This window comes from Cyprinodon tularosa, unplaced genomic scaffold (assembly GCF_016077235.1).
Source record: "Cyprinodon tularosa strain WSP-4 unplaced genomic scaffold, ASM1607723v1 ctg145, whole genome shotgun sequence".
Lineage (NCBI taxonomy): Eukaryota > Metazoa > Chordata > Actinopteri > Cyprinodontiformes > Cyprinodontidae > Cyprinodon > Cyprinodon tularosa.
Genome location: NW_024038276.1, coordinates 112796 through 184884, shown reverse-complemented (window position 1 = coordinate 184884; position 72089 = coordinate 112796). Strand labels below are relative to the sequence as shown.

Sequence of the window (72089 nt, the reverse complement as noted above, 5' to 3'; positions counted from 1 at the left end):
CCATAATAATAGACACGCATACAAAAAAAAATCAACAACTACCCGCCCGCACTAAAAACATATCCGCCATCGGGTACCCGCGGGTACCCGACCCGTTGCAGGACTCTACCCAGTGGTGCATCAGATGTTTGTAAAATGAGATTCTCAGCACTGTGGTGACAGCCAATCAAACCAGGAAAGATGGTTGGCCAATCAGGATCTTGTTGGCGGGCTAAACTGAAGGAATTGGGCTTCAGCTTGAGGTGCGGTTTTCCGCTTGGTCCTAGTTCTTGTCCTAGTGCTTGAAGTACCTGAGTGATAAGAGCATTCTCCACTTGGATAAAGTAACCCAACATGGCTTCATCTTTAAATTTTGCTGTGCACTGCTAGTCAGATGGTTGAATGTAGGGTTTGGCTTCAACTTTCACATATTGTATTTTTAACAGGGAAATAGACAGTTAATGCAGACTTCTAAAAAAGCAGATAGTTTTCAGTTAAACCGATTAATGTCAGCTACGTTTAAATTTTTCTCAAGAGTTAAATAATAAAACTTATTCTTCTTCACAAATTTCCTTTACATTTGCAAATAGTATTTGGTCTACATATTTAAGTTTTTTTATAACATATTTAAGATCAATGCTCAAACATTGGAAGGTAGAGTGTTTTAAGTTTCTGACTCATATTTAAATAGAAAGAAATTTAAAATCACTTATACTCATCAGTGTGCAATTTTATTTGTTCATAGTTCTTTATGTCTGTCTTATGGTGACGAAAATACCTAGACTTTAAGTTAATGTGTCAAATCCCCAATAATGGAAAGTTAAGCATAGAATTTGTTGTATAGTGTGATAGTAAATGTTGTGTCTTATAATTTCTGCTAAAACAATAATGTTTTATGCTGTTGTTCTAAAGTTTTATGTGAGACCATAAAACTGTAGAACTTTCATACAGCATGATAACATACTGACCCACTCCTAACTCCTGGTATCTGATTTTCAGAAAAAATTATGTTAACTAATCCATCGATCCATCCATTTTCTGTCAGGCTTATCCCAAGCCTGGGGAGGGGTGCTGGTGCCTGTCTGGAGCTGTCTACAGGAGACAGGCCCGGTCCACCCTGGACAGGTCGCCAGTCCATCGCAGGGCAACACAGAGACAAACAGGAAAAAAAAAAACATTCATGCACACACTCACACCTAAGGAGAATTTAGAAAAAAAAATTAACCTAACAGTCATGCTTTTGGTCTGTGGGAGGAAGACGGAGTACCCAGAGAGAACCCACACATGCTCAGGGAGAACATGCAAAAAAATTCATCCATCCAATAACCGCAAACATTTCCTCTGTTTAATGACACCTCAAAACCTAACATAAAAATTTAATTTCACAATATAAAGATTTTACTGAGATTTCACACGTTTTTACTTAAAAAATACTCTAGATAGAGTAAATTGACTCACTCTTTCAACAAAAATTTTAGCAAAAAATCTGGGAAAAAATATGCAGCCATGTTTCCAGTGTAGAATCACACCTTGTTGTGCTTTCTAAATATTTCATAAAGTAATCCCCTTACAATGAGACTTCAGCAGCTATTGGCTGATCTGAAGTCAGCTATAGCTTGCTTACACCGTATCCCCAGCAGCGATCTCTTTTTAAGACACCATGGAGCGTAGGGGCTGAAATGCTCCAACCTCTTTAGAACATCCTGTCAGAACACTGGATTGAAACTGTTTTGTAATTTCTTTTCCCATCAAATTATGTCAAATTATGAAGCTATGGAGGAGCCTGCAAAAGGAAATTATTTTTTCTCCAAAATCCTCTGTATGTAGCTCTCCCCATAATTTGCAGACTGCATTATGATGATTATACCATCAAACTGTGCAATCAACCATCAGAATGTAAGAAACAAGCCACACAACAAAGAGCAGCGGAGGATGATGACAGTCCTTTAGGGAAAGGGGGGTGTGGGGTGATAACAGTGAAAGCATTTTAAAGATGGACCATTAAGATTGCTGAGACTGGATGAATCATAATGACAGATAATAACACACATTAGAAAGCAGTGCCCCTACAGCAAGGAAGAAAAAAAACAGTCCGTTTGCATTTAAATAAAGTATTTCTGCTGTTTGAGGTTTTGGAAATACATGCCGTCTCTAGACAATATGATGTACTTTTAAACTGTGAAAAATAAAAACACTGAATGGCGTCAAATAAGCACTATAATTATGTGAAAGCACAATGAAGACAAGAAATCAGATAGCAGAAGTAGACATTTGGAAGACAGCTCCGTCATTTTTGCTCCTGCACGAATTTGTAAGCAGGAGATCGATAAAACCAGACCACATAATCAAAGCTAAAATGGTGAAGGTTTGTACTTCTGCAGAATATAAGTGTGAAGGTAGAAGCCAGGTGTAGCTACTTGAAGCATTTAAACCCTGGATAAGCGGAGCATTTTAAAACCTCAATAAAATTAGAGGTTTTGGCACACCAACAAGGAGAGACTTCAGCATAAAAACTGAGTTTTTGGTTATTATAATCTCAGACGGGTTGTGACGAATTGTCCAAACGCTTTGAAACCAATTCTCCCCAGTTTAAACTTAAATCCTAAAAGCCCCTTCCCCGACTCTAAAGGGATCAGCTGTCAGGATAAACACATAAGTTTACTGCAGAAAAAAAAAACACAACATGAATGCTGTTGTAATTGAAAAGGTTGCCAGAGCAACGCCTTTAAAAGTATTCAGAAGCCTGATGTTGTTTTGCAAGGGTGCATTTGAAAAAAATAAAAAACTTAAAGGGATATTATGTAAAAAATGAAAGCCATCTAGTTGTAAAATGGGAGAATTTCAGTCAAATGAACACAAAATCCTAGCAAGTTTATGCCTCAAATACGTATTGCGGCAACGGGAGCTGCTGTGTGTCAAAAAGCCTCGACATTTCAGATGTAACTATGTAACCTGAAGGGAAGTTGAGTCTCTGCAAGCTGGCATTTAGTGTAACAAAAAGCCAGCATTCATCGTGGATTTAAAGCTGCTAAACCTACATAAAACTACAATGCTGTACCAGCAAGAATGGTGTTATATTTGCAGCGGTGTCAAGTAATGAAGTACAAATACTTCGTTACTGTACTTAAGTACACTTTTTAGGTATTTATACTTTACTCCATTAATTATTTTTCTTCCTACTTTTGACCTCTACTCATTACATTTTAACACAAGTGTCTGTACTTTCTATTTCTTAAAACATGTTACTCGTTACTCTTGGCTTCGGTTTAATGTTTATAACTATTTATTTCATGTCATGTGCACCATCCAATGCAGATCATTGGTGCCATGACATCTAGTGAAAACTAGTGTAATTGGATGAGTAATATAACGCAAACACTAATTGGTTAGCTTAAGGAAATCATCAGAAACAAGCAGGTGTTCTTCTAACTGTAAATGTGAATTGTCTATGCCATGCTACAATGTGGGATTCAGAAAAATATGTTAAATTGTCTGAAAGGTCGGACACAGGCGAGAGCGTATCCCTCGTCCTTGGCCCTATCTCAAAGAATTTTTTCGAAATAGTTGAAAAATTGAGCTTTCAATTCATATAGTGGCTGCTGTTTTTTTTTTTAAAGGTTACTTCATACTTTTACGTATACTTTAAGTAGTTTTTGGAGCACATACTTTTTCACTTTTACTTGAGTAAAGAGGTCAATTTGATACTTCAACTTTTACCAGGGTGTTTTTAAACTGTAGTATCTATACTTCTACTTAAGTAACAAATGTGTGTACTTTTGAAATCAATGGATGTTTGGAGGGTCTACAGTTATGCTTTCCATGGTAATGAGCAATGCTTTCTAATTAAACCGAATGGAACTAGTTAGTTTTACGCTAATGTAAGCTGTAAAGTTAACTTTACTTCTAAAGAGAGACATGCTAACTTCAGCTTTCCTTTTAAAATCTTTCACCTTCTACCTGGAGAAGACTATTCCAAAGTTTATCTTCTTCATTTTTTATCAATATCTCTGGTTTTCTTGTCTTTTAAGTTCTTTTTCTTTCTTGGATATGTTTTGTGCTTTTGCTCATGCATAGTCCTTTCTCGTGCTGCAGTAGTGCAGACAATCAAGTTGTTGGATTGGCATCTCCAAATAACCTTCACCGCCGCCTCTAAATCACACTGAACTTCCAGTAAGGGAAACAGACAGTTAGTAGTATTTTACTGTCCCTACTTTAGATGGCAGGTTGTCAGTGTCCGGAAAAAATCTATCTTTTTTCCAGTTGGGATAATGATACACATTTTTTCCAGTTGGGATAATGATACACCAATAATAACTCATGTGTAAATGCAGTCATTGATTTCAGGCAGTAAAAGGAGAAATTGTTACACAATGAGGAAATGTTCTTGTTGGTAATCGTGGATAGAGCTGCTTTTGGAGAAAATCACACAATACATTTCAGCATAAAGGCCTAATACAATGTACAAACATGGTGGAGGTGGACTAATGTATGTTTTCTTCACTAAATACTGTCAGAGAGGAAAATACTGTGTCTGTTCACTGAAGTATGAATATCAATATTTGTTGGACCATTTAAAGACTAGATAGTCTTTTCATGTCATAATAAGAAAAAAATCAGTGTATGTCTTTCATACCATGAGGGTACAATTTCAGCTAATCTGACCATCTTTGTTTTCAAAGGTATTGGACCGCAGGTAGAAGTAATCGTTAAATTTACTTAGAGCCATTTGAATTAGCTAGATTTTAAGTGTCTAGTTGAACTAAACAGTCATCTCATGTACAAACCATTTCAAATCCATTTCGAAGTAGACATATTGTTTATCAATCTGCTTTTAATGACATTTAGTTGATTTGTTACTGCTAGGTCATATTCAGGATAATTCAATAAATTAGAATATTATTAAAGAGTCAGTTGACTTCAGTATCTCAGTTCACTAATTTAAAAACATTATGTTAATTTCTTTCACACAGACTAATGTTTTTAGTGTTTGCTCTTGTCAAGTTAATGCTAGTTATGTTAATTTCAAAAAGTTATACTTTATAACCTGCTTAAATGTTGTTAATCATCAAAGGAACTTTAAAACTGGGGGGAAAAAAACCTTTTTTAATTCATTTATGCAAACAAAGTTACCTGTTTATGATGAGTTGGGCCTATTTCCAAAGAACAACCAGACCACATTGTAGCTAATGTTCTAGCTCTTTTATTCAAAAAACGAAAGTGAAATAGAAATAGTACTGAATTTAATTTATGTATCTTCCAGGTCTGGATAACTATGGATTTGAAACATTCCTTTCCTCCTTGTGTCCTCTCTTGTTTCCTTATTTTTCTTTTACTTACTTCTGCTTTTCTTTCTTCCTTGTGTCATTGGTTTCAACATTTGTCGACTTTTTAACTTCCCCGTATCTACCAATCACTTTGTCCTACCTCCCTCCTTTCTGTTCTTTCTTTCTAGCATCTTACCATGCGTTTATGACACACATATTGCGTTTTGCAATTAGGAACGCTGATCGAAGTCCGAGAAGTCTTGGGGCAAAAAACACATTTTTACGACCTAGACTTGCTGTTACTGTGGAGATTAGGTGCTAAAAGAGTCACTTGATCAGAAATGATTGCGCTCTGCTTCAAACACTGTTTGCTCATAGGAGAAAGTGGGCATGGAAACAAGCATGAGATGTCAGTGAGTTTTGTAATAACTGGAACTCATTCTGGAGAATATTTCATTGCACTAGTCTTTTACTTGCTTAGTAATTAGCACAGGCTAGGGCTAGCAATGTTTATAACACACTTTGACTAAAGGGTTATTCATAAATTCAATGATAATAAACCAAGCTATACGTTTTTAGATTTAATTTATATGTTTTATAGTTGTGTTGAAATTGTTCTGTGTTTTAGGTGTGTTCATTTAACAGTTTTTCTTTTTATTTGCAGTTTTAAATGAAGGGGCACAAAGACCCAATTTTTGACATTTGACCAGTCAACATCAGGGCGTTTTCACCACTGGTCCAACATTTTAACAAATAAAAAAGTATAAATCGAACAAGGGTGAAAGACAATTCTGCAGTGGGGTTTTGGGCCCTATGTCATCTGAGTCTCAAGTCCAAAGTTAGTACAATAATGGAAAATGTCCCAAATGTAACAGAACAAAACTGTTCAAATGGGTTATAGGAAGATTGTAGCAACCTGGGAGATGGCTGTGCTTAGCTTCTTATCTTGGATTGATAGTTATCCTACATGGTCATATCCTAACAGAACTTAGCTGTTTTGGGTCATTGGCAGTAAGAGAGAATTGGGATATGTTGGTGTTGATGATCAGGGCCTAGAGCCAAGATTTATTTACATTGGTAAAAAGCTGGCCTATGACAAGAGGACAATCAGCCCCCAGGATTAGTCTTTCAAAGGTGTATAAGTGTGCCTTTAGCTTAGCATTATCACAGGCAGCTTTTCAAGTTTTAATAGCTCCAACATTAGACATTAGCACTGAAACTCCTTTTTTGGGTTTAAAAACAAGCCCAGTGTTTAGGAGCCTAACCTATCTCATCTCTACCTCATTCCTTTGGCGTTAAATCAACCTGGGTCTGGATCACTTCATATTTCACCAAAACTGACGAAAACAATTTAGCTTGATTTAGAGAAGAATTTTAAGCCCTCTTTCGTTTCTTTAAAGGTGTGTTGAGGGGTGCAGCGTGGTCCCCGTTGTAGGGATGCGTGTCCCATTGGAAGTCTACTTTTAAGAATATGCTTAAAACTTTCCCTTTTTATAAAGCTTATAGTTAGAGGGGCTCAGGTTGTCCTGGGATGTCTCTGTATATCTCTATAGTCATGCTGCTATGGGCTTAGACTTCTGGAGAACCCTATTTCATCATTCTGCTTCATTCTTTCTCTTTTCTCCCACTCTGCAGAATCTGTTAGTTCAATCTCCAAGGTTATGCTCTTTCTGCGTTTTCTCATAGTAGCTTCCTCTGGTCTGTTCCTGTTTGGCTGTGACTCCATCCTGGAGAGAAATATCAGCTGTGCTGCTGCCATCAACACCTTTGTTTATAGATTTTGGAGATCGGCCTGTTTTTCAGTGTAGTCCTGTTTCTCTGACTGTGACTGGCTGGATGTGCTCTCTTCATCCTCTGAAATGGGAGTTGGCTCGGAGCTTGTTTGCCTGGCTGTTTTTTCCTGGATGGGGCCGCCTTTTACAGTTGTTTTTTGCATCTCTGCTTCTGTCTCCTTGAACCCCAGTCAGCCTCAGCAGATGGCCGCTCACACTGAGCCTGGTTCTGCTGGAGTATCTTCCTGTTTAAAGGGAGTTTTTCCTCTCCACTGTCACTACAAGCATGCTTAGTGTGAAGGCTTGCATTCGAGTCAATTAGTCAATGCAATCAACTGGTTTTCCTTAGATAGAAAACTTTGTATCAATTTGACTGTATGATCTGTTGAACTGTAAAGTGCCTCGAGATGACATGTGTTGTGAATTGGCGCTATAGAAATAAACTGAATTAAATTCAATGGATGGATGGATGGATGGATGGATGGATGGATGGATGGATGGATGGATGGATGGATGGATGGATGGATGGATGGATGGATGGATGGATGGATGGATGGATCAATTCAATTGTGTAAAAAGCTTCAAAAGGAAATATAAAAAAGAAACGTTCTAATTAGCTAATTGTGAAAGATTTTTTTTTTTTACTTTTTTAAATTCGCTGGACAGACATTTTAAAACCTTGATCATCAGCTGTGTACACCAATTGGACATACCTGTAAGACTACCTGCCAAACAATGCAATGTTTTCCCCTTTGCTGTCAAAACAACTCAGACGCCTTGAGCCACAGACTCCACTAGACACAAAGGTTTGCTGCAGTGATTGGCACTATCAGACAGGTAAAGAAAAAGCAATAAGCAGGTACGATGCTCCCTTTAGAGACAATCATGAGGGACTTTCAACTGTATGCACTTCCCAAGCATAATTAGAATCCAAAATGTCACAAGAAAATAATATAGAATATTCTTTATATAAATTCTGAACTAATACACTCTCATCTTATAATCTGTTTTTTTTTCTTTTTTTCTGGGAGTTATCTCTAACTATTCTGTGGGTCTCTCAGGTCAACATATTCTCATTATCAGTGCGTATGAAATTGTACGGAAAGTTATGCACACTATTTCGTACGTTTTGGACGTTTTCCCTCAAAAAACCACAGCAGTGCGCATGCACTGGCAGACAGAAAAAAAAAGCAGATCCGCGGATAGACATAACACTGGGAAAAACAGTGCAATCATCACCTATTCATGTCTCTAACTACGTTGCTTGCTGTTTTATATCTTAGGGTTAGGGTCAGGGTTAGGGCTAATTGTAATTTATATTCTATATCCGTGAATGGTGCGTCAGATGCGCATGCGCATACGACGAAAAAAACGTCCAAAATGTACGAAATTACGGTGCATAACTTTTCGTACGATTTCATAAGAATAGGTTGCTCAGGTTTATTCCCAACAGTCATCTACATTGGGTCAGGCTGACCTTCCAAACTAAACAACTTAAAACTGAGTTTGCAATACGTAATTCAACTATCATTGGAAATGCTTACACTCTCAATTTGTAACAACAAAATAATTATTGTTTCCTTCTGTTAAGAACATCACCTCATTTGGACAGGCTTGACTTTAATTAACATTAACAAACAGTGTCTCGTTTTTTATTGCTGGTAACATTTTTGTCTTTCACAGGACCAAGATTTTGGCAGGATGTCCTGTAAGTTTTTAGGTCCATGTACAGAACTTCTTTGACCATCATAACCCACTTATTTTTGGTTGTAATATCATAAATATAATAAAATTAATTCCAAGTTCTCTTCAAACCATTCCCAAATAAGCAGTTTTTGTAGATGCTGAGACCCACGTGTATTGCCAGCACACACTGTACAATATGCTCTCATAAACAGGTACAATTGGATGCAATGAAAAAGCAGTCCGGATTTAAAAAATCATAGGAAATTGCTTATTAAGATCATTTTAAAAGATTACAAAAACAGTCTTTCAAAATGAAAAAAAATGAATTATGACTTCTGAAAAATGTGTCTCAGACCCAATTTTTGAGGTTATTGTGGTATAGAAAGGTCCCAAATTGTCTTGACAGTGAGCATTATTATCCTGGACGGTACAAAGGCCCTTTGCCCCGGCATGAACCCTTTTCAATTCAATTCAATTCAGTTTATTTATATAGCGCCAAATTCACAACACATGTCATCTCAAGGCACTTTACAATTCAACCAGATCATACAGTCAAATTGATACAAAGTTTTCTATCTAAGGAAAACCAGTTGATTGCATTGACTCATTGACTCAAATACAATCCCCCACACTAAGCATGCTTGTAGCGACAGTGGAGAGGAAAAACTCCCTTTTAACAGGAAGAAACCTCCAGCAGAACCAGGCTCAGTGTGAGCGGCCATCTGCCGAGGCCGACTGGGGTTCAAGGAGACAGAAGCAGAGATACAAAAAGCAGCTGTAAAAGGCGGCCCCGTCCAGGAAACACACAGCCAGGCAGACGAGCTCCAAGGCAGCTCCCGTGCCAGAGGACGAAGAGAGCACATCCACTCAGTCACGGTCAGAGAAACAGGACCACACTGGAAAACAGGCCGATCTCCAACATCTATTAACAAGGGTGTTGATAGAAGCAGCACAGCTGATGTTTTTTTCCAGGATGACGTCACAGCCAAACAGGAACAGACGAGGCAAAGCTACTCTGAGGAAAAGCAGAGAGAGCAGAAGGTTAGAGATTGAACTAACAGATTCTGCAGAATAGGAGAACAGAGAGAGAATGAAGCAGAATGATGAAATGGGGGTCCCTATGTCCTCCAAAAGTCTAAGCCTATAGCAGCATAACTATAGAGATAGCTCAGGATAACCTGAGCCACCCTAACTATAAGCTTTATCAAAAATGAAAGTTTTAAGCCTAGCCTTAAAAGTAGACAGGGTGTCTGCCTCACGGACTAAAACTGGTAGTTGGTTCCACAGGAGAGGAGCCTGATAACTAAAAGATCTGCCTCCCATTCTACTTTTAGAAATTCTAGGAACCACTAGTAAACCTGCAGATTGAGAGCGAAGTGCTCTGTTAGGAACATAAGGAACAATCAGATCTCTGATATAAGATGGAGCTTGGCCATTTAAGGCTTTATATGTGAGAAGGAGGATTTTAAATTCTATTCTTGATTTAACAGGAAGCCAATGAAGAGAAGCCAGGATAGGAGAGATATGATCTCTCTTTTTCATTTTCATTAGAACTCTGGCTGCAGCATTTTGGATCAGCTGAAGGCTTTTAACTACAGTTTGTGGACTTCCTGATAGTAAAGAATTACAATAGTCCAGCCTTGAAGTAACAAATGCATGGACTAGTTTCTCAGCATCACCCCTGGACAGGATATTTCTAATTTTTGCAATGTTCCTCAGATGAAAGAAGGAAATTCTAGAAACCTCTTTGATATGGGATTTAAATGACAGGTCCTGATCAAAAATAACACCAAGATTTTTTACTTTATTATCTGAAATCAGTTTAATCCCATCCAAATTAAGTGACTGGCTAATCAGTTTCTTTTTCAGAGACTCTGGTCCAAAGACTATAACTTCTGTTTTGTCTGCATTCAGAAGCAGAAAATTAAGAGTCATCCAGGTTTTTATGTCTTCAAGACATGCCTGTAATCTATGTTATGGGTTAGCTTCATCTGGATTTATAGACAGATATAGCTGGGTATCATCAGCATAACAGTGGAAATTAATCCCATGCTGTCTAATAATTCTACCAATTGGGAGCATGTATAAAGTAAAGAGAATGCATCTCCACCACCATGTTTCACCGTGGGGGTGGTGGTTGTGTTTAGGGGTTCAGAGGAATGTTACTTTTCCTCCATATAACATTTTGCACAAAGGTCTAAAAAGGCTTAGATTGGACTCATCTGGCCAGATCACCTTCTTCTCATAGTTACCATCAACTGGCTCTTCAGTCTGAGCTGTGGATCTCTGCAAATCTTCATGGGGCTCTTTGCTGCTTCCCTGATTAAAGCATTTCTTTTCTTGTCCAGCCTTTATATTTTAGGTGGACCATTGAGCAGGTTTGCAGTTGTGCCACACTATTCCATTTTTTTATGTTGGTTTAATAAAGCTCTGTGAGATGATCAAAGTTTAGGATTATATTTCATAACTTAGTGTTGCTTTAAAGTTCTCCACAACTTCATCTCGACTGCCTTCTGTCTCTTACAATTATTATAAAGCCATTTGGCTTCTAAGGCCAGCTGGCTGTACTTATTACCCGCACATTATTATGATTACCAGTTCTGTTGTTTGCTGTGCTTAAATTTAGGTTACTCTTTACATGTTGCAGGATTTAGCAGGTGTTTAGCACCACTGTTATTTTTAAACTAGAATGAGAGAAGCTAGCTGCTATTATATGCATGTGTTTATAAAAACCAAGGTGCTAATAATGACAAGCTAACTGGATTCTCATTAACATTATAAATACTCCTGTGTGGCTGTGTGGACAGACACTCTCATTCTGGACATTAGATTGTTTTGTTGTTTGTAAAAAAGAGCCAGATTCAGGTAAGAGTAGCCTATATCAATGTTTATATTGCATATTGCTTTATAAAATGAAATGCATTGTTTGGTTCTGTGCCTCCAGCAGCAGGAAGATTATTTCATTTATTGATAGTCTTTTTATTATCTGTGTTTGCACAGTTGCGCTTGAACATTTATGGGAAAAATAATATGGTGCCAGTGAGATAAGTTGACAGAATAAAAATAAATAAGTCTATGAAAATCATAACATTAATTTTGAATTGCTGTTCAACAGAAATATTAATGATAATAATAAAAAAACCTCAACTAAACTGTGGAGCAACACTTTGAGGGAATCACTGCTTTCAGGCTCAGAACAAAAGGACCCAGTATTCGAGGTGGAAAGGTCAGTAAGGTTTAACAAAACGTTTATTTAGGATGTAACTGCTTTGAACGGCGTCGGCATCTAAGACAGGAACCTCTGGTCTTAAGGTTCAGTTATTGCCAAGAGGACGAGATTGGTCCCATCCGGTCGGTGGCGCCGCACAGAGAGTCTTAGACGCTGAAGTCCGGGAGGTGGGAGAAAAGGCAGAAGATCAGTACTGAGCAGACGAGAGAAGACTGGATAATCCAGAGCAGGGGTCACCAACGCGTTGCCCGCAAGGATCACATGGGGGGCCCTCAGAGTCTTCTAAATAAAGAATAACCCACCAGTGGGCTAAGTTTGAAATTTTATTTTATTCTGTTGCTCTTCTTTTTAATCATTTATAGAGATTTCAAAATGACAATGTCTAAATAAACTTAGAAATTAACAGAAACAATAAAAATATGTTGATAATGAACAAAGTTTAGGCTAACGCTAACCCTTGCAGCTCATCGGTCAGTAATGGTCGCCCTTCCTAAGTCTCGTTACCCTTGAAGTGGCCCTCAGCCTTAAAAAGGTTGGTGAAATGTTCATGAACAAGGTCCTCATATGTTACTGCATATGTTCATTTACCAAAAACATAAAACATTTTATTATTGCAAGGCTGAATAGGGAGAGTGGTACAAGGCAAATGAGAGGAGCAAGGTGTTTGTAAAGTGCAAGGTCATGAAAAAAAATGGTAAGAAAGCAAATAGATTAGTCAAACAGCAGTCGTTTAGCTGATGATTTTACATATATCATGGAAGTTATGTCATCACCCCATATTAAATGCTTTCCAGTGGCACCCACACACTTGACATATCAGTGGACTTCTGTCTAAAGAAGACGTATTTATTATATTTTCCTAATTTTCTATATGCTTCACGACTTGCTTTATTTCACAAATCTAGGAGGAGAAGAACAGGGAAAGAGAACGAGGGAAGACAAAGAGAGAGCAGCAGACCAGCCACCACGCCAAAGGATCTCAAACTCTGACTTTAGATTTAGGGGATAAAACTACTAGTCCTAAACAGTTTAAACTGTTCTGGTTCCCACTCACTTGGTTTGGTACACAAAAAAAGAGTATTTCAAGAAAACTGGTTCAAAAGGCTTTAAATAGTTGGAATAAAACTCATATTATTGATGCATTAGTGATCAATTGAGTCAGTAATTGGCAAAAGACACTAAGTAAGTTAGAGAAATGTAGGAAATGTATGCAGAAAATATTGAAATTTTGCCTGACCAGAGAGCTCCCTGAGAACCAGGTAGACATGCATCAATGAACTTCTCCCACTGCGACTAAAAGCGTAATGTTCCCGATTTAAATGGGATTTCTACCAGTGGGAAAAGTGTATTAGACAGAATGAAATCAGCAGTTTCATCTTTGAATGAAGAACAACAAGAGCGATACAAGCAAGACTTGTTGTGGTTTCTCATGGAGCCTGTTGCTTACAACAATCCAAAGTTTGGTTGGTGGGCATTAGATATCTCTTTGCTAAATCACTGAATATTTGTAATTTCCTCTAATGGATTCGATGGGAGTAGGCCCATTTCAATAATGCATAAAAATAAACCGAGTGATACACATTATCAATTAGGCATGTCAGGGTAGAAAATACCAGAACAAATTCAAAATTCTAATGCAGTGCACTTGGTAAACATGCCGAGGACACCACAGAAATTATTTCTGAAACAAAAGCAGGATTTCAACAAATGTGCAGTAAGTAGCCAAAATAATGACTGAGACCAATAGACGGCACAATAAAACACCTATGTATACAGTTTATTAGCAAAAAAGTTTATTTGGGAGTTAGGTGCTTTAATAAATTCCAGTTATTACTTCAGACATGGATTTGATATATGGTAACAACCTGCATAAAGGCACTGTTCTAAAATATCATCGAATAAAATTTGTGGTATAAATATGACAAAAGACGAGAAGGCTCAAGGGGTGTAAATATATGTTTAAGGTGTTAGATCTATTTATCTTATTTTGAATGAATCACAGGACGCATTATCTATATATCAACTCCAAATGCATTGAATTATTGCCAAATAATACCATTATGATTCTCTCAATCACACTGCACGGCTGTCGACTCCGTTTCATCCTCTAGTGAGATCCAGCAAAAAGATAATGTGCTTAGCTGAAAATCATTATGCGTCTCGCCTGTGACACTTTGTGGAGTCATTTACCGTATCCTCTTCTCTGTGCATTAGTTAGGCTTCACAGACAGAGGACAAAACAGACTCTTGACTCATGTTTCGTGCTGCAGGAGATGGCAGGTAATGTTCACAACAACAACAAACACAATCTGTGGAAGATCTATTCCAAAGCCGGCAACCTGCCACTTTCTTCTTAAAGACTGAGGAAGTGCAACCGGACTCCTTGATCAGGACAAAAGCCAAGTTTCATTTGGATTTATGAAATGATCACAGCTAAAGCAGTGAAAGTTTGTTCAGAAGGATGTCTGCCTATGTGCCTTACTTGCTCTTTGCCACACACAGACACACTCCCGACACACACACCTCTTCACAATCAGAAATCAGCGCCTGGCTTTAGAGAGAAAAGAGAATTCATTAAGCTGAGCCACCCACGCTGGGCTGCTGAAAAGAAGAGGGGGAGCGAGGGTGGGGAGGTGGGGAGGTGGAAGATGAGAGACTGAGAGGGAGAGCAAAGATGGAGAAAAAAAAAGAAGATGGAAGGCAAGAAAAATAGAAAAAGCGTAAAGAAGGTGGAGTCCGCTTAGCAGGGGCCCATCAAATGAAGTGGATAGGAGGTCAGTTGACCAGAAAAGCTTTTAAGCAGCAAAGGAGAGAGCAGAAATTGACACAAGGCAGGGGAGAGGAGAGCACAACAATGTGTGAAGGAGGTGTCAGATGTACTCTGGAGTCTGGAGATGGATCATAGCACGCTCAGAAGCAATTAAAAGTTGTCCCCACAAACTCATCAAAGACTCCAGCATGAGGCACCAGGTTGTCCCCGCTCAGCAGCCCACAGGCCGATCCTGTCAACTCTCCCTGAAATTGACTGACAATCAGATAAAGCCTTCCCCGTTGGCACGAAGGTAACCTGGAGCCAACATGTCCGTCTATTGCTGTCTGACCTCGCACTTGGCTTAATCCGCGTTGGGCTAATCTGGTTAACCACAGTCGGTTCTGAAATTAACAAAAGCCTAATCTAATTCCCACTTAGCACTAATTAAGAGATTACTGACCGCTCATCCTATTATTGTAGCTTTGACAAACAGTCAAACAGCAACAAGGAGGAGTAGCACCGAGGCAGGACCTGGACATTAGCCCCCCATTGTGGAAATAACAACAAACATTATCTTTTTTACGCTAAATAATAAAATAATAATTAGCTAAATAAACTTAAATGATAAATGCAGATGTAAAGCAAGCACATTTTAGCTAAGAACTTAGGCAACTTAACAGTATTTAGGAGTCTTTCCAAAAGTAGCCCTGTATTGGTTTTCTCTTTCCAAAAACAGCATAATTTCTTGAATTCTTTGTATAAATGAGACCAGAACTGTTTGTTATGTACTAAGAGGAACAGACTTGATACAAAGTTGTAGCCATGAAGCATCTTCACAGTTCGCTGTTCTCTATAACCTGGGTTCAAGGATGGGATCAGAATCCGGGGATGTGACATTGTTCTTTGTAAATAGTGATATTACTTATCAACACAAACTCTGATATAGCAATACACCTCGTCTGACACTGCTTTTCGATTTTTTTTTTGAGAAAATTGTATGAAAAAACATCTATTCATCTAAAAAAATGCATCTTAATAAAACACAAGGTTATTCCAGCCATTCAACCCATAAAGAGAAACTTACATAAATTCATAATGCACAGAATGACACATTTCTAGTGTTTATTTATGCTAAATCATTATGTCTTTCAGCTTAAGGTCTACTCAATCCAGGGAATACAACTTAGTGTCTGTAATGGAAAGTTGAATGAAAGTAAAATATAGTGATCTATGGAAAAGTATGTTTAACGTTTTGTACAACAAATGCACTAAATACATAGTCAGGGCCCCTTTTTGCATGAATTTCTGCATAAATGCAGCAGAGGATTGAAGTGATCCATGTTTAGGAAGCTAAGGATGCTTCATTAGCGTTATGCAGCCAATCATCACCAGCGTTCTACTGTCTGTCATCTTGTTTTCTCTAAATTTGCAGTCAAGAAGACAAAGTGGACAGACAACAGCAGATGACATGGCACCCCAAGTCATCAATAGACGTTTTTCTATCAACCGTTATTTTTGTGTATTGTCCAGTATCGCATCATAATAGCTTGTTGGAAACACCAAAAGTATTTGATTTTGCAAAAAGAATTTTGTGCTCACTCATGCAAAGTTAACCATGCCTAATTATCACAGATTTATGAAAACCTTGATCCATTACTGATCTGTAGTCTGCGTTAGCTTGCTACAGTCAAGCCTTAGATCAGTCTATAACGTCAATATGAGTTGCATTACATTGTTTATGTGCTCAAAATTCATATCCCTTATGGATGGAAACATGCAGCTGATTGGGCAATTCAAACCTCAAGCAGCTTGTATTCTGTGCCTTTCCACCATTCGTCAAGTCTCTGCAACCTCAATTTCCCAGAGAAATGCATGATAACCAGTGATGTGCAAGTTACTTCCAAACTGTAATACATTATAGATTACTTGTTACTGTTATTTAGAAGTAATTATTTACATTACAATATTACTGTCTCAGAATTGTAATGAGTTACGTTACTCCTGTATTACTTTTGAGTTACTTTCACCAAAATAACTACAAGGTAGACCTTTCCATTTCTAAAATGAAAAAATGTAAAAATAAATTACATGTAAGTAACATACATAGTTAAGGTTAACAGAGCATTTTACATCCAGTAGAAGGCAAAATGATGTCCCAAAATGACTGTGGGCTATCCAGGCTACTAATAATATAACATATAATTGGCAAAGTGAAGTCTCAAGACAAGAAACGATGACAGATAAAATCACAAATTATCTAAGTCTGTTAAAATTTATGGTAGAGGTAAAGTGATTATCTGGTAATATTCATGAATAGCTTGGGTATATTAATATTAGACACAACAGAAATGTATGTAAACTCAGTAATGAGTTTACATACAGTAATGTCATGAACAAAGTGCACATGATGAACAAATCTTATCCTTTTTCAGGAACTATAAAGTGCACTTGGAGGACCGACAGTTCTTTCGATTTTATACAAAGGTTGCATTTGACTATTACGTTCTGCTTGTCCTTTTCTCTGACAAACTCAAAGTAATGCGCATACGTCCATCTCACGAATGTACAGTCATCTTCTGCCATCTTCGTTAGCTTTTCCACTGGGAAACACGAGCACTACGCAGAAATCATGTCTCGTGCGGCGCGCCACTCCTGTAGAACCCACTCTATTCCCCCTTCATAAATGTCTCGCGGTCTCGCAGTTTTACTTTTTTTTTTATATATAAATAAGTGTTGTAACGCAAGCTTTGCTGAACATATACCAAGTAAAATATTACAGAAAATTTATTGGTAATGCCTTACACTACGGCGTTACATCAATAAGTAATACATTACTGTAATGCATTACTTTTGCAACACGTTAATCCCAACACTGATGATAACTGCCTGAAAAGAACATTGGAGCACTTTGCTTATAAACTTAGATGCAAATGCTGATGCTGTTGATTGAATAAATTTACACCTTTTAATTATATTTTTTGTTTGCTGTTATGCGCCTGTATTTTGGTGTCCCTTGAAATTTTAGAGCCCTAGGCTGCAGCTGCTTTCAGTTTGGCCCTGCGTGGCATTTCTTAAGATGAAACAGAGAGATAGAGCAGGAGGAAGAGTTTCAAGGTATCCTCATCCATCTTTCAGACACACAAGCACACACTCCACCCTGAGCCTTTTACTGTCCAGAATGTCAGCATCCTTCTCCAGCACCACGTCCTGTCACAGAGCACTGAGCAATGGAAAGGATGGGTGTGTGTGTGTGAGGGAGAGAGGGAGAAGTTGAGGTACGGAGACTTGCAGAAGGGAGGGGTGCCCTTGAAAGAGGACAGAGGTGTTCAACTGGATCTAATGTGATGGAAGAAACAACTGGAGCACACACACTTCATCACACACACATACATTACTGTTGCATCCATATAATTCCTTTTCAGTAGGGGGGAGCAGAAACACATTTGTTTGGAATAAATTCTCATGAATCCACAATCCGGCGGATTAAATCCATTTGTCCCATCCAAGCCTCAACAGACCGGTGTTTTATAACATCAGTACAGGGACGGGAGCGGGGAGGGAGCTGGTGGAGGGAGCTGGTGGAGGGGTGCTGGAGCCCCGCTCTGGTTCTGTGTAGTGGGCCTCAGCATCATTATCATCAGCAGCGGGTCCTCTCAGATGCACCAGCACAAGATCAAAGGAAAGCCTCTCAATCTTCTCCCCTCACTGAGGCGGCACAGAGCTGCTCTGTAACTGGCATCTTGGTCCTGCGATAATCCTCCCATTGATCTACTTCACAGAGTTCAGTCTGCGCCGAGGCTTCTGGGGTTGAGGTTTAAAGATGCTGAGGAATGTCTGTTAGAGTTTGCAGCTCAGGGTGCCAGAGTTTATTAAGACATCGGCCGGCCATGCCACACTCCACACCAAGGCGCCTTCCCTGCTTTCAAGGTGCTTTGCTTGCATGGGGTCATTCTAATGCTTCATAGAGGCTTCCAGCACTGGGATTTATTTCACCACAGTCAGCATTTGTACTTTTTGTGCAGAAAGAGATACAGGAATGGGTTAGGTATTTAGCATAAGGAATTCAAAAGCACATATGCAGAAGCATGTAGGGCAGAGGGGCAAATTAAATTACCTTATTTTCTTCTGTTCGTTTGAAGTCTATGAGGAGGAGTTTAGACTGGAAGGCAAAAGGAGAGCAGAGGACAGAGGGTGAGGATGAATGCAGGGAACAATAGAGCAGAGAGGCATTACCTCAACACTGCCTCTGCCTCCCTATGACTCAACACTTCCACCTACTGATGGTTTCATGTAACACCAGTTTTTTTGTCCTGCAAGCTGCTGACTTGACAAGGAAGTCTGTTAAAAAAATGTCTGTTGCGATTTACTATATCTGTACTGGTGAGATGGATTTTAAAAATTTATTTCTGAAAAGCAAATTTCCAGGAGGAGCAGTTTGGCAGCTCAAAAACCAACAATCTCTAAATTCAAAGAAGTTGAAAGACAGTAGAGTGCTGAATATTTGATGGCTGGCCTTCTGCCTGGCTAAGCGCAGGGCTTTTTTTCATGTTAGAATGAAATGATAGCTTCATTAGCCCTATTCTCCAAAGATAACTCTTAAACTGGAGAGTTAAACAAAGAGCTGCTGCCAGATGAGATAAGATGAAATGAAGGGAGAGAAATCGCTCCACAGATCCAACATTTGTTTCATGTGAGGACAAACAAATACCATTTGCAAGTGGTTGACTTATATAAAAAATTTATTTTTCTCTACATTAAACTCCTGTTTATCCATAAATAGCCAGGGGTTTTATCGATGGCCTGTTCTAGAGAGGGGTCAACAGGGGCCCGCCCCCCTGTAAAGCTGCTTCTGGCATTTGTTATGGCCCCTGTACAGAAAAAATAATACTTAATCATACTTAATTATATACTTAATTTCTTTTGATGATATGTGCTGTCAGAAGAAGATCTGAAGTGATCATTCACTTGGTCCAATTTAATCATTTACCTTTACAGTTTCATTTAATCATTACTGAGAAAAAAAGAGCAAAGCACAAGTTTTCGAAGACTTTTACTTGGCATCAAGTTTAAATGACACCAGTGTTGCGTACGAAGAGGAAAAGAGAAGAAGAACCACAGTCTCCTGCTGCGACTGCACAGGTCTTTTGATTAGAGGCATAATGGAACATCTTAACTGTTTTGCAAGGCTGATCCGAGCTCCCTCCTTGTTGGAAGCTTATCCAGTATTTACTTTCATCTCTAATTCGGCCTAAAGTTTGTATTTCTTTTTATTCTTGTGTGAAATCCTGTGATGGGTTAGAGGTGAACTAGTGTCTGGTCTTTTCTGATCCATCTTCCTAAACCATCCCCACTGTTTTAAAGCTGTAGCCAAAGTAGCCAAGTGAATGAGAGTATGTAACACTTCGTTAACAGAGGAAATCTCATTTTATACTGCAAGGGCATGTATAGGAAAGAAGAAAATCTTTAATATTTAAACTTAGGCGATGCAGCTTTATGCTTCACCCCTATTAAGAAAGGATCACAGTTTTCATCTGCTAGATCAGAGGTCTGCAACCTTGGTCTTGTTGTTAAACCAAGATACTAAGCAGTAGGGGTGTCAACAATAATCGATTCAGCGATGCATTGCAATGCGGGGCATGCACGATTCAGCATCGATGCGGCAACGTGCCATAATCGATTATGTCACTGTTTATTTTCTGGCCTCAAATGGACAAGTTGTGAAGTTTCAATTACTTCCGAGGGCATACCAACAACAATCAAGATAGCTGAGGCGGAGGGAGATGACCGCGATAGACGGGTAGGCCTAATTAAAAACGCACCAAAAGCTTGGAAAGCGGATATCTAGGCACATTTCGGATTTTACGAAGTCAATGGGATTTTGATGCATCGCAATGCATCGTAGAATCGAATTGAATCGAATTGTTACCTGGTGAATCGTAATCGAATCGTGAGGGCAGTGCCAATGCACACCCCTACTAAGTAGTGTGCTATGGCCTTGTTTTTTAATTGTTCCATGTTATGCTTTTGTGCCCAATGAAAAAAATCACTAGCTCCACTTATTAGATCTAGAGCCACCACTGGTTTTGTCTTTTTCATAGATATCATAGATATCCTAAAAGGTTTTAATGTCTTTCCAGCTGTTTTTTGTTTTGTTTTGTAATATTTTAGTCCCATTTTAATGGATGAACAAACAAACTCTTATCACATTCAGATAAACCCCAATTAATACAAAAAGCAGTTTTCAAATGATGATTTTAATCAACAAAGGAAAAAAACAACTATCAATATTAAATCAATTACAGTTTCCTAAACCGAAACCCATCATGCATTTGCAGAAATTGGATGTAAAAAAGTTGTTTAGGAATTTTGACTCACTTTTCATTTGACTCACATTTTCATCAAGATTTAAAGCCAACCCATATCTCAGCCTCTCCTTTCTTTATTTATTTTTTGTTATGTCAATTAATGGAGGGCTTTCTGATCTGTTTGATCCTTTTACTGCAGAGTAACCTTAAAAAATACGCTTAAACTTAAAGTAATATATTGTCTTTAAGGATGTTTTGGTAGAGAGAAACCAGCATTAGTAGTTGAAATAAAGGCACCAAGTCACCCAGATTGCTGAAGCAGCAAAGCAGCCACAGGTTATCACACTACCACCACCATGTATGCCTGCCAGTATTATATCCCTTTTTTTGAAATACAGAATGTTTTCCCTTCCACGGATGCAGCTTCTGTCTGGTTTCTTTCTTATGGTTGAATAACGATTTACAAGCCCTAACTGAGCCATTGTGGTCTGCAGGGCTAAGCTGCTTCATGGCCAGCAGGAAAGAAACATGTTTAACACATTTAAAAAATATAATGCAAGAAGACAGAACGTTGAAGCCTGAACATAAACACAATAACAAAGCATGCTATCCTAAACACACCGTCCTCATTGTTAAAAGATGTGGTGCACTACAAATTTGGAAGCGTTAATTCGACATTTCTAAAGTGTCTATATTGGTTCACACTAGATCGATCTAAGACTTAAAAAGTTAACACTGTGAGAAAGTTAGAAAAGTCTTAATAATATTTTTAATATAACATTTATCGGATATGAATTTATCTAGTACTAGTATATAGTGTCAAAAGTTAACACCACACACACTATTATTATCATTTAGCATGATTTATGGATAAAAATAGCTAAGTCTCATAATTACCAAATGTGGCTTTTAACCCCATGCTATCTGATACATATAGCCACAGCTGTCCTGGGGCATGCTAAAGCAAGGCTGGCGTAAACGGGCACTACCAAACCCTTTTACCTCCAACAATAGCTCACCAATGTGAGTCAGGTATTCTGCGCAAGGACTCGACTGAGATGGGATCAAACCAGCGACTCTCTAGCTGCAGGAGGAACTTCTGAATCCTACGCCTGTCAGGATTTGGTCAAGGGTCGTTGACCCAAAATGCAGAGGCAGGGAGGCAGAGGTGAATTTGTTGATGATTTAATGAAAGGTAATCTGAATTCAGAGGCAGGAAATCAAAAAATCCAAATACGAAAACAAACAAAGTCCAAACAAACAGGAAATCAGGAATCCAAAATCCAAAAATGAAAACAAAGTCCAAAAATCAAAAAAATCAAAACAAGAAAACAAGTCAAAACGAACCTGAAACCATGGAGACATCAGGGAGATCACTATCATAAAGAGGAAGGCTCAGAGAGACGGAGTTGGAGGAAGTTTGATGAGAAACCAGCACTAAAGAACTGCACAGAGTGAGTATTTATGGGAGACTGAAACAAAGAGAGGGCTAACGAGCAGATAGGGAACAGGTGTGAACAGAACAGGAAAGGAGCTAGGGAAAAAGAAGAACACAAGAGGGCAGCAGAGGGCAACAAATAAAAACCTGAAAAATTAAAAGAACCAGAAAACACGACAAAATAAGAATGAAACAACTAAAACTAGAAAACCTGAAACAAAGTAAAACAGAATACACAAAAGAAAACATATCAGAACCAGAACTATAACAACACAAATTCAAAGTCCACCAATGTTGTTGTCAGCGCCTGTGTTTTAATAGATAAGTATTCACAGATAAGTTAGCATTCTGGGAGGAGCTCTTCCAGTTTATTTTAAAATCAACTTTTATAGAGTTGCTTGAATTTAACTCTGCAGATCAACTCATACTCTTTGGTGAAACTTACTCTAGCATAGTTGACTTAGACTTAGGGGTTGCAGGGACGGGGAGCGTTGGGCCAGTGTGTTGTCTTGTATGCATGAGTGTGGATGGGTTGTTTGTCTTGTCTTTGTCTTGTCATTTACAGGAGTGTCCCTGGGATGAGCGGGAGGGGATTGGACATGTATAAGCTTTTGCTTCTTCCATCCCCTTTTCAAGCCATGCATATGTATTGTTTGTCATTATATGTATTGTAAAATGTGTGCAGGTTTGAAATAAACTTTTTTAAATGAAATGAAATGAATGATGAAGGGGGCTAGTTAGAGCTGATAGAAGGATGGCAGTACAGGATAGGATAAGAATGAGGCCCCGTCCACACGAAGTCAAACCCTGGCCTAAACGCACAAATTTTTCACCAAACCAGCCTCTCATCCATACGAAGCCGGCGTTTCGGGGGTCTGTAAACAATCTTTTTTTTTATTAAGCCTTCAGAGTGGGAAGATTTTGAAACGCCGTTTAGCGTTTCCATCTTTAAGCTCTAACTGCATTTTTTTTCTTACACGCATGCGTCATAGCGTCGCCTCTAAACACGCATGCGCGACACAGTATCACAACAACAATGGCGCCGTACTGTGTTGAATGGTTGCTGCTCATGCTACTCACCCTGCTGTCGGGCTTACAACAGAATCTTCTTCTTCTGGAATATCTCCAGGAAGAACAGAGCAATATCGACGACATAGTTCAGCACCTGAATTTGACTTAACCACGAAAATGGACCCGCAGGGCAACCATGTATAAATATTAGTGCGCATGACCAACATTTCGTCGCCTATTTTTGTTTTGGCACCACAGCGCCACTTACAGGCCTGGCATACATTTTGCATCGTTTTCATGCATTTGTGTGGATGATCACATTTATTTTACGTCTCCGTCTTAACGACAAACGTTCTGGAAAATATCAGCGTTTTGTGTTCGTTTGACTTTGTGTGGACGGGGCCTGAATTGTTTTCCTCCACTTTACCTGGCTGGACTACCTTGTGCTCATCTATCTCACACAATCCAACAAAATACATCAAAGTTTGTTTAAATTCAAGAAATGTGGGGGAAAAATAAGTTCAAGGACTATTAGTTATTTTTTAAAAGGATCTTAAACTCTGTCCTAATGTGTTGATCTTTTTCTTTTCCCAGGGACCTTACATCCACTCTCATGATGGAGGATGAAATACTCCTCTCCTTTTTGCTACTCTTCTACATCCTTCTTGTCTTCTCTTCAACTCTTTTGGGACTTGAGGTTTTATCACAGGCATTAGTTGGGCTTTGGTATAGCGCAACCAGCTGCTCCCGCCTGTAAACAAATCTCCCGTCGGCAGAGTTGCTCATCATAACCCATATGAAAAAGTGCAAGAGATATCAGCAGGAATCACCGAGGCAGAACGCCATCCAGCCTGGGGGGAGGAAGTCTTTTGTAAAACCTAAGCCTTAACAAAAAAAAAAAGAAAAAAAAAAAAGACCTAGATATTTTGAAGTTGTTTGTACCCTTACAACTAAAAACTGTAGCTCACTTTATTGAGGTTTTATATAAGGTAACAACAAAAATAGTACATGAGATTTTGCTGCAATCACAATAGCAGGTTTCTACCAACTTTGAGCATCTTGAGACTTAACTCTATCTAATTTAATCCTTTTATAATCTATGTCAGATCTCACCAATAGCTTCTGTTAACACAATTTTAGACTTCCTACTACCAATTCCCAGTTTAATTTACAATCAGGCTTTGACTGGTGCCCTCCAACACATGAATATGCTAATATATATCTAAACAATTCAGGCATTTTTCTGCTGGAAGGTGACGTTCCATCCCAATCCTAAATCTCTTGGAGCCTCTAACATTTTTTTGTTGCGGCGTGTCCACATTCTTTGTCTCATCATACGTGACCAGCTTGCCTCCCGAATGACAGAAATCCCTCAGCATGATGCTGCCACTATCACTTTTCAGCGTTTGCTCGGTCTTTTAAACAAACCGGGCTTCCAGTTGCTTTCTATGAAAAATGGCCACCATTGATTTTCTCTTCTTTCTGCAAACAGCAGATTTTTTCAAGTGCAAAAGCAGAAAATTTCATCTGTTTCAATAGACATGAATAAATTAATAGATGAACAGCCATGTTTGCTTACTTAGACCAACTAATGTACAGCTTTTTCCTCGAGTGGTAACTAAGAGTGAAACCCTTTGGAGGGGGAACCATCTGTAAGCCCAGGACCCTGAGCCCACCTGTTAGACCGAGTGCATCTGGTAGCCGCACCAGCTGCTGGCCCCAGCCTCATCTTTATTCAACAGATATGAAAGTAGTGGAAGTTTTTTTTTCACCTAATTCTGGGCAGGAATGAGTTCTGTGAGGTCTTTAATCATTAGGTTTTATGGTACTGTGTTAAAACAAGGCAGGCAGGAATTACTGAAATCATTGAGCGTGAGAAATAAAGTGCTCTTCGGACTGTGATACAGTGACTGTGAGTACAGTTTAGCTTATTCAGCTTTAGGACTTTGTTTTGGTCAGATTATATTAATGAGAATTGTGTTATTCATTGCCCGCTGTGTAATGTGTGTAGAGTGTGGGTCTTTTTGTTTACCTCTATAAAAAACTCACACATTCAAGCCTACATACACACATGCCCAGGTCTTAACCGCCTGTTTTTTTTTTTTTCTCCCTCTTTTGGTGAAATACATTGATAAGCAAGCGCATGCATATACAGCAGTGTGAAATTGGGTCAGCAGTGGAGAGTGGGCTTTAATGCTGAGCACATACGCTCTCTAAAACTGATCTGCATATTCATGTGGGTGGCTATCAAAATGACACACGCGCGCAGCTACAAGCGCACATAAGAACACGCATGTACGAGTTGGTGTGAACTTATCCGTCCCACACACGTGCACGCTTACATGACGGACGCACGCGAGCAGACAGCAGGGGCACAAAGAAAATGCTGAATCTCATGGATATTGTAACTGTCAGGGAGCTACAGGGGGCATTTATGTTCCACTCATTCTAACTCTCTGGCTAGAAAATGAGCTTCTTCCTCTCCCAAAGGAACCATGTCAATCATTTTCCTCCTTTTCACTTCCCTGTCTCCACTAACAGAGTCCCAATGCAGTCTGGAAAAGTCTGGAGTTATTCTTCAGTACTCTCCAGGTCCAGATAAGTATAGGGAATGAAAATAGAGTATGGAGAATGTTTATTCTAGTCTTTCTTTCTTTCTTTCGTTCGTTCCTTCCTTCCTTCATTCATTCATGCTTGCTTGCTTGCATTTATTCTTTATTTTTCCTTTCCTTGTGTCTTCCCCTAATTCCCTCCATCTTTCTGGCCATTCTTCCTTAGTTCTTTCTCTTCTTTCTCATATCTGTCTTACCATCCTTCATGTATTTTTCTCTCCTTGCTTCAAGCACATTCACTTAAACACCCCCACTGACAGTCACAGACCATGTCATAGACTGGACTGGCACTAGCTGCATTATATGTACACACTACATACTAGTTTTTTATTCTGTGGATGCTTAATATTTTCTCTTAAGGTTTTTTTCCTATCTGTGCATTCATTATCTGTGGTTTCTAAATCGGCCGTGTTTTTAACATTTTGTCATGGTTTCAAAAGCAGATGTGTGAAATCTACTCATTGACAGTGTCAAAACGTCCTCCCTAATTCCTCGATCACTATACTGTATGTAGAGCGGGTACTACATAGTGGACCTTATAGTGCACTCAGATTACTTATCATACCGACAGATTAACACTGCTTTTCACTGGTCACATGACTCCGTCTCCTCACGCAGTGCAAGTGCCAACTTTGTTCTCTCTCACCCCCAAAAGAAATCCCATGATGCTTTGCGAGTTACTTTTACTGAGTAGCAACTCAATAACTATTTTAGAGAAGTAACTAGAAACTATAACTATCTAATTTTTAAGTAACTTGCCGAACACTGGAGAGGAGAGCTCCTTCAAAGCATTCTGGTATATATATGTACAGTTCAATACTTTTTCATTCTTTTAAGGTTAAAGTAAAGGAAAATGTAGACAAATTAAATTGTCCTTAAGGAAAAAAAGTAAAGTGAAGTTTTTGCCTTAAAAGATACAAAATAACTTCAAAAGTACGATGCATGAAAAAGGCTGATTTTTCTTATTTGCTCACCCTGTTGGTTCACCAATCACTATTAATGTTTTTATATAAACAACATGGGCTCCAACTCCCCAGAGCCAGTTTAAATATCTTTGGATCAGGTCACCTTGGTCTCTGTCTGCTGCCCAATCCTGTCCTTCACTATTCCACCTGCAGGTGGTTGGCCCACTGGGTGTTGGCCTATGTCACTCCTTAAGGCTTGGCTTGGTCAGTCTGTGAGGAGAAAGCTGACCTCTATTCACTCGCCGACGAACCCCAAAGCTTGCCTCAATATTTTGGTTATCATAAAGGCTTTTTGAACATTTGCCTGACTCATCGCCTACCAGTTTGCCTTAAAAAAATACCACCATGGGCATTTAAGCTCCTGAAAGTTTAGCACCTGGGATCATCCAGCACTGAAACCCCTACATTGCCTTGGCAGCTGGCAGTTCAAGGATGACGATCAGGTTCTCCAAGTTCGAGTCCTTGGTTCTCCACTGGATAGGGGGCTTATCCTTTTTGTGTCCAAGTAGAGTTCCTGCCTCAAGGGGAAGAGTTCAAGTGTCTTGGGGTCCTGTTCACCAGTGAAGGAGGAATTAAGCACTGGCCTGTTTTAGTGAAGATAGAGCTGAGCGGAAAAGCAAACCTCTCGATTTATTGGTTGGTCTCATCCCTACCCTTACCTATGGACATGAAATATGAAACATGAGCTGTTTCCGCAGGGTGGCAGGGCACATCCTTAGAGGTTTGAAGTAGACCCCCTTCTCCTCTGTGTTAAAGCTCTGTGTCTGCACCTTGACACTCTATCTCTCCGGTTCTTTCTCCTGAAAAGAGATCACTCAGAACAAACTCTTTAGATAACACTATATAACTTATATGTCTTAAATAACCAGGAGACCTGACAACAAATTCTGATAGAAATTGTAATCTTACTCAGATCAGAGAAATCTTTTAGAGTTCACAGAAGGCAGCTACTCACCTCCGGGCTCACCTCTCAGAAAGTGGAATGACTAACAGTTAAAAAGGCATTTTATACATCTCCAGTCTGCCACATAATCTTATTTTAAATCATACGCGTTAGCGGATGATTAGGCATCCATGGCTCCGGCCTTATCAAAATATTACACTTTGTTCTTAGCTAAAGGACACCACTCTCATTTCATTGCCAAATCTTTGCTACGTGCAGAATGAAGATTATAACTGTATATTCAAACAGAGGAACTGTCTTAATTAGATTAAAACATCAGTTCTGACATGCAACAGGCAGCCAATACCGAGATGTAATAAACTCACACATATTCAATGACAATTATCCTAACATCTACATTAGCTACGTTTACATGGACACAACTAATCGGATTGAAGGCCTGATCAGATCAAAAATGTTTCATGTAAACATGTCAGACTGAAGATTCTAATCCGATTCGGTCCGATCGGATCTAAATTTAATTCCGAATGAGAGAGGTGGTTTTTGCCGATTGCCATTCCGATTGGCGTCCATGTAAACACCCATTCGGATCTTAAGAGTAAAATAATCTTCACTTCGCATGTGTGCGACGTCAGCGTGACGTTTTTCCACCTTGTCAACAACAGGAAACCACCGGTCGCTCTCGCTCTCGCTGTGAACAACATGGCGGGGGGAGTCTAGGAACGCCGACTTATACACTCAAGTTCATTTAAAGCTGCAGGAAGCAGGAATTTATCCTCCTCCTCTTCCTCTTTTCTCTCTCCACAGCCCACTCGCTCTCCCACGCCGGTTCAATCGCTCATTCTCTACATTTTCTCTCGGACATTTCGCTGCCAAGCCCTTTTTTCCTCCTCTCTCCTTTTTTCTTTCCGCTCTCTCCGAGCGCATCGTTTGTCAGGCCTCCCAAAAACCAGACGCAGACAGAACTGCCATGTTTGGCAGGGAGTTCTGCGCATGCTTAAAAGATTTAATCTGATCCAACGCTTGGTACATGTATACACACGTCATGATCGGATCATTTCATTTAGTGTCCATGTAAACGGAGATTTTGAATTTCCGATCAACCAAGGTTTGGATCGGATCGGGGAAATTTTGCGCATGTAAACGTAGCTATTGAAAAGAATCAGCTAAGGTGGTTCGTACATACAGTTTATTCTGAATGCCCCCTGGACTCCTCCTACCAAGAGGCACTGGGACTATGTATCTCGGCTAATCTGGGAATGCATCAGGCTCCACCACCAGAGCTGGAAGAAGTGCACGGGGAGAGGCAGGTCTTTGAGTCTCTGCTGGGACTGCTGCTCCCACAACCTGGTACTGGAAAAACGATCTAGAAATAAGTAAAAAAAATGTCTTAAATTAAGTGTATTTACCCTTAATTTGAGTAGATAAATTAGATAGTTTGCCAATGGAATTAATATTTTTACTCTTAAAATAAGATAATTAGATAATATGCACTTTAAATAAGACAATCCAATTGTGTTTTCTTATTTTAAGTGTAAATTGTCTTGTTCCATTGGCAAAACGTATCTTTTACCTCCTCAATCAAAGAACAAATGCACTAATTTTAGGAAAAAATTACTAATCTAGATTTGTATTTTTTCCAGATAAGCAGACGAAGATGAGAACAAGCACAAACTTGGCTGTGACTCAGCAGATCTTCTTGATACTCTTGGTTTTTTCTCTGTTATGTTGCAGCTGGTACATTACATCATAATCCTCATGGATAGCGGTAACTAGCCAGTTCTGTGAAAGTACAAATTAAGAAGTACAGATATTTGTGTTTAAATGTAGTGATTTAAAGCACAAAGCTATGAGAAAAACACATACTCAAGTAAAGATCCAAAAAGCAATCAAGGTACATTAAGTATTTATACTTAGTTACTTGACACCTCTAACAATGCAAAATCCTTGGTTGATTGCTTTCTGATTCATATTATCCTCCTTTCCTTTGCTTCCTCTAGTCCTGCTTCTTAAAGTTTACTTTATTGTTCGTCCTTCCTTCATTTTTTTCATTGCCTTCTACGCTCCTACTTTATTTATTGTAATGTCCTTCCCTGTGTCCTTCTTTCATTGTTCCTTTTTGTCATTCTTTGCTGGTTTACAGTAGTTTCTTAAGTCTTCTAAAACTTGTTTCTCGTTCCTTTCAATTTCTTAGGCAGGGGCGTGTCCAGACATTTTTAATAGGGGTGGCACCAGTGGGGCACTGACTTATGCAGGGGTGGCATGAAGTATGAGCAGGACCGCCTGCGCACAGACATATACACTCACATATGCACGCACACATGCACACAAGAAAATACACACCCACACCTAGACTTTGGTATATATATATATATATATATATATATATATATATATATATATATATATATATATATATATATATATATATATATATATATATATATATATATATATATATATATATATATATATATATATATATATATATATACGGTATATTGATATTTGCTTGATGAAACTGTGCAAAACTTGGTAGAGGTACAGACTGTACAAAACAAATATAGCTTACCTTACCATGCCAACATAAGTAAACAATGCACATTTAAAAAAAAAAAAAAACACAGTCCACCTATAAAGTTTTTAAACACCAGTATTATTGGTATCCTGATCTAAATAAAAAGCAGATACTGTGATGTTAATTTAAAAAAAGGTAAAGCATACATACTATGCTGCATGTGTGATGGTGAAGGGCCCTAATCACAAGAATCTTCACAGTATATTATACATTATTATGAAAAATGATTGTTAAGACATACCAATAGGTCCTGGCTGGCTATAAGAGGCTCCCACGCCACTATCCCCCTGTGGATGGCCTGCAAGAACCTCAGCACTGGACACACCTGTAGCAATACAGAGATTTTATCAGTTCATTATAATTCAAATTGTGACATTTAGGCTTTTCACACCAGTATTGTTTAAAAAATTGTCTACACACTTAATGACAGTATATGACACTGTAGTATATTTGAAATATCTCAGTTCGAATCAATGCACATAATGTTTTAAAGAAGGTAAATTCATACATACCCTGATGTGTATGTGATGTTGAGGGTTACTCTATAATAATACATAAGCTGTGATTAGAATGATAATACAATCAGCCATTCCTAAGTAAACTAAGAGGTATGGTATAATCAAACCAAATTAGTAAGTTCAAACATGAGAACAAACTTGAACTATCAGGATTTCACATACCAATGTGTACAGCTGAGGCTGAAGGCTGGCTCTCATCCTGTGACTGACTGCTCTGCCCCTGCTCTGGCTCTATCTTAGATTTCTTCCCTGCGAAGGAGACGACAGCCGTGTGCCAATTACAATAAAACAAATAAAACAAGACAGGGTACATGTTTAGCTTATTACCGTTACAGCTTATAACTACAGGCACAGTAAGTGTAGTAAAATGTAGGCTACTCACATATTTCACAACGTCGCGCCAGAGACGTGCTGCTTTCTGATAGACTGGAGAATGTATTCACCTGTAGGTTCATCAACGTCTTCTTCGCACCTTCTTCAACTTCAACTCAAAACAAGAGCTCATTTGCTGTTCAGTGCAGTGGCCCGCCTCTGACTGGGCATATAGCCAATCATATGTTAAAATTTTGGGGTGGCACTTGGGGTGGCCAATAAGATTTCAGGGGTGGCCTGTGCCACCCAAGGCCACTCCCTGAACACGCCAGTGTATAAGACATAAGACAGACCTAAGAATCTTAGGTCTGTCTTATGTCTTCTGTTCCTTGTGTACTATATTTCTTTCTTCCATTTTTTCTGCCATCTGTCTTTTGCTTTAGTCCTTTTTCTTTCATTCCTTCCTCTCATTCTTCCCCATTCCTTCCCTCCTGTCATTCAGTGTCATAAATCCACAGTGAACTTTCGTATTGTATACTTTAAGAGGTGCATTAAGGACTGAAAACTGTGGAAATTGGTGCCTGGAAAAGCATGGAACTTTTCCATCAAAATTGTGAAGGTACCCCTTTCTACCTTTTTATTTGCCTGCTGGCCGGATGCTGAGACCTCCCTTCTAAAGGAGAGTAAGGTCCAACGGATGCTACTGGCCGTCTGTGCAGAACGGCTCTCATTACTGGAGAATCTGGGCGTGAGCCGCAACATTGTAAGAAGTCTTAGAAGTGTTCACACTTCTTCTCTAAAAATATATTCACACCGTGAAAGCTGGGAAATATGAATAATAATCACAATTGCGTTGTAGACTGGTTGTGTGGCTGAGCTGTGAAGATGGAGAATGGCAGAAGCAAAGTGAAAGTGAGGTGTGAGAGAGGCAGCAGAATAAGCGGTCTCTCCCTGCGGATATGCTTGTCAAAATTCCCATACTTTGCGTTTCTGACTTTTCGGCAATGAACAACTGTTTTTTTCTGACAAAGCATTTGCCCGCTTATTTGCAGACGGAGGGAGGAGACGCAGCTCAAGTCGGAACGTGAGAAGCTGAAAGGATGCAAGAAAGGATTGGGAGCCCAGTAAGCAGAGAGCAGGGAAGGCCGCTGGGGGCCAGAAGAGAGAAAATGGAGAGGAGCAGGGAGCTGGGTGGAGCGGAGGGATGCTTGGCGGTGTCTTTTGAAGATGAAGATGGAAGGAGAAAGAGAGAGGAGGAGACGCAGAGAATGAGACAGAGAGTGCGTGTCTCCTGTGGATGTGTTAGGGGACCAACGCGGCGAGGCCTGAGCATGTGATTTATTTCAGAATACTAATGTCCCTTTGATCTCTGCTGCTAAAAGAAAAAAAGAGAGAAGAAATGTCCTTCCGGGATTGTGGGGCACGCACTCATGCACAAACACGCTCTGAACACATGCACACAAATGCATGCATGTACTGAACACCTACCTACATCCTCACAGTCACATTAATATTGTTGTGTCCTCTTGACTGACTGCTGAATAGGGGTTTATTTATGCACGCACACAAAATCACATACACACATACTCCAGGGTGTCTAATCTACTTTAACTATCATCAGATCCTCAGAGATCCAATTACAAAGATAGAGGGATATTTGTTTTTCTCTGTACACCCTAAAAGGCTAATTAAATTTTCATGTAAAGATGAAATTATTTGATACAACACAAATATCTTTTCATTTTTATAATTGCAACCTAATATGCTTTAATTAGGAATCCTGTCACCACTTCTGCCTGTTCAAGCAATTTCTTTTTTTTTCCTGCCCCACTTAACCTGTACGAGAGGCAGACAGAAACAGAATACAACCGCATAATCAATCTGTTCCCAATACTTCCTTAAATTATTCCGAGTCAGGGTCAGGAGGGTTGCAGTGAATCCCAGCATGCACCTGACAGACAGGAGTCAGTCATCATTCTAATTATAGATGCCCTCAGATGAACGGTTGGCTCCAGGCCGACCCTGTGTGTTGGTTGTCTTTCCTTTCCGCATTTACTCTGATAAAGTACCCAAAAAGTGGGATCTTGACATTTTGTAAATGTCACAGTGTTTATTCTAAGGTAGCTTTGGAACAGGACATAATGATAGCATAAAAAAGTCCAAACTTTGTAGGGAACAAGACATTACTTTATCTCAGTGGGAAGTAAATCCCTAATAATACATTCTGAGGGGGTTTAAGGGGTGAGAACAGTTTTGCAAGACACTCTGTGCCTTAAGACAAGACAGGATAGTCTTTCCCTCAACATGAATTAAAAGAATTTCTTTGCATTTCTTACATTTAATTGCAAAATTAAGATAAATCTTATGCACAAAAGCATATGGTCTTTAAAAAGCTTTTGTCTGATATATTTGTAGTAAAATAGTAGCCAGTTTATCAGCAAAGAGGGTCTTGAGTTGGCTTTCCTCTCCCTGAAAACTCTGCGTTTGCTCTCAGTTCCCAGCTGATCAGAGAAGATATCCACCCACCCTTAGTGTGGCTCTTCTGAAGCTCTCTTCTATTTAAAATACAGTAGAGCTCCCCTTTCCCACTATAGCTGGCTACCCAGTACATGCTGAAGCTGAGGGACTGAATCAAAGTAGATTTATGGAAATCTGGGCTCTGCTTTTGGTAAACCACCCAAATTAAGACATGGAAGCCAAACAAGATGTAGAAAACTGAAGAGGATGAAGAAAAGCTGTATATAAAATCAAAATATGAACACAAAGTGCAGCAGACGCATTTTCTAAGGGCTGAATGTGTCCAAAGACATGCGAGTTGGAGTTTTTCTCTTGGCCATGGTTTCCAAAAAGCCTTCCTCAACGCGTCATCCAGTCAGTCCTCTGAGATCAACATTTTCCATCAACCACCTTTTGTATGATGCACTTTGTTCCTTATGTGAAACAAAAACAGAAAAGGCCAACTTGATACAAAGTGTTCACCATAGCTGTTGAAGTTTCAACATAATCTCTCCAGTCTTAGCTGACATGATTCATTTTTACTCTCCAGTTCTGGGTCCTTTGTGAGCTCATGTTTCAGTGTAAGATTTCCCCGACGTCAGGCTGGATAAACATCTTTTAATAGCCATCAATGCAAAGCCTGCAGTATTAAATTAACAACTGGTGCTTATTTTTCAATCTATTGAAACATCCTGTATGAGTGTAATTAAATATAAACTGTAATCTGCAGACCATTGCTCCTTTTTTCGTTCAGATTTAAAAAAAAAAAAGTCCAGGCTGCTGAGAAATGACGAAACAGTGAAACTGCTGTGTCAGGAGAAATATCCTGACAGTGTCCATGTTTGGATAGTTGTGTGGAGCATTAAGGAGAAGCACACCAAAAACGACCAATGCTGGATATAGCATTAAAAGTCGAAGTGTTAAGTGTTTTATATGCACTTTCTTTTAACATTTGCACAATGTCTCTCTGTACAGTCTAAGCTTGAAATAGCAAGAGGGTTAGTAGCTCTTCTCCTCGGGCGAACCGTTGCTCTCAGTTGATGCATGGTATCTGTCAGCAAGTCCCTGATGAACACCTTCAGCGCCGGCCTCGGGGACATCAGTGAATGCAGCTGCTGGCCATGTTCCTCTGGGTATTCAACTCTGCTTTCACTGCAGGCAGCAGGTGTAGCAGCTTGGTGATGCCACCTCTCATGAGGCGCTGACTCCACTCAGCTCTGGAAGCAGATGTGGTCCCACCGCACGGAGCGGTATAGAAGACCTTCTCTGTTTTGAGCGTAAGAGGAACATAACTCCTAAAATGAATAAGACGCACTATATTTCTTTCCTTCCTAGCATTAACATGTTAAGTGGTGTACAAAACATGAGATTTTATAGCAATGCAGACATCTGGGAACCCAAAGTATGAGAAAAATGTTCCAGCATATATCTATTGCTCTAATATTCAAAGAATAAAAATGCATACCTCTGACTTCAAGGTGTCTGAAATCATAATTTATGGAATCCCTAAGCCAGAAAATGCACATGGGAGTCCAATTAAACATATACAATCAACCTGAGCCGAGCTGCTCTCTGCATTCCAGGTCCCTCGAGTGAAACCTATTTGATCGAGTGCGTGACTAAAAATCTTTTCAGAGTAATTTTTTTTCTCCATTGGTTTTCACTGGTGTGTTGAATATTTTATGTTTTTTTTTTTTTCCCTTTGCAGTTCTATCTGTGTTTGTTCACCTTCATATAGAGCAAGTCAAGGTCTGAGCCAGTCAAACAAAAGAAGGAGCAGATCTTTACTTTCTGTGAAGGGTTAGGGGTTGTCCGGCCTTCTAAGTAGCTTTAAGATAAGCTTGGTATTGCATCTTGTTTTTATCTGCAAACTACAAATACCATGTTAAATTGTTGGACTATGCATTATCGATGTGCTTTTTTTTTTTTTTTTGTCGATGGGTTTTTATGCATATTTGTGACCCTAACCGTGACTTTACCTTCCCGGTGGTGAATACTTTAGACCACTTCAACTCTCAGGAAATTATGCAAAGATTAAAGTGCAGGAAAGGCACACTATCATCTATTATGTCGAAATGCTGGGATTAACATTTGGGATGTTTTTGCAACTTTTATGTTTCCTCTACATTCTAAATAAGACGTATATGTTTGTTCATCTTTCCTTCCTCCTACAGTTAATAACATGTCAAAGAAAAGAAATTACAAAAACACATTTTTTAGTATTAAGTTTGGAAAGTAGCTTTGAATAGATGTCTTGTAACTGAAGTTAGAGGCTTATCTAAGTGTAATACAAAGACAACTGCAACAAATGCAATAAGTAAAAGGCTTAGGAGTGTCTATCTATTGATCCATCTATCCATTTTCTACACATTAAATTCTTGCAGGGTCTCAGGGTGGTTGGTGCTCACACAGGAACATTTGGGTAAAGGGCTAAATTCACTTTGGACATGTCACCAGTTCATCACAGATTCAAACAAATTTTCTATGCTCTAGCAAGTCTTAGAGCATTTCTGAATTACCAATTAACCCTACCTGTATATCCTTGGGCTAGTAGGAAGTCAGATAACCAGCAGTGAACATAAAAACAAAACCCAGAAGGGCTACAATCGTGATTTATACCTCAGAGCTGTCTACTGTAAAGGAACTGTTCCAGCATGACCCATAAAATAAACTTAAATTAAATAAATAAAACTGAATTAAACCTAGACTTGACTGAGTCCATTTGACCCTATTTGAATCTCTTTGCTCGACAAGATTCACAGATAAAATAAGGTTAGAGAGTGGGAAAAGTATCACGGTTTTGCACTTTTTGTTTTCATTTAAGTTTTCTTTTTCAGTTTTCATATGTGTTATGTCCCTTTTATGATGTCTTTTAGTTCTATTAATTTCTTTTTTGAGCTATGTTGCCCTCTTGTGTCAGTCTCCTTCGCCTAGCTCCCTTCTAGCTTATTCTGTCCACACCTGCTCCCAATCAGTTCATTATCCGTCTTTGTTCTGTTTGACATTTGTACTCCTCCTCTTCAGTCACTGTTTGCTGGTCCCTCATCATTTCTCTGCTCCTCATGTGTGTTTTCCCTTTTCTGTATTTTGTTATTTTGGATTTTTTTTCTTCTGTTGCCACCTTTTGGATGTTAAATCTGCAATAAACCACCTCAGTTTCTGTCTCTGCGTTTGGGTCCTCTTCAAACCTCCACACAAACTGAAAGAAAGCACCCAATTTGTTGCTGTATAGATAGGCTACATATGGTATTTTACTCACTTAGATTTTTCCAAAAACATTACTTCTTTCTACTAAAGCGAATGATACATGATGCAATAAGATATTTTTTCCAGATCTAGCAACTTGTTGGTAGCAGTTAGCTTTCAGCAGCTAGCTAAATAAAAGAAATGGCCGTGCACAACATTTTAATAGTATTGTCCAAACATAATAAAGTTCAGACTAATTCAGAAACAGACTGCATGTCATATTTCCTGAATAATTTAGACGTTCAGTTCAGTTCATTGCAAACAAGCTGAGAAGGGGATGGGGCGTATCGCCACCTATCATTAAACAGTCAAACATACTTGAGGCAAAATGGATTCTTCTGAAATCATTTAATACTCTGACAAGGACAGAAGTCCAATTAAATGAAGTCCCCCTGAAGCCGTAGTACAGCTCTGCACTCAAATGTTCTGCATTTTTTACAATTTCTCTTTGAAACGAGCCTGTTGACACTCATTTACGCCTGTATGAGCTTTAGCTAGCATGGCTACTTTTAGCTATAGGCCTACCCTTTCCATTTGTTGGGTGTTTACTTTTATTTTGGTGATATATTATTTTATGTAAGCAGAAAAGTATCATATGTTCTAAAACAATACATAAGACTGTTTAGCATTTATAGAAACTTTCATATTGCTGTCTTTAAGCTAATGCACAATTGTTTTAGCTAACTAACTGATTTTAGCTTTAGGCTACTGCTTACAAGTTTCCTTTAGCAACCATACTTTTAATTTAGGATAGGCCTTTTGATGGTATAGTGTTTGAACATTGGCTCCCTGAAAACATATTAGATATTTTTTTCTTTGTATCCGTTTTCCTGCATAAGGTATTTTGAGCAAACCCTTAGAGATTGAAGCCTCAGAAAAATGAGAAAAGCAAAGAAAAAGAAGCTGGAACATTTGCTCAAAAGGTATGTCCAACATCTCCACCGATTTAGTAAAAACTGCCAGAAGTGTTAAGGTCATTTATAAATATAGGCACCTATAGGTAATCCAATCATAATTCAATTTCTCGACATAAAGGTATCAAATTGGATTGCAAGACCGGGTCAAGTTAATTGTTCCTTCTTGCGCATGTGCTGTCAGAATTGCCATCAGGTGCTTTCACTTCATATTAATGGTTTTCTTTGACAATTTTTCTCATTTAAATTCAGAGGCGAGAAGAAGCAGGGAGGTGATGAGAGAAGAGAAGAGCGGGAGAAGGTTGGAGGGCAGTTGGAGGAAGAGCGAGGAACGGAGCCTCTTGGGGAGGAGAGGGAAACAGCAAGTGAGGAATTACCTGACTCCTGAAATAAAAATCAATTTGAATATTTTAGCAAGGCTTTCACCAAGACCAAGTTACTATGGTTAAAAATAAAATCTCTCACTCAAATCAAATAGAAATTAAATCGGGGAGGCAGAAGTGGTGGTAAGCCACTAAATTAATTTGCAAACCAAAACAGGAAAAGGATTGAAGCGAGCATTGCAAATAATTTGGAGAAAGGAATTGAGGTAGACAGAATGCACGCCTTCTCTATAATACTTTCATTTCTTCCAGGTATGTTCATGCATTTTACAACATGGCAGCTCAAAATCCTACCCTTTACATTATACACTGACAGGTAATGGGCTGGCCCATCTGCAGCCTTGGCCTGCTGAAAATAATGAGGAAATATGGCTTTAACACATAAATGTAAATCTACCAGCAGTAGATTCACATCTTAAGAAAGTTAACTTGATGTTAGGCTTTTGGTGCTCTTTTCAGATCTAGAGAGCTAGAAAACACAACCCAGATGAAGTCACGACTGAACCGCTGAAGAGCTTGCTGAAACATGGCCTAATTATGCTCCCCTTAAAGTAAGTCTTGTGGGATTCTGTGAAGATGAAACACTGGGCTGGAATTGTCTTGATCAGATCCGACCAAGCTTTCCACCGCATCCGACGCCTCCACAGGTTTCCTTTACAGGTTATACTGTCAGGAAAATCAGTCAACAAAACAAGGTGATTCAGCCTCTCAAGTAGGTGTATGTTTTAAAGAGAGACTGGTTTAGACATAGGGATAAGGTGGGAGGCTTAATCTTGCAGTGAATGCTGTGTGTAGCTCTCTGAATAAAATGATGTAAACCAAATTTCAAGTAAAAGACAGATAAGTGGAGGACCTAGATTATATACCACCATACAAATCTGAATAAGGAAAAGGTTAAATGAACACCTACCTAAACTTTCTGAACAGATTGATATAAAATTATCCGTTCAAATATCTTGCACATGTGTAAAATAAAAAACATTTAAATCTTTAAGCTTGCAAATCATTTTTTGCAGCTTTTAAATAGACAAACTATCTGTGCAGGTCTTTATGAATTTGTATATAATGAGCAAGTTCCCTTGAACCTCAGAATATGTTCAGGAAAACTTTTCTGAGAGCAATGCAGAGAACATGAGAGGAGCTCCAGCAACTCATGACTGAAGACTGAGAATCTCTTTGTTCCAACGTTCACTAAAATGGTCGGACCTCTAGGGAAGCGCTGACTCTGTTAGGAAGTGGGTAACTACCACAGGGCCTGCAGACTGGATACAAAGAATAGTGTCTTTATATAAAAAATTATATTTTCAATGACAGGCTGAATATTTTCAGCAGCTGAAGTCTGGTAATCTATCAATTCTGTCTACTGTTTTAGCTTTAGTTTGACTCAGCAGAGATGGAAAACTCTGATTTGCGAGGTCCTATATTTTTTTAGCTTGACTGTTGGTGCTAGCAATGCTAAAAGGGAGCTGGATAGACAGATTGCAGTAATGTAGATGCAGCTAGTATGTCATGGTGAGGACAGAGTTAAGACAGAAATACAGCTCTTAGATCATGACCAGAAAGATTAGACCTAAGGAGCTGAAATGAATGTTTCATGTCTGGACTCACCGTTGGGTGAGGGACTGTGTTATTAAAGGTAGATAACATAAATCTGTCGCTTGAAAAGAAGTCAGCTGAGGCAGTTTGGCATCTAAGCAGAGGGTTTCCAGGAATCCACCCTTTGAAAGTTTTTGTAGTATTTTTTCCTGGCGATATCAATAATAATAACTATATTATGGTAGAAATACATTTTAAAAGATTCAATCACGTTTTCAAAAGAGGTTTCAGAGCTTTCAGGCACAAATTCAAAGACGTGGGCCTCATTTTGTGCATTTTATCTCATCTCCAATGGAAACTAGCCCAACCCAGGTGGTTTTGTCAGTAGATTTAATGACAATGTTGTAAGGGTGGTTGCTGAAATTATCATAGGGGCAGAATCACTGCAAAGGCAGAGGGCTGCAAAATCATTTACCTGAATTTCACAATGTAAGAAAAAAATATCCTTTGCATTATATTGGAATCATGGAACCACCTTAAAGGAACATTCTGATTTTTTTATAGTAAACCTAATACATGAGGCATCTGTTAAATTCAATTCAGTTTATTTATATTGCACCAGTTTAAAACACATGTCATCTCAAGGCACTTTACAGATACAATTCAATCAGATCACACAGTCAGATTGGTTGAAAGTTTTTTATCAAATAAACAACCTGACTGCATCCATTCATTGACTTGCAGGACATGATCCTCCTGGATGAGCTTGCAGGGACAATATTTGTTTGCATTTTATTGTTGACTCTTCAGTAATCCCTCACACCAAGCATGCATGCAGCAACAGTGGAGAGTAAAATTAAACTTTTAAATGGAAGAAACCTCCAGCAGAAGTAGGCTGTGTTTGAGCGGCCTTCTGCCGAGTTGACTCTGGTTCGAGGAGATATAAGTAAACATGCAAAAAGAAGCAGAGATAAAAAAGGTAATTGTCAACTAGGTCCACAGGCGGCCCCATCCGGTAAACACACAGGATGAAAGAGAGCACATACAGTTAGTCACAGTAAAAAAAACAGGACTACAATGAAAAACAGGCCAAGCTCCAGTATCTATAAACAAAGGTGTTGATGGCAGCTGCACAGCTGATATTTCTCTCCAGGATGCAGTCACAGCCAAACAGGAACAAACCAGATAAACCTACTAAGATGAGAAAAAGCAGAAAGAAACTAAAGGTTTGGGTGAAACAAACAAATACAGAGGAATGGGAGAAAAGAGATTAAATGAAGCAGAATAATGAAAAATGATCACCATGTCCTCCTGCAGCATAAACTCATAGCAGCATTGATTTAGAAAATTGCTCATTATAACCTAATCATTCTGAATGGGGTATAAGGAAAGGGATAACCAAGGTGAGACTTTTGACTTAATTTAATTCCTCTCCACCAGATCAGACTGTTCACTCTACCTCCTCCTACTTTCTACTCACCCAGCAGCTGAGCAAACTTCACTGTTTTAAACTTTAACACTTATCAAAAAGGAACGTTTTAAGCAGAGTTATAAAGTTAGACAAGGTGTCTGCTTCACGGACTAAAGCTGCCATCATGTATAATGGTAAAGATGATCCTTTCCACCTGTTAACAGGAAGTTACTAGCACATTGTGTTCAAGTGCTTTTGTCATGGTAGAGAAGAGAAACATTTCGGATCCCCAGATTATCCTGACCTACTACTTGGTTAAGACGGGTATAGACCTCCTAATTCATCTGCTACAGGAATAAGATGATGCATCAAAACGCAAACTACCAACTATCTAAAATATTGAAAAATAATTTTAGAAATGGCACAAGATTTTGGAAATATTTTTTATGTATATTGCAGCATTGCATAGGCTACAAAGACACTAGGAGAGAATGTTTAAAAATACAGTACTCACCATACAGAATCATTTTGCTGCTATCATTACAAAGTACATGTTGAAAGGTCAAAGTTTACCTCATCTCGGCAACTCAGATATTCTACATTTTTTCCAGCCTCCCAGTAGAAATTACACAGTGGGGCTTCATGTGCAGTTCTATTGTTGGTCTTTGGTATTTAGCATAATTGCGATACCATGTGAAGACAGCATTAAACTGTTAGTCGGTTCCACACGAGCGAAGCCTGATAACTAAAAGATCTGTCTCCCATTCTAGGAACCACTAGTAAACCTGTAGATTAAGAGTGAAGTGCTCTGTTAGGACCATAAGGAACAACCATACTTCTAATATATGATGGAGCTTTATATGTGAGAAGGGAGAGTTTAGATTCTATTCTAGATTTAACATGACACCCATGCAGAGAAGCAGAGATAGGAAATATATGATTTTTCAATTTTCATCAGAACTCTGGCTGCAGCATTTTGGATCACCTGAAGACTTTTCAGTTTACAGTTTCTGGACTTCCTGATGGTAAAGAATTACAACAGTCCTGCTATCAGTCTTGAAGTACCAAATGCATGCATTCTATTCAAATTTTTCCAATATTCCAGAGAAATAAGGAAATTCTAGAAACCTCTTTGACATAGGATTTAAAAGACAGGTCCTTGTCAAAAATGGCAAAAAAAATTTTTTTCCTTTATCTCATATAAATGTAATCAAATCCAGATGAGGGGTCTGAAGACAATAGCTTCTGTTTCCTGACACCAATCTGTCAGATACGGACGACCCAAATTATCTGGGGCACAAAAAGAACCTCTGATTTCTTTCTTATTTAACTGTAGAAAATAATTATTCAACCAGTAATTGATAATTTGACCAGTAATTGATTATGTGAACCATTTTATAACGCAGATTTTGAAATTAGATAGGGTTTCAAAGTAACTATAAAGGGAATATCGTCTGCAGAGCAGTTAACTATACGGACAATATAAGTAGGTAGTTAAAGCAAAAATAAAATTATGCAGAACAAAGCTGTATTGGAGATGCACTATATAGGCTCAGTATCTAGGCAGCAATTTAAAGTTGTAATGATAAAACAGCTTTTAACTGAATGTTGGCAATATCTATACAAGAGGATCAGGAAGTCCTTGAAATATATTTTAAAGAAAGTAGTTTGGCCTTAACTGAACAGTGGTCTGTAGAGACAAAATATTAATATCTGGAGGGTTTATTTCCAAAATCCCAGTATTTCCCCAAAACAGCCTCCTAAAGTCAAATCTCCAGAGTACAGTCTTAGAATGAATGTTTTCCCTGGTTTTAAATTGAAAAAAAAAAACATACACACTCATCTGTTAGGTGAGTAAGCCAGCAAAATATTAACATCATAATCGGCATTGAGAAAAATGTAAAATAGAGAAAGCTTTTCAGCAAATACAAAAGTTCATTTAATTCAGTTTATTTATATAGCGCCGATTCACAACACATGTCATCTCAAGGCACTTTACTGAGACAATTTGAGCAGATCATTCAGTCAGATTGGTTTAAAGTTTTCTATCTAAGGAAAACCCGCAGATTGCCTCGACTCATTGACTCGAAAGTAACCCCTCACATCAAGCATGCTTGTAGCGACAGTGGAGAGGAAAACTCCCTTTTAACAGGAAGAAACATCCAGCAGAACCAGGCACAATGTGAGCAGCCAACTGCTGAGACCGACTCGGGTTCATGGAGACAGAAGCAGACATAGAAAAAGAAGCAGAGATAAAAAAAAAGGTTACTGTCAACCAGCTCCACAGACGGCCTCGTCCCGTAAAGACACAGCCGGGCAGATGAGCTCAGAGCCAGCTCCCATGTCAGAGGATGAAAGAAAGCACATTAAGTTAGTCACAGTAAGAGAAACAGGACTACACTGAATATATATACATATATAAACAAAGGTGTTGATGGCAGCAGCCCGACTGATATTTCTTTCCAAGATGAAGACACATTGTCACAGACCAGATGAACCTATTATGATAAGAAAAAACAGAAAGAGCATTATGATTGGAACTTGACAAATACTGAGATGGATGGATGGATGGATGGATGGATGGATGGATGGATGGATGGATGGATGGATGGATGGATGGATGGATGGATGGATGGATGGATGGATGGATGGATGGATGATGGATGGATGATGGATGGATGGATGGATGGATGGATGGATGGATGGATGGATGGATGGATGATGGATGGATGGATGGATGGATGATGGATGATGGATGATGGATGGATGGATGGATGGATGGATGGATGATGGATGGATGGATGGATGGATGGATGGATGGATGGATGGACGATGGATGGATGGATGGATGGATGGATGATGGATGGATGGATGATGGATGGATGGATGGATGATGGATGGATGGATGGATGGATGGATGGATGGACGATGGATGGATGGATGGATGGACGATGGATGGATGGATGGATGATGGATGGATGGATGGATGATGGATGGATGGATGGATGATGGATGGATGGATGGATGATGGATGATGGATGGATGGATGGATGGATGGATGGATGATGGATGGATGGATGGATGGATGGATGATGGATGGATGGATGGATGGATGGATGGATGATGGATGGATGGATGATGGATGGATGGATGGATGGATGGATGGATGGATGGATGGATGGATGATGGATGATGGATGGATGGATGGATGGATGGATGGATGGATGGATGGATGGATGGATGATGGATGATGGATGGATGGATGGATGGATGGATGGATGGATGGATGGATGGATGATGGATGGATGGATGGATGGATGATGGATGGATGGATGGATGGCAAAGGAATACGGTAAAACACTGAAAATACAAATATTTTGTACATACTTATCCTTAGGAATGGGTTTTTGACATTCCATATCTTTTGGGAAAATACATCTCAAATGTAACATCTAGAATTTTTAAAAGTAGAAATAACTAAAAAATGTTCTTTAATTTTCTATTATGAGCAGAGAGAGCTGTCTCCCAGCACAGCAGCCTGTAGCCACAGTGACACAGCGCCATCTGGTGGCCGTGACGCTGTTTGCAGCCAGGGGGCGGGGTTGAACACGTGGCTCCGCCCCTTCTGTTGTGTTTCACTTTGAGGAAGTAGAGCTGAGATGGTCCGAGAGGAGCTGACGGTCCGTCTCAACGACAAGGAGTACAAGAATTGGCTGAAAGCTGGACGCTGCCTGCTCATCCTGAAGGATGGTCTGCTTCACTTCACCGACCACCAGATGAGAGCTTTCCACGGAGATCTGCTCAACCAGTACACTCTGCTGCGGAGACCCTGCGAGACCTCCTCCTGTAAACCCAGAGGGAATAAGGTGGGAATCAGACAACTGTGTCTGTAAACATACTTCAGCCTTTTACAGTCTTTTGGTTAATTTTGTGTTTTTGTTCTGGTAGCTCTTCCCAGCATGCAGGGTGTGTTCAGAGTGGCAGAAAGTGATCCTGAGACACCACAGACAGCCTGATGTCACCATCCACTGGGCAAACTGCTCCCCTCCTCACTGGAGGTCAGACCACTGGGAGCTGGCCAAGGTAGACCACAGCTGTCCCACACAGGGGCAGCCTTAAAGCTCAGCCAAGCAGCTGGACTTTGGTCTCACATTTCATAGTACATACAATGGATTCAAAGCTCCAGTTGTGGCAGGGACACGCATGTTTTTTCTAGTTTCATTTTCTGCACACAAAAAAAACAACAACAAAAAACATCTGATTGAAAAGATTTGGATTTTCACTGTAGCAGACAGATATTAGGTAACTTCTTCTCTGCACAGTGACATCATTCCGTAAAAGTTTAAAAAACAATCCACTGGACTTGGTTTCCAAAGTTTGAAGACGTTTCTCTTTCCCTACAGGAAGCTCTCTCAATTCAAATGTCTCGATTTGCAGAGAGTTTAAGTCTTTATAATTGAAAAAGCCTCAAACTCACTGCGGATCCAGACATTTGAATTGAGAAAGCTTCCTGGAGGGGAAGCGAAACGTCTTCAAACTTTGAAAACCAAGTCCAGTGGATTGTTTTTTAAACTTTTACCGAATGACTATGACCTGGATGACTGGGAATCTCCATCAGCAGTGACATCATAGATTCAGGAGAAACTAGAGTAGGATTGCTGTACCCATCAGCTCTAAATTAAAGCATGCAGCCACCGTTTGCAAACTTGTCCCACTGCTGGGAAACCTATTGCAAAGAACTGTTTCCCAAATTATTAACTCTAAGGTGACAGGTTTGGGTGAAGTGAACAGGTCTGTGTGACAGGATTGCACTGACCACCTGTGCAGAGCTTGCTCCACTGTAGCAGGAGGGGTAGCAAAACAAGCATGCAGGAACAGCATTAAGAACAGAGAGATTCTGCAGAATGTAAAAGGATGGACTGCAGCAGATTAGTGTTGGAACACAGACTTCTTTGCAACAATCAAGTCAGAATCCTGTTGTTTTATGTTCAAGCATGACGCACCCCTCTGCTGACATTCATTACTGTTTATTCAGCTAAGAAGGTTGTCTCTGATCCTAAATGTGGCAGCCATCTCTTAAAAATTCAGATTTTATTTTATAAATTTTAACAAAAAAAAATAAACATCTTAAAACTTTTCATATCATTTTTTTAAAACAATTGATTAAGAAATCTTAATTTGCATCACAGTGAATAAACTTTTCTTATAGATGCTGATTAGCAATATAGACATTCCCACTGCTATTTTCACCATTTATCTCTGGTTATGAGGTTAAAAGGACTCCCTGCAATCACCTTAATCATTGGTTAACTCTACAGATTACCTGTCAGAGTGCAGCCTAGACTCTAGAAGCAACATGCAGGTAAAATTGAAAGGGATACTAGTTCTTTGGCATCTGGCTTCTCAGATTTAGTTGGTCTGTCACCTAAAGGCACAACAAGGCAGCGGTTTCCCAATGGTTAACCAAGCAAACATAGCCCTCACATAGAAAAGGGTCAGTAGAAGTTTGCTTTTCCGTGAAGATTAGCTAGGTGGCAGTAATGCCTTTATCTGACAACCAGGATTTGTTTCTAATGTATGCAGTGACATAGATAAATGTCTACATTAGGCACTTTATTGAATCTGAAAATAGGAAACCTTTTAAAGAAAACTTTTAAAACCATTTTATAATGTTGTGTATGGAAGAGGATTAGGGCCACTGAAAAAAAAAAAAAGTTAACTGATTTTTAAATTTTACTTCAGTTTACCATGGAAAAAAAGTCACAATTCTGACTTTTTTCTCAGAATTCTGACTTTTTTCTCAGAATTCCGCCTTTTTTTCTCAGAATTCCGACTTTTTTCTCAGAATTCCGACTTTTTTCTCAGAATTTCGACTTTTTTTCTCAGAATTCTGACTGTAATCTCAGAATTCTGACTTTTTTCTCACAATTCTGACTTTAATCTCAGAATTTTGGATCTTAATGTAGATGGGCACCATGAAGGAAGAGATGTGTGAGCACTGAGCTTCACTGACAAAGATGTGAGTTGTTTGAGGTGGCCAATGACACATTGCTGGAAAATGACGGAATTAGGCAACTTTTTACGTCCCCGAGGGGTCCCCTCATTAATGGAGGAGCAGAAGGTCATTAAAACAAGAGAGCTAGTCTCTAAAACAGACATGGCTACGGCTTGATGCTAACATGTTTGTTAGCTGTCAGAATTCTGAGATTAATCTCAGAATTCTGACTTTAATCTCAGAATTCTGACTTTAATCTCAGAATGCATGCAGTGACATAGATAGATGTCTACATTGGGCACTTTATTGAATCTGAAAATATGAAACCTTTTAAAGAAAACTTTTAAAACCATTTTATAATGTTGTGTATGGAAGAGGATTAGGGCCACTGACAAAAAAAGTTAACTGATTTTTAAATTTTATTTCAGTTTAACGTGGGAAAAAAGTCACAATTCTGACTTTTTTTCTTAGAATTCTGACTTTAATCTCAGAATTCTGACTTCACCTGAGGGGTTAAAATCTCCAGCTTTAACGGTATCCAGTTTTATAACGGCGTTATGAAAGCAGTCAAAACCAAACCAGTAGCAGAATTAAATCACTTCATGCACTCAGGCCACAGTCTGGTGCAGCTCCAGCAAGTGAAAGATAAAACGTCTCAGCGAAAGGAAATGAAAGCACAACTAATCAAAAGCAGGTATAAGATGTTTGACCTCAATAAGCACATAGTCTGATAGCATCAGGATTTTTTTTTTTGAAGGTCTTGGTATGTTGCACAACAAAGGAATCAACAGATTCTGCAAAAATAGACATCATTATCAAAAACCTTTTTTTTTTTTTTTTGTCTGACACCTTGGCGGCGGTGTGAAAGGAGTCTGCTTAAATGACTGATCTGTGATTTAAAGCTGCTGATTAGCTACGATTTCAGTTAAATAATAGTTCAAAAGGAAGCCAGTAAAAAGATTCATATCCTGAACGTTCCAGTTGCAAACGGATAAATTGGCAAATGGTTATCTTTCTTATCTGTAGAGGAGATGGTAAACCGACCATGTTGGTAAAAAAATAAACAGTTTACTAGAACAATTTATACAGCTGCTCACAAGGGTCCTATATGAGGCCTTTTCAGTCCTTTACAGGCAAATATTTGGTTAAATATTTAATTTGACGCTTTGAAGAAATCATTTGTTAAGAAATATAAGTTGTTTTTGTCCAATGAAGAAAAAAGACACTTGCTTTCACTCCCTTTGTGGCTACCCTCCAGTTCACGGTGCGCCAATATCACGCCACCTCTGGTTTATAAGGCTAAAAAAGAACCTGAGGCCTTTTACATTTCACACTTTCACCTTTTCTCCTTTTTCCTTTCCTGTTCTACTTTCCCATTGCAGTGTCCATATAATCTATAATGAACCTGCATGAATTATAATAAATCTATTAATAAGCATAAATCAAGCGGAACATTATGGCGAAAGCCGCACTGCTCCACTCGTGAAAGCGAAATCTGTTGGGCTCTTTTTGGCATCAAGACTATTATTCTTATTGCCAGAAAGGACACTGAGAATAAGAAAAAAAATGAAAAGTACATTTTCATGACTAACAACAATAACAGTTTGATGTCACTTGGTAGATTAGGTGATTAAAAAAAAGCCACTTTGAGCAGAATTAATCACGCTGTGCCTCGCTTTATAGCTCACTGACGTTTGTTTACAGAGCAGGAGCAGTGATGTTAAGTTATCTGCTTTCTGAAGGGGCCGGGTTTCACACTTTGCTGCGTAGGAAGATGAAGGCTGCCTGTTTATTCCAGGACTAAAGATGGACTGCCTCAGAGATCAAAGATGAATCAAGTGAAATAACAACTTAATCTTGATCCTTCCATTGCTGAAGGAATAATATATAACATGGTTTAAAGTAGATTTTGTGATATAGCACCTTTAAATATGGCTGCAATGTGTGCATTATGTTATTTTCCGTTGCTGTTCTGTGTTTTTAAAAGGCCTACATGCCACGAGGTCAGGCTAAAGTGAAGGGGGTGGACCAGTGTGACGCATCTGCTCTCCTCAACCTGATCAACTACTGTACATGTTTCTGCTTTGTGGATCCAAAGCTGGTGAGACAGGTGAGCTTTAGTAAACAAAACAATGTTATGCAGCTCTTTTCTTGCAGTATTGGGTTTTGAACACCAGGATTAAAGCCATGCATTGTAGTGTTTCTCTGTAATGAAGCTGGAGCAGTTAACGTCGTCTGTGCACACACTTTTTTTCAATGCACACATGGTGTGACAGAGACAGCTCTAGAAAGTCCCCAAAGCAGCTGCTCTCATATGAATATGTTTTAAATTCATCAGCCTCTCTGCTAAGGGCAGACATCTGCTCAGGAAGGAAGAATCTTCACTCTGGTGAAACCCTGCAGCAGCTCCAAGCCGACCATTCTACTCAATTAGCATCATAGAGTAGCAGCCATTCAAATGGCCCTTCCCAGTCAAACACCAGCCGAATGGTGCTTCTGTCTCCTTGAACCCCAGTCGGCCTCGGCAGATGGTTGCTCACACTGAGCCTGGTTCTGCTGGAGGTTTCTGCCTGTTAAAAGGGAGTTTTTCCTCTCCACTGTCACTACAAGCGTTCTTAGTGTGAGGGATTGCATCCGAGTCAATGAGTCGATGCAATCCACTGGTTTTCCTTAGATAGAAACTTGACTTTATAATCTGGTGAACTGTAAAGTGCCTTGAGATGACTTGTGTTGTGAATTGGTTCTATACAAATAAACTGAATTGAATGGCAGCCTACTTCCCTGCAACTCAAAGCAAAATCCCCTCCAAATCTAGCCACTGGAGTGACCCCCTCCTTCTCTTAGGCGTCGTTTCATTGAATTACAGTACCTCTTGGTACTCCCAGTTTTAATTGCATCTGAGAGCAACACGCAACAACACCACATTCGAGCGGCCGCAGTGAGGATCGGGGTCTTCTCACACCCCTGTTCTCCGGCTGCCGCCTGGAGTCTGGGGCCTGGAGGAAGAGCGGGCCACCTGGTCCGTGGTTTTGGCTGGGGCTGGCTGCGGGGCCTAGGTGGCCTGCTGGTGGCGGGGCTGTCACCTCTGCTCTCCCCAAAGAAGGTTGGATGGAGGGGCATGAAGTGCCTGGTTGAAGGTTTTTTTTTTTTTTTTTTCTCTTTCTTTTCGGGGGGGGGGGGGCGGTTCTGGTTGGGTGGCCGGCGCGGGATGGGTGGGCCCCGGTCCCGGGGGGGGCTCTTGCTGGGGGTGGTCCGGTCCGTGTGCGGGGTGGGGGGCCGGGCTTGAAGCAGGAAAGAGATGGGTTGGTGTGGCGGTGTCGCCGCTCCCCTCCCCTCACATCCGGATTTTAGGTTCACTTATGGGGTCATCCGATAGTCCCAGGACCGACCACCGGTGTCACCGGGTTTATGGTCCTGGTATTATTGGATGTGAGTGTTATGTGTGAATGTGTGTCCGCGTTGTTATTTTCTTTATTTATTATTATTATTATTTTATTCAATTTTTTTTTTTTTTTTTTTTTTTTTTTTCCTGTGGTACGAGTGGGGGCACTAGGGAGGGAAGCATGATTGAGATGATGTGTTTTCTTTTTTCTTTCCCAGGTTGGGGTCTCAACTGCACCCTCTCCCAAATACATCTCAAGTCTCCGCTAAGTGCGGAGCCCATTCCCCCCGTCCTGCTCTCCCTCCGCTGGCTGGCGTCGGGGCTCACCGGTGCACTGGTGGAGCTGGGGGTGGATGCCCGGGGGACTGCTGGCTCATTCCTGGCGGCCTCTCCGCTGGCCCCGGCCGGCCGGGGCTTTGCTGGGGCTCCTGTCTGGGGATCGGGTGCCCTTGGGGCCTCGGATCCCTGGGGCCTGGGACTGGATCCGCTTCGGGGTGGGGCTGGGTGTTGTTCGGGGATTTTCGGGGTCGGTGCCGGTGCCTTCGCTACGATGCCGGTTCCTGGGCGGTGTTTCTTTCCTATGCCGGTTCTGTGGTATCGGTTCGGGGGGGGGGGGGGGAGCTGCACGGCATGGTGGGGTGCGGGTCTTGGGTCCTGTTTTGGGCTCCGGTTTTTTCCGCTCGCACTTCTCCTCTTGCCTATTTATTTTAATTGTAATTATTAATTAATTAATTTATTTACCTATTTATTTATGTTTTTTTTTTTTTTTCCTCGGTGGGGGGGAGCGGTTGCGGGCGGGTCGGTGTCTGGTGTCCGCTGTCGCATTGTGGGGGCCCTTTTTTTTTTTTTTTTTTTTTTTTTTCTTTGGGGGGTTTGGCATGTCTGTTTTCTCGGGGGGCGGGCGGGCCTGCTGGGTGGGGGTCCTGCTGGCGGCGCGCCGCTGGTGTGTGGGGGTCCGGGCGCCTCCGGCGGGGGTATTGTTGGGGGGCCGGTCTGAGCGGGCTGGCTGCGCTGGCTGGGTATTCGGGTGGGTTTTCCCTCCTGGAGGCATGGCGGGGCTGCTCTGTTCACGCTGATCGCGGCGGGTGGGGCTGCGGGGCGGGTGGGGGCCTGGAGTGGCTATGGCTGGCGCGTGGTGGGGGGCCGGGGCGGCGGAGCTACTCTGGCCGCGTGTCAGGGCCTGGTGCGGGCGGCGGGAGGGGGCGGTGGACGTGGCTGGGCTGCTTTGGCTTCGTCCGGTGGGGGGGGCGGCGCGGTTCACTCCGCTCTGGCTTTGTGCTGCCCCTCGGGCTGCTGGGGGGGGTGGTTGCGCCGGCTGCGGTCTGCTCTTCTTGCGGTTTTGCGCCGGGCGGCTTTTCTGCTCTCGGGCTGATTCTGTGCGCGGTGTGTTTCGTTGCGCGCTGTTGGCATCGGTCTTGGTGGGGTGGGGCTGCGCTTTTGGCCGGGGGGGCATTTTGGGGGGGTCCCGCGGCGCTCGCGGCCGGTTCGCGGCGGATGCGCATGGGCCCCGGCCGGGGGCGGGGCCGCCTGAGTGTTTTCCTGGGTGGTGCGGTCGCGGTGGGTGTTGCGGCCGGTTGCCGGGGCTTGGTGCTGGGGGGCGGGGCGTGTTTCGGTGCTCTGTGGGGATGGGGCGTTTCGGTCGGCGCCGTGGGGGGGCTGGTGTTCGGTGCCCGGCACTACTTCGGGGTGGCCGGCTGCCGGCGGGGCCCGCGGACTCGTCCCCGCGGCTCCCCGGGGCGCCGGCATGGCGGTGGCTGGGGGGCGTCTTCGTGGCTGTCTCTCCTCCTGCCTTGGTGGGGGTCTGGTTTCCGGGGCTGGCCCCGCCTTGGTGCCTTCGCTTCTGGGGTCCCCTTGGGCGCCTGGGGCTTTGGGTCTCCCGGCGCTGGACTCAGTGCTCTGGGGGGTGTGCCTCTCCGGCTCTCCACAACCACTATTGAGCATTTTTTCTATGGTTAAAACTTTACATGCACAAGTTCACCCTCACAAACAACTACAGGTGCTAGGCTTCAGGTACTTAGAGATTCACTTCCAAACAGAAACCCCACATTCATATCTTCAGGTAATACAGAGTACATGTCAGACTTAATAATATTACTTTAGCGATAGTTTCAAGGTGTTTGCTTTATTGTATATCTCGTACCATGTTTTTTGGTTGTGCTTTCTTTTTTTTTTTTTTCATCTCATTACAGGTGTTGAAGCAGACTGAAAATGTTTTGTCATTGTCTCCTTCCTATCTCCTCTTTCTTTCATCTTTTGTCCTCTTTTTTTTCTTTTTCTTTTTCCTTCTTCTTCTGTTTTTCTGCTCTACTTACATTGCAGTGTCCATATAAACTGTAAAACTCCCTGCATAATTATAATAAAGCAATTTATATACATGAAACAAGTGGAGCAGTATGGCAATTGCGATACCGCTACACTTGTGAAAGTAAAATCTGTTGGGCTCCTTTAGGCATCAAGACAATTATTCTTATTGCCACCTTGCCAGACAGGACACTGTTAAAAAAAAAAAAAAAATTACAGGATCTGACCAGGAGAAGATGCTTCTCTTTAGATCTTAATATCCACAAATCATGACAGAAAGAATATTTTAGTGTAAAGATTGATGTTTAAAAGGCAATTTTAGGGGAACAGCCAAGGGCTCATCAAGGAAACTGGGTAAATTTGGAATGGCTACTACTGTGTATAATATTTTTGCCCCAGTTGAAACCTAATTTTTACAGGCTGTGCTATACCTGCAATAGGTTTACATTCTCTTATCAAGGGCAAAATGTATTAATTCACCACATGTGCAACCCTCACACCCTCCTCCTCTCCTTTCACCAGCATTAAATCACTGTAGTTCAGCCTTACCTAAGGGGGCCCAGATGACATGAAAAAGCAGAACTGAATTGCAACCAAAGATCTCTTGAGTCCCACCTATTTTCTCCTAGGTTTGCTTCGCACTTAGCATATATATATATATATATATAATCCACACAAGGTCAAAGTCATACTGACAGGCTGCACACTTTGAAACTCTGAACACAGGCTTTTAGTGCAGCTAACAAGCTAAGGGCATTATTCAGATAACTTACTGCTGTTTAGAATCAGTTCCTAGGATGAAATGAAATAAAACTGTAGGGCTGTCCTTGAAAATTTTTTTTAATGTTTTGCATAAGGTTCACAAAATGTGAAATGAAAGGATTTAGATCTCAGTTTCTTCACAGGTTAGAATGGCCTAGTCAAAGGCCAGGCTTTGACTCGGGGTAAAGCTGCAGCTTTAAAATCGCTGATAAAAGTGATTCTATCTACTGAGAATAGACTCAGAGGGTGAATTTGAAAGGACTTCACACTTTTCAGATTTTTGTTTGTAAATAGACTTGGGGAAGGGGGGGGGGGGTGTTTTCTTTTCACAAAACACTGATTGATCTCTAACTGATGCTTTGTGATGTGGCCTTAAGGTGATTCAGTGCAGGAACGAGCTGATGCATTCGTGCGAATTTCGGGTGAAGGATGACTGGATGAGGCACTACAGGACGACTCTGAAGCACTTTGTGCAGCAGCTCAGCAGCGTACCTCACATGCAAACCGTTGGGAGACAAATGGAAGACGTGAGCATGTTTCTAAAAACCACCGCTGCGCCTCTCACTCTCCTCTCATCTGTTTTGTCTGATGAGTTTCTCTGCGTGTTTTTTTTTTTTTTTTTTGGTCCAGATGCTGACTGTTGATCTCTCCATATGTGTGTATGGTGTCGACCGACTGGACTCCGCTGGTACAGATCCTGATTCTGTCAGTGAGCAGGAGACCAGCCCTGAGGTAGTCAGCCAATGGGAGGCTGAGCTGCTGCAGGAGGTGTTGCAGGAGTGTCTGCAAGCTGCTAATGAGGAACATGAGGATGCAAAGTCACATGTAGGCAGATCAAACAGCAATTCTTTTTCTTTCTTTTTCACATGTCTCACATCCCTTAACTCTCTGTTTCTTCTGTAGGACACGGAGCAGCTGAAGAAGCTGCGGGGCTTCCTCCAGGCTAACAAAGATCTAGGTGAAAGGTTTTCCACAGAGCTCCAAGTTATCGACTCTCTGGAGGTTAAAGGAGAAGAAAAAGATTAAAAGAACACAAAAAGGGATAAATCCCTCTGCATTGGCTTGTTTGCATGGCTTGAAACAGGCCAGCACTCAGAATTCAAGTTGATGGATCATATATTTATTCTTTTGAATGTTTACACTTGTTAAAAGAATATTGTGGCGCGGTGCTGCAGAGAACCAAAGGTGTGACTATTACTGTCTGTGTATTGTGCAAATTTCTGCCAAAATATCCAAACATCGGTTTACACAGCAAAATAAATCGACTCAGAAACATTTTTGTTTTGTTTTTTCTTAGAAAAACCATAATGTGGCTTTACTTGGAGAGATTTTAATATGAGATTTCCCAAAACGTTAGAATATATTCACAGTTTTCTGTGTTTTTATATTTATGTGAGCTCCACCTTCAGCTTTGTTTCCCTCTGGAGGCAGATTTTCAAGCTACCCTTTTGTTAATTTATCTCTAATCTATGTCAGTACTTTAAAAGTGATTACTCCTACAGAATATTTGTTTTTTTTTCTTATATTTTGCCCCAAAACTTCCCGTTGAAATCTTAATAGTACACCATCTGGATGTGTTATCTAAACTAGGCTAACAAAGAAGGCTAATACTTGCCACAAAGTCATACACTAAAATATATCTTGCAAATTTGCAGCTTTTTGACAGATTTCTTCAGTTCCCTGCTGAATTTAAAGAGTTAAATCTCATCAGTCTGTATCCTGATTCATTCTTCAAATGTACTGTGAAGGCAGAAGAACAGATCAGGGATGACGTGGGGGAAAAAAATGCTTCTGAAAGTGCATTAATAATCTCCACTACACGCACATTTATTCAGCGCGAAGCACTGCATTGTTCTTACCTTGCAAAGTTTAGGCTGTCAGACATGTTTACGGAAGTGGACCCTGCTTGCGACCACGGTGGTCTGGCATCTGCAACTTATGCACACATCATGCGGTTTTGGTCCTTAGCTCTGACTCGTTCATCTATCCCTCCAAAGAGGAAGAAGGCTTCACTGCCTTTTTTCACTCATTTATGTCTAATTTTGTCAAAATGAAAACGAAATGGAAGGTAACGTGGGACTTTTCTATGACTGTGTAGAAAAACTGGACTTCCCTGATGTTCCTAATTGACATATGGTACACTGTTTTATTATATTTTGAAAATAAAAAAATAATAAAAGTGTTTGGAAAAGAAACTAGTGCCAGAGAATTTATTTTTAGTTGTGGTAAGACTTAAGACATTTTTTTTCTGTGAGTTTGAGTTTCCTCATATCCGAACAGGGTTATAGTTATATATTCATGTTTTAATAAACTAACGCAAGGATGTATTAGGATAGTGGGACACTATATATACAGTATGAGCTGGATGATGATGCTTGACCTGATTTAGAAAAGGTGGAGTGTTGGCCTAGGGGTTAGAGCAGGGCTCTTGTGCTCTGAGAAGGTTCCAAGTACCTGGTTCGATCCCATCAGCCTGCACTCTGGCTCCCTGAGCAAGACCCCTAACCCTTGATTGCCCCCCAGGTGCAGCACAGTGGCAGCCCACTGCTCCCATAGGGGATGGGTTAAGATGCAGAAGTGAATTTCTCCAGTGTGAGATCAATGATGTTCAGTTATTATCATTAAAAGAGAGACAATCTTTGACCAGCCGCTAGATTTCAGGAATATTTAGTATGTTGGTTACACCTTTCAAATCTCACTAAATAATTTACGTATTAATTTATTGGTAGTCAGTTTATTTATTCAAACGAAATAAAAGCACAATGCCTCACCAGTGTTTATGACAGAAATGTATTCGATGATGGCAGCCTGGAACCCCCTCCTGCTGGTTGGCAGTGGTTCACACACTGCTTTCAGATGACTTCCCTTTTTTCAGCCACAAGTTTTCATTGACATGGAGGTTTGTGTTCATGGAGTAGTTTTCATCTGTAGGAGAAACATGGGGATCATAAAGGACAAAGTTTAGATCCTAAAAGTATGGATATTTGTTTGTTACTGATTGCAGAAGGCCATATTGATGTCACTTTCAGACTGACACACCTTATCTTTTTAGCAATGAAGATGTTCCACTATCTTGCATACACTGGCTGGTCAGGGTTGGCAGATGATTTGTTTTTCCTACGCACTGTGCTCCGTTTCCCAGACTACAAATTCCTGCAAATGTGGCACCAATGAACAGTAATTAATCCAGCTTTTTAAAGGATTTAAGATGAAAATAATACAAATCCATTTTGTGCATCAATACCATAGTTAGTATAACTAAACCCTTGAATATGATGCTGGCAACTCCATGCTTTCCTATTGGAAATTCATTTATGCTTTTGACAGCCCTAATTCGACTCGTCCCTACACACTTCAGTTCATTTATGTCTAAATATTTTTCTTCATCTGAGCATAAATCTGTTCCCTGGAGAATCCATGGAAGCATCTGTTTATGAAACGCTTCAGTCTTGGTGGCTCCTGGGTTAGGATTACAGATTAGACCCCCTTCATGTAGGGGTGAAAGTTTGGGTCAGGTTGTTAAACTTGGACCCATGTGGATATCCCAAAGGGACAATGGTTCCTAAACCGAAGCTGGAATAGTTTTGAGAGGCTTTTATTGAGCTTTCCAAATGGTCAGAGCCCGAACTCCACCCTATTGAAAATTAGTTACCGCGGCAACGGCTTTTAATTAATCTTTTACTCTAAACCAGGAAGAAAAGCCAGATATGCAGCCAGCATTATACCGGTAATAGGAGATTGCTGATGATGTGGCTATGGTGAAATTAGTGTTAATACATATTAAGCCTATATGTAAAAACTTTAATCCTGTGCAGATTAGAGATACCCTTAACTGAAGCTCTAAGTTCTTGTTTTTAAAAAAATGTTTAGTTGGATGTTGTGGTTAAAGAAGCATTCAAAATAACGTAATAAAAGTAAGATGTGCGTCATAAGAGTTTACAGACATCTGATATTTTTGTGTATTATGAGATAACATCAGTCTGTCAGAAAGGAAATGTGAGGTTAAAGGATGAAGAGATAAAAGAAACGCGTAATAATATATATTTTTTTACATTAGAGGTTAAAGTTAGCATGATGATGGTAAACCACCAACAGCCACCTTCCGATTACTCAAACTTTGCTTTTGAATCATAACTAAAGTGCACATGGGCAAGCCGGGTGTTTACCGACTACTGCTTCTCATCAAGGCACTTAAAATGTCCTGTTAATGAAAAAAATGTATCGATCCTAAAGGTTGTGTCCTTGAGATACCTGAAATGGATTTGTCTTAATGCCAATGAGTATTTGTAGAGGTCAGCAAGACCATATTTTTATATTTATTTCTTAAACTTCATGCATAATATTTTTTCATTTTTTTTACACAATGGAATGGTAACATGTGTGGAACTTTAAATGTAAAAGTACCCTCAGCCATGAGAATAAGTTGACTAAATTAGTTTCCCTTGTTTCCTCAGTTTTGCATTGAGTGCTTATAGTGTCATTGTGTGTGTGAAGTAAAAATGAGCACAGAGATTGATATAAGGAAGAAAAATCTTATTTCATTCTGCAGAGAAGAACGACAGGAAAAAGCTGAATACAGCTCCCAGTGTGACCTGGGGTGGTGGCATCCCACCCCTGCATATAAAGAGACTCCACACGCATGAACATTGTTTCTTCAGCTCAACAACGACATACATTTAGTCAGATAAACACTTCAGACAAACATACCAGAAAAAGGACGTGAGAACCATGAACGCAGTGAGGACATTCTTATCTAAACTAGGGAGAAAACTTTCTTTTTCTCAGGCTTCTAAATAATCACCCTATTCAGGCAGAGAAAAATGCACACTTTTAAACATTTTATCTTACAAACAGGCCTAGGAAAAATATGATTCCACATACATAACCCAAAGTCTTCTTCTGATTGATCTATGTGAAGGTGCACTGCTGACAGAAACCTGGGGTCCAACTCACACAATGACTGAACCAGACAATCCATCAGGAAGGTTTGTCCACACTAAGTCATAGTGTTTTCTACGGTCATACTTTAATGTAAAGTCCCTGCAAGACTTTTTCATGTTTTTCTTCCACACCATGGAGGCATGCTTTGTGTTATTCCTTTAACCCTTTTTAGGATATCTTGCTTATATAATAAATCTGTTCCATGTCAGTTGTACCTCATCATTTTCTAGTTGTGATAGGAGCTGCCGTTTGCAGATGTTAGAACACTAAGCTGGGAGTTGTTTTTTTGTCAGTGTAGATGATGGGTTTTGAAGCATCCATAGTATATCCCATAATCTCTGTATGTAATCTCTCTCAATGGGATTGCTTGTATAGTAGCATTTCATCAGGTCCAAGTTTTCTGGTCTAGTCCATGTATGTCTTTTCCCAGTAGCCCAAAGTACCTGGAAGTGAGTGCCAGACAAGTTGCCCTGGTTCCCTAGCAACTGACGCGGACCTTGTTAACCCTGCGACGAGCCGAGCAGGTATGGCTCTTGTATTTGCGGTTTCCACTAATGCCTTGAGGTAGGCCCTAAGGAGGTAGGCACTAAGGACCTTGCCTAAGGGTCCACCTGGATGTATATAATAACTGTTTTCTCACCCCTCGTGAGGTGGTATGTGTCATCCTCAAGCTCGGGTCCTCTACCAGAGGCCTGGGAGTTTGAGGGTTCTGCGCAGTATCTTAGCTGTTCCTAGGACTGCACTCTTCTGGACAGAGACCTCTGATGTTTTACCTGGAATCTGCTGTAGCAACTCTCCCAGTTTGGGGGTCACAGCCCCCAGTGCTCCAATTACCACTGGCACCACTGCTGCTCTCACTTTCCACATCTTTTCTAGCTCCTCCTTCAGTCCTTGGTATTTCTCAAGCTTCTCGTGTTCTTTCTTCTTGATGTTGCTATCGCTTGGGATTGCCACATCTATCACTACTGCCTTCTTCTGCTGTTTGTCGATCAACACAATGTCTGGTTGGTTAGCCATCACCTGTTTGTCAGTCTGGATCTTGAAGTCCCATAGGATCTTAGCTCCATCATTCTCAACTACCTTAGGAGGTGTCTTCCATTTTGACCTTGGGACTTCCAGCCCATACTCATGGCAGATGTTCCTGTACACTATGACAGCTACCTGGTTATGGCGTTCCATGTATGCACTTCCTGCCTGCATTTTACACCCTGCTGTTATGTGCTGTATTGTTTCAGAGGCATCTTTGCACAGTCTGCATTGGGGGTCCTGCCTGGTGTGGTAGACCCCGGCCTCTATTGATCTTGTACTGAGTGCCTGTTCTTGTGCTGCCATGATTAGTGCCTCTGTGCTGTCCTTCAGTCCAGCCTTTTCCAGCCACTGGTAGGATTTTTTGATATCAGCCACTTCTTCTATTTGTCTGTGGTACACGCTTGTCCCTCCACGATTGTTCTCCCTCATCTTTCTTGTCCTCACTTTCGGTTTTCTCCTGCCTGAGGTATTCGCCAAGCCATTTGTCTTTGGGGGGAATCTTTCTGATGTACTCCTGGATCTTAGTTGTTTCATCCTGGACAGTGGTCTTGACACTCACTAGCCCCCGGCGTCCCTCGCTACGCTTGGTATACAGTCTCAGGGTGCTGGATTTGGGGTGGAACCCTCCATGCATTGTGAGGAGCTTTCTCGTCTTGATGTCAGTAGCCTCTATCTCCTCCTTTTTTTTTTTTTTTTTTTTTTTATTAATACAATGCAAGCAGTGATAAAAAAGAAAAAAACACAATCAAAAACACTTGGTACAGCGTTTGAACCTCAGATTTTGGATCCAAACTGGAAAGATTTGATGATTCAGGTGCTAAGACCAAATATCTCTAAGGAAATGCAAGACTTTTATTTCATCAATATGTTTCCTTTCCTGTTAAAGCAGAGAAAACCTCTCAGAAATTGGACATAGTAGCCTTTCAAAAACAGAAACACATCATCTTTACACCTCTTAATGAGTTAAGTTTAGATGATATTTCCAACAAGGGAAAATTGGTAAATGTTAGGCAAACAAAATAAGACTAAATCTTACAAGAAAAAAAAGTAATACCCAAAGAAAAACATGGTGGTAACAGCATTATGCTCTTTGCGTTGTCCAAAAACCTTCAGGTGTCTGATAGACAGATGAGGTTGAAGAGAGATTACTCTTAACCGCCATGGCGAGTACAAGCAAACATCCACATTAACATGAAAATCCCCTCATAAGTAGAAAACGATAATCAGTATGGTGGCCTGAAAAGAATGTCCTCTTAATCTGATCGGTTTAGTGAAGTGTTTGGAAGGTAGGCAGGGAAAATATATAAAAATGTGTCAAACTGACAAACTCTGACCAAAGAAAACTGAACTTAAAATCTAAAAACCCAAGTAGAAATGTATTAAATATTTTCCAAGCCTTTTTCACTCTTTGTTATGCCTTAGACGCTTGATTTTGCTCAGGTGAAGTCCCCTAATTATAAAAGTCCTGATAGTGTGAAGCGTGTGAAGCGACTATTGTGGTGCTGTGGCTGTGGGGTCTGCAGGTAGGTTTTTAGCTTAAGGCTACAACTGTTTGCCTAAATCCTCTCTTTTTTTCCCACGAGTTCAGCTGATGTTGTCAAGATGCACATAAAAAATATATAACTAAATAATTGCTTTTCATTCATAGATGAAATACGTCTGTTAATCTTAGACTTGATAAATGGAAAAGCTTAAACGTGTGAATAGATTGTTTTCGTAGCAGTCTCTTATATTAAGAAACACTAAAGCCTCCAAAGCAAAACAAGCAAAAGCAGTATTTTTTTTTTTGTTCCACAGAATGAACCCCTTATTGTGGTTATATAAAAAAAGAAACATCACATGCATTCTGCACTTTTCTGCCTCTGCATACCAGAAAAGTGTGAAAACCAAAAAAGCTTTTCCTGCCTCATAACCTTTCACACGTTCTTGAGCTGCAACAAGGTGCCGCACCTTCAACTGTAAAGCATTGATGGGCACCTGCGCCTGAAGCGACATGGAGAGCGGCCTCGTTCGCTCCATCTACTATGGCAGAATTGGGAGCTCGGCCACGGAGAAGCTGCTGGAGAAGTTTGGACAGGACGGGAGCTTTTTGTTGAGAGACAGCGAGACGGTGCAAGGGGCCTACTGCCTCTGTGTGAGGTGAGATTCTATCTCTCAGCTTCCGCTTAAAGATATTTTTTTTTGATGTTTTGGTCTAAATCTTATAAAATTGACAGATTTACAGTGTTTATTCCTCAATACTCCAAATATTTTGTTCTTGCTAACATTTTCTACGCCAACCAAACTGAGGCAAGGTAAGAGACTGGTTAGATATTTACGGTTTACTACAGACTTTGAGGGATTTAATTTTCTTAAATTTCAGATACATTTTCAGGTAGGTTTCCAATAGTAAATCCTTCTATAAAATTGATTTGTATCCAAAAAGACTATGAGTAGATTGTTGAAACCTCTAACTTAGCAGAATGCAATAAAAGTGGCACAGACGGCAGGCTAGAAGTGTCTGACTGAGGAAACCCATAACATGAAAAGCCCTCTCTACTCACAGCAGAGAGATCTGTTAACCATGATCTCAGCATCTCTTTGTCTACAGCAGTTCAGTCACTACAATGCAGTTACATCTGCTGCTCTGCATCGCATAACAACCAGTTTTGTAACTGAAAGTGCAAAGAACGTTTGATACGTCATTAGGCTTATTATCTAACGGCACAGCGAAGAACCTGCGCTACGAAGATTGCAGAATCATTTTACATTTTCAACCTTTTTTCAAATTTTTTCAAATAGATAAAAAACTTTTTTTCCACTATTCAATTTTAGTTGAATCAAATCCATTTGACCAAATCTTACTGGCAAAAGGACCTTTTTTAAAGTGAAATCAAATCAGGTTCATTTCACTAGAGCTTCCTTCACAAATGGTAACAAAAGACTAACATCTCTTCATCTGCTCTGCAAAAAACTTAGAATAATCTGAGTACACAGAATAGGAGTGTCTTTGAATCCCTTTTTACTTTCTGTCTCACTTACAGTCAAGCTATAATCTTAGCTAGATAATCTTAAATTTTACTACCATGTGTCCTTCGCTCTTAGGCTATAACAGCATTTTGGAGCATCCTGATCAGGGGCCGGACCTAAACTGTGGAGGGTAACTGAAAATTGGGATTTAATGACAAAGAAAACTTCTCGGCTGCTGTAAAATACACGATGAAAATACCAGCAGAAACAAGCAAAACAAATAACGTATTGATCGCTGATTATTGAAGAGTGGATGAATAATATCAATATCCTACTTTTATTCCTAAAATTTATATACAAACAAATGTTTTTTTTTATATTGTTTTATTAATTTATTGTTATATTAATTAGTTTTATCTAATTTAATAATTAATTTCCATTTGGAATCTATACAGTATTTTTGAACTGTATTGGATTGAATCCACTCATCTTTAGAGAGGCGCCTCTATCATTACTTTAAGAGTCAGAATTCTTGGTTGAATGAGAAAAACTTTACTTAATTTAACATTATATAAATAATATTTTTTTTATGATTTATTGTAAATCAGTCATATCCACAAGTATATTTCAGTAGTAGACAAAGATAACTGATAAGGTGTTTAAAGCTGCCTAGCTGGATGTAATCTGCCACAGTTGGTAAGGAGTGTTTTACATCCACTGTGGGGGAGTTTTGAACGACTGTCACAGAGTTGTTCTAAATAAACCACATTGGAATCATTTTAATTAAGATGGACCTGATAAAGGTTTTTTCTTATTTCTGTATCAATGTAGTTCTTGTCAGGCTTACATTCATGTAAAATCATTTTTTCTATGTCTATTAATTACTTCTTTAGTGTCATAAGAAACAAATATTTGATGATCAGGGAGATAAAAGAACCTGGAAGTGAGCAAATACCTTTTCATGGCAGAAAATGTTTTAATTCAATTAAAAATCTCCCCTTTTTTCCCCCAAACCAAAACACTGTAAATGATGGTAATCATTGATTAATAAATTAGTCCAGATTCAACAAATCCACATTATCCTGGGTTTTTTTCCGTTAAAAGTTTAAATTTGTCTTGAGGTCAAATAAAACTTTAAAATGTGCACTTCTTTATATTTCCATAAAACATGAAAGACTTTGAAAAATCAGAATAGAAAATGCATTTATTGTCCCGTAGTGGGGTAATTCTTGTGTTTACAGCGATAAAAAGATTATAGAAAAAATGGCCAAACAAATGTGGACCTTAGAAAATGTATAAGACAATAGTGAAGAGTTAAAAGATAAAGTATAAAATATAGTACTGTAAAGTGTTCTAATAATATAAAAACTATGCACCTTGAGAATAAATAACCAATATACAGCTGTGGTCATTTTTACAGTAAAGGAGATTTGAAAATAGCAGCAACATCAGAGATGTGCAAAATGACATCAGATGACTTCATTGAACAAAGTTTGATACAAATGCTTTCCTGATTCCTTAAATAGCAGCCAAACAAATCTTTTGTTGAGCACCAAAGACAAATTGCATTTCTTTAAACATCCCTGGAATCATATATTACACCCTTAGTTATTATAGTTGCCTCATTGTAACTTGTATTTACACTGCAAAAAAATTAAATCTAAATAAGTCCTTTTTTCTTAAAATCAGTGCATTTTTTCTTGAAATAAGGATTGAAGTGAGACACTTTGCCAATGGAACAAGACAATTTACACTTTAAACAAAAAAAAAAACAATTGCATTGTCTTATTTCAAGTGCATAATATCTACATAGCTTATTTTAAGAGTAAAAATACTAATTCCATTGGCAAATCATCTTATTAACCTGCTCAAATTAAAGGTAAATACACTTAATTTAAGACATTTTTACTGATTTTGTGATCGTTTTTACAGTGTATCTCAAAGCCTTACAGAGAAATCACATCTTAAGGCAAAATGTACATTTATTAAAAGCCACAATAATTTATTTTTCATATCAGATATTTACTGAAGAGAATTAGAAGCAACAAAACAAAGAAAAACATCTAAATACAAAACACCTTGATTAGAAAGTTGAACCTTTTGTAAAATCAATTTCAATTTCAGTCCCCAGTTAAAACTTTAACAGCTTTCAGAAATGTTGAGTCTTTTCCTAAAGCCTGTGTGGAAAACTCATGGGGGTATTAATGTACCACATCCTTTTGCAAAATCTATTCTACCTTAAAATAAACAGAACATTTCTCACTCTCTTCAAGGCTACATAAACGGAGAGCACAGAAAACACTGAACTTACTCACAGAATGATCTTTCTCTAAATGATTGATAGCAAAATTCAAGGAAAAACTGGGATATCTGATCATGTTTATGTGTCTCTAATTAGACAATTTAAATAAGGCTTTCATCTTCTAGAAGTCCATCTTTTATCAGCTGACAGCAATCGGATATAACAGGGGTTAGAGCTTTAAATCCACCTCATCTGTAATAATAAAACCTTTTTCAGGAACAGGGAAATAAATTATTATTGCAAAGAAATACAGGTGACAGGTGGAGCCGAGCAGCGTGGAGGACCAGCAGCAAACATGAGGATTTTAGGACTTGAGGATACTAACTCATTTGTAATTTATTTCAACCTAAGAATCTGGAGTGACACATTTTTTTCAGTAGGTCATATCTGTTTATGAGTGTGTTTTTTATTAATTTGGGTAAAAAATGGATAGTAAAAAACATAAAAAGGGAGGCTGATTGCAGAAATCATTGGAAGTTTCTTAAAGCAGTTATTATCTTTCAAATAAAAGCAATTTTTCAAACATAGAAATCTACATGCTATGTTCATAACAAATACTGGCATGAACCAAGGAAACAATGTATGACATCTGTACAACTGACTATGAGCAGAACTGGTCTTCTGGTGGAGTTTTTGTTGTTTTCTAGGGTTGAAATGAACAAAATGCCTTTGGAACATATCTCTAATTTTGATCATACTTGTTTCTGTTTTTTAATCATTAATAAGTTCTGAAATCTAAGCTTACTTTTGCAACAAGGACATATTCTTACCTTCGGAGCCTGATTCATCCAGCTGGTGAGCTTCTCACATCAGATCCATAAAGGCACATAGAACTAGCATCTGCCATTAAAGGTTTTCCTTGGTCAGTAAAATATCAGGTCCTCTGACATATCTTATTTTGCGAATTTAGACGTTTGTTGTCCAAAGGAGTTTGATGAAGAATCCTCATATCCAAACAGGCTGCGTTCGATCAGACCATCTCAGCTGAAGCTACTGTTAGTTTTACAGCTCCCTTCCAGGCAGCACTAATTCTCTTTACTCCAGAAAAGTAGTGCAAACTGATGTCCGATGTTACAGTGTTCCTATAACTAAGCGGCAATGCTCCATTTTACCAAAATAGCTCTGTTTTTGCTCTACCTGCTGTCTACCTGAACTGTTTATAAACAATGTTGCAACAATGAATGACTTTCCTCTTTCCCTCTTCCAGTCAACTTTTGACTCTCAAATTTTAACAAAGAAAAACACCCATTCTAGGTCACAATTGTATTTTATTAGGTCTTGAATTAGAATGGTGTGTAAATAATGCCCGAGTTTGCATTATCAATATGAAAAGTGTGTCACAGGCACTTTAAAATATTCCGTGACTTGTGATGATGCCCAATGACCAATCAGTTACCAGCAGTCCCCTTTAGTTGCACTTTCAGTGCTACTTTGAACAGGTGAAACCACAAACAAACAGGTTCTAAAAAAAAAAAGCTACAAATGTAAAAGCTATAAAAAGCTACTCAAGCTTTGACAGTCACTAGTAATGAAAAACAGGCATGAGTTGATCCAAGTTACAGAAAATATTTCATGCATTACATTAGAGACTGACATTTATTCGGGAATCCCGTGGGATGGGAGTCAGTATTAGTAACGATCACGTGATTGGGACGGTACAGGATTAAACATTAACAGGAGCAGACGGGAGAGGGAGCAAACCAACTAACCAACTAAAAAAAACTAGGATCAATGCCAAAAAATAAAATAAAATAGAAAGAAAAAAAATCCAGTACTGGCGCCGCCATTTTGTAGTTTTTTTCCTTAAAGCCTACAATATAATGCGAGTCAAAAAAAACTACACGACCCAAAAACCAAAAATGCTTCCGCTCTGAGTTTATCACCCACGCTCAAAAACAACAATGGAGGGACCAACAGTTAGTGGCGAACTGGACTTCGAAAAGTAAAAAAAAAAGTGAAATCTCATTGAAGACAACAAGAATGGGAGTGGTGCAGGAGCGGGAGTCATTCTGAATGGGAGTGGGAGTAATTTCACCAGGAGTGGGACGGGACAGGATTTAGATTTCTACTCTGGCCCGGGATCGGGACGGGACACAATTTTTTTCTGTTGGAGTGGGACGGGACAGGAGTGAAAATCCACTCCCGTGTCAGTCTTTAAATTACATGCATTAGTGCCCCCCAATGACTCTATGGCACCCTGGGTGGAGAGTCGTATCACAGACAGTAACATGCACCTCTGACAGTGAGCATCAGCCCAGCGCTCCGTGAAAAGCATTTCTGTTTAAACCTTAAGGATAGAGTTACTGTTTAGACCCTGGATAACCAACCAAGGGGGGCCATCAGGGGCCTCATGGGGTGCTCACAGCATCTTCTAAAAACTGTACAACTCACCAGTGGGCTAAGATTGAAAATATATTTTATTCTGTTGCCCTTCTTTTCCAATCATTTATAGCCGATCTCATAATTTTAATCATACAGAGCATTTAAGCATTTATAGAGATTGCAAAATTACAATATAATAAATAAAATTAGGAGTTAAAAGAGACACTGCAAAAAAATCTAAATCTAGATAAGTCATTTTTTTCTTAAAATAAGTGCATTTGTTCTTGAATTGAGGAGGTAAAAGAGACATTTTGCCAATGGAACAAGACAATTTACACTTAAAATAAGAAAACTCAATTGCATTGTTTTATTTCAAGTGCATTTTATCCAATTATCTTATTTTAAGTGTAAAAATACTCATTCCATTGGCAAACTATCTCATTTACCGACTCAAATTAAGGATAAATACACTTAATTTAAGAATTTTTTTGTTATTTTTTTTGTTGTTTTTGCCGTGCAATAAAAATATGTGTATTATGTATAAGGTTAAGTGGAAAGCTAATCCCTCCAGTTCATAGGTAGCCCTTCCTATGACTCAGTACCCATTAACTAACCCTCAGCCTTACAAAGGTTGGTGAGCCCTACTTTAGACATTTAATACAATCTCTGACTGAAGGAAACATCTTTATGATGTGGAAGGCCTGTTTTCATGTATCTGGACTTAGAGGCTGTCTCTCTATAGTTCCAATACTGAAGGTTATAATGAATTTTTTTAAATGGTGGCTTAAACGACAGAACTTTACATTTCTATCAGAACTCTAAGTCCCTTCAGTGATATGAAATATTTATCTCGAAATAAATCTGATTATTATCTTTTCAAATTCACATTTGACACATAATGAAGCAATGACATATAGCACTCTCTTGTTTCTGCAGATCCGTTTGATAAGGTCAGAGGTGCAAATACCCACTAATATTACTATATGTCCAAGTTAGAGAGTTTTTCATTAGCGCTCGGTCCATCCTGTTGCAACAGACTGTAAGGGGGGAGACCAAGTGTAGGACACAGTGGTCTGGGTGTGTTTCACACATTATTGCTGTGATCAGAATACATCATAACAAGTCAGCAAAAGATGAGTTTATTTAAAAAAAAAAAAAAGATAAACACATCAGTTGTGCAATTGAGGAGCCTTGGTTCTGTTTTTTTAAGGTAAATTATATCTAAAAAAAAAAAGACACTATTAACACTAGATATTAAAAAATTGGCATCAAACAGAAGAAAATTTGTTTTATTACAAAAAAGTTTGTAACTCTGATCTGATTGACAAACATCTTACAGGTCCTTAAGGAACTAAAATAATGTCTTATTTCTGAATAAACAACACAATAAATAAGAAAAAATAAATAAAATAAAAAAGATAAGGTAACCAATGACTAAAATTTAAAAATGTTAAGCTTTGGAAAGTAATGTTACAACTATTGTGTCTGGTTTCAGAGTGAGTGTGCTGATCGTCAGTTACTTAATGTGTCGGATTCTAGCATTTGCTACTTCGCTTTAGCAGAACTTCAATAACAGAGTTTTTGTCTCACAGGAAAGCGCCCTATGTACACACTTACAGGGTGGAGCGCGACAAAGATGGCTGGTACCTTCAGGTGGGTGAACGTTACAGAGCAGATCAAACACGTTCACACACTGAGACGCAACCACTCTTTCCACTCATCTCTACGGTGCTGTAAAAAAAAACTTTTGCTATCTAAAGCTTTTTTCTACTTTTGCTTTTTTCACTATGGTTGAAGTATTTCAGATAAAAGAATACTGACAAAAGAAAGAAACTATTGTAAATTAAAAACTGCTTTTAAATAGCATTTATTTATTAAGATAAAATAATGTTTAAACTTAATAATTCGTGGTGCCAAACATGGCAGTTTCCATTAAAAGTCTTTTTTTTTTTTTTTTTTTTTTTTTTTTTACAGTGTCCTGTCTGGCCATGTGGCAATAAGAATAATTGTCTTGATGCCAATAAGAGCCCAACAGATTTTACTTTTACAAGTGTAGCAGTATGGTAATTGCCATACTGCTCCACTTGTTTCATGCATATAAATTGCTTTATTATAATTATGCAGGGAGTTTTACAGTTTATACGGACACTGCAATGTAAATAGAACAGAAAAACAGAAGAAGAAAGGGGAAAAAAAGAGAAAAGATGAAAGAAAGAAGAGATTAGACATTAAAGTTTTTAAAAAAATTTGCAGCAATTTAGATTTAAATCCTTACTTTGACTAGGCCGTCCCACAACCTTTTTAAGTTACTTGAGTATTTAGCAGCTCGAACGTAAACATTCTGCTGAGCTTTGGGTCATTATTCTGCCACAAAATCTCAAGGATGCTTGAGGTTAAGGTTAAAACTGGTGGCTGATTGTTCGCCTTGAGGTTTCTCTTACAGAAAGCAGAAACTTGACCATCAGACTGCCACCACTTTTTAAAACCACTGTTTGGGGTTCTTTTTCTGAAATATTGATATTAAATGCTAAAAAGTCTGATTTTTTTCTCTTCAGTCTACAAAATACTTTTCATATATGTGAGAAGGGCCTTTTGTGATGTAAGGTTTCTTTTTGATCAGCAGTGGACAAACCTTTGAAATCTCCAATTTTTGCCCAGTTCATGTTTTTTTCTTGAATCATGAAGCGATCAAATGAATTAACAAACAGCGCTTCTTATGAAGTTTTGGGTTCTTTTAGGACCTCCTATATTCATTTTCCTTGCCCTCTTGGAGTGGTTTTGGTAGGTCAGCCATTCCTGGGTAAGGTTCATTGTTTTATCTTGTTTTCTCCATTTAAAGACAATATCAGTCCTTAGAAATTACATCTACAAGTCTTTCCTGATTGAAAAATGTCAGCTACTTTGTTTCTTTACTTAAATTTTCTTGAATTCTGACTTTTTTTTTAATCTTTTGAGATCTTCAGCCTGCTTCATGTTGTCATACAGGTTCCAGTTAAGGATTTTCTAGATTCTACTTATCTAGTATTTTCAAGGTGGTTCGATTTTAATTGAGGTTATGATTTAGATTTTAAAAAAATCACATTTGGTAATTTAAAATGTCTGAAAAAAATGTTTAAAAAAAAACAAATAAAGAGGATTTCTGTCATTTGTGTGCGTGTGTTAAACAGGATTTGAAAGGCCGACTGCTGAGGTTTGAAACTCTGGAGTCTCTTATCCAGAACTACAGGAGGGACAGGGTGTCTCACTTTGGCATAGTTCCCCTCACTTATCCACTGGACAAAACAACAGTGCCAAGCGGCTGGGTTCAAGGTACACAGATTTACAGGCACAACCTCAAATAAAAAGAGCATGAACACACTGGTGCTAACACGCACAGATACTTCCACATGATTGATATGAGTCAGCCTTTTCACAAGTTTTTATAGAGAGGCTGTCTGGCACATGAAAATCTCAACTCTAACAGAGTTTCACTGATTCGTATCGCAGGTCCGGCCTACATGGAGCTGAACGGCAGCGAGTCGGGCCAGTGAAACCCTACGCTAAGACCAAGGGCTCTTCAAGAATCCACTTTTTTCATCCTTTGCTTCAGCTCACAGCTACTTATTTATTTCTGTATCAAAATGTGTGTTTATTTGTGATACCTTTAAAATAAATGTGAATAAATGAGATTCTTGAAAGATGCTGTGTAATTATAGGCCTTCATCCCTTATCTAGTTATCTGTGGTTTCCTCCCTGCATATCTGATCTTTATCTTTTTTCTATTGTTGCCTTATTGTGTGTGTGTGAGAAAAAGTGTGTTCTCCCTTCATCATGTGTCTGGATTCTACGACGGAGTATTAGGGCCACACATGAAGAGAAACATTTTTTTTGCCATGACGAGATTGAACTCGACATGTCGACTTTAAAAGTCGACATGTCGACGTTAAACTCAACATTTCGAGAATAAAGTTGAAATGTCATGTTGAGTTTAATCTCGACGTGTCGACAATAAAGTTGAAATTAGTTCAAGAGAGCCAACCGCTGCACAGGATACATGCACAGAATCCAGAATCAGACATGCCTTGTGTAGATGATTTGGTCAAATTGTACTTTCTGTGATGATTAGACAGTTATACAGTGGCAGCACGTCAAAGACTACCTTCACTCTTAAAACGCAGACTGCAGCTGTGGAGCGCGGTTGCTCTTTTCTCCAAACTTTGGAATGTCGAGATTAAAGTCGCCACGATATATCAACTTTATTCTCGAAATGGCGAGTTTAAAGTCGACAGGTCGAGTTTAAAGTCGACATGTCGAGATTAAACTCGTCATGGCAAAAATATTTTTTCTCTTCATGTGTGGCCCTAATACTCCGTCGTAGGATTCTGATGATTTGTAGCGCATAGAAAAAAAATGTTTTGCCTGAAGGGCCTTTTGATTTAGTTGTTTTTTACTACGTGCTTTAATCAGCATACGGATTGCTCTGCTTTAACCATCTTCATCTCTGTGGTTTGTTTGTTGTTTGTTTGTTTTTTTGCTATCTGAGGACATGAAGGTTGTAGCAGGGCAGGAAATAGAGCAGTGCACCTAACGCTGATAGCATCTGTTGTGGGACAGCTACAACAAAAGGCTTTAATTGCTAATTTCGTTTTGCACCAATTAATCAAGTCTCCATGCTGTATCAAGTAAAAAAAAGATTCTAAAGCATCAGGAGACTCATTCCTTTGACAGACACTCTGTATTTGCTGTATTTGTCAGCCATGCTTATAGTTCATTTTGCTGCTGGAAATTAATGCAAACTAATGGGTGTTAAAAAAAA

At 39.5% G+C, this 72089-nt stretch overlaps 2 protein-coding genes across 2 annotated transcripts; both read left to right on the top strand.

Moving 5' to 3' along the window:
- Positions 1-44944: 44944 nt before the first annotated feature.
- On the top strand, positions 44945-55946 carry LOC119779270 (uncharacterized protein CXorf38 homolog). Its single transcript, XM_038278840.1, has 6 exons — positions 44945-45177; positions 45260-45394; positions 49294-49416; positions 54129-54278; positions 54382-54576; positions 54655-55946. Exons 1-6 carry the CDS (start codon positions 44971-44973, stop codon positions 54775-54777), a joined length of 933 nt encoding a protein of 310 aa, XP_038134768.1. The 5' UTR covers positions 44945-44970; the 3' UTR covers positions 54778-55946.
- Positions 55947-61608: 5662 nt separating this feature from the next.
- Positions 61609-70971, top strand: LOC119779318 (SH2 domain-containing protein 1A-like). The gene is made up of 4 exons (XM_038278920.1): positions 61609-61860; positions 68887-68947; positions 70462-70603; positions 70781-70971. The coding sequence occupies exons 1-4, from the start codon at positions 61715-61717 to the stop codon at positions 70822-70824; spliced, it is 393 nt and encodes a 130-aa protein (XP_038134848.1). The 5' UTR covers positions 61609-61714; the 3' UTR covers positions 70825-70971.
- The last annotated feature ends 1118 nt before the right edge of the window (positions 70972-72089 follow it).

Excerpts from the sequence above, each read along its gene's own strand:
- LOC119779318 (XM_038278920.1), top strand. The coding sequence starts at position 61,715 with ATGGAGAGCGGCCTCGTTCGCTCCATCTACTATGGCAGAATTGGGAGC. Across the intron at positions 61,861-68,886 it reads GCCTACTGCCTCTGTGTGAG|GAAAGCGCCCTATGTACACA; the intron begins GTGAGATTCTAT and ends TTTGTCTCACAG. Across the intron at positions 70,604-70,780 it reads GCCAAGCGGCTGGGTTCAAG|GTCCGGCCTACATGGAGCTG; the intron begins GTACACAGATTT and ends TTCGTATCGCAG.
- LOC119779270 (XM_038278840.1), top strand. The coding sequence starts at position 44,971 with ATGGTCCGAGAGGAGCTGACGGTCCGTCTCAACGACAAGGAGTACAAG. Across the intron at positions 45,178-45,259 it reads GTAAACCCAGAGGGAATAAG|CTCTTCCCAGCATGCAGGGT; the intron begins GTGGGAATCAGA and ends TTGTTCTGGTAG. Across the intron at positions 54,577-54,654 it reads ATGAGGATGCAAAGTCACAT|GACACGGAGCAGCTGAAGAA; the intron begins GTAGGCAGATCA and ends TTTCTTCTGTAG.